This window comes from Sciurus carolinensis (genome assembly GCF_902686445.1).
Source record: "Sciurus carolinensis chromosome 14 unlocalized genomic scaffold, mSciCar1.2 SUPER_6_x, whole genome shotgun sequence".
NCBI lineage: Eukaryota > Metazoa > Chordata > Mammalia > Rodentia > Sciuridae > Sciurus > Sciurus carolinensis.
The window spans coordinates 4,412,435-4,484,523 of record NW_025920104.1 but is presented as its reverse complement, the minus strand read 5'-3'; the positions used below and the strand labels follow the sequence as shown (position 1 = coordinate 4,484,523).

The following is a 72,089-nucleotide window of genomic DNA, read 5'->3' as shown; positions in this document are numbered from 1 at the left end:
CTCTAGTTTTTGTTTTGGCATCCTCTTTTCTTGAGAATAACCCTTGAACCTGGCATTGTAAATTAATACAAGGTCCATATGGAAGTTCTGTAAAGGGATCAAAGTACTTTGTAATATTGGAGGGTAAATCAAAACACAGGGTTCCTGGAAGAAATATAACGGAAGAATTATAGGACTGAATATCAGGATCATTAAGAGCAGTGGGCAATCCCGTAGAAGCATTAGTAGAGAACAAAGGGGGAAGAATAAACGAAGTATTAGTTAACGGTAAAGGATATGGCCATGCTTTAACTGTTGCCCATAGGTTCCTTTGATGCATCGTTTGAGGTTGCACTCTGCTGAAAATCCTGATCATCATCAGAAGGGGAAGTAACATCCTCTTCATCAGGAGGTATGAATCTGGTCAATCTTTCAGGCACCCAAATAGGTGTTGATTGATCCTGTGGAAACACACAGACAGATCCTTGGACCCAATGAAGAACCGGGTCCAATCCTTTCCATTCTCCCGTTAGGATATCTTTCCATTTAACCGAAGATTTTGGCGCTGGGTTCGGAGACATGTGCCGATCTGCAGCTGAGCGTCCATTAACATCAAGGGTTAAAAAATTAAGAATAAAAAGTGCCACATTTAATTTATCTCGTGGGGATCTATAAGATATCCCTATTCCCCCTTTTTGTTTAATTAAACAATTTTTTAAAGTGAGATGAGCTCGTTCAATGATTCCTTGACCTTGAGGATTATAGGGAATGCCAGTAACAAGTTGAATATGAAATGTATTTGCAGATTGTAAAAAACTTTTAGAAGTATAAGCAGGGCCATTATCAGTTTTAATTATTTTTGGAACTCCCCAACAGGCAAAAGAATGAAGGCAATGCTGAATGACATGAGCAACTCTTTCCCCTGGTAATGCAGACGCCATAAGGATGCCAGAACTGGTATCCACAGAGACATGAATGTATTTAAGAGTGGCAAATTCAGGGATATGAGTAACATCCATCTGCCACAAATGATTAGGCAAAAGGCCTCGGGGATTGACGCCAAAAGATGGGGCTGGCAGTAAGGGCAGACAATGTTGACAGCGTTTAACAATTTCCCGGGCTGATTGTTTAGAGATAGGAAATTTTCTGGACAATGTAGTAGAGTTAACGTGGAATTTTGAATGAAAAAGTTTAGCTTGTTCTTCCATAGAAAAAACAAAGAGAGATTTAGTAGCCAAATCAGCCTGGTAATTACCAGAGGAAAGGGGTCCAGGTAGATTAGAATGGGCTCGAATATGACCTACATAAAAAGGTTTGGTACATTGGAAAATCAATTGTTGGAGACTAGTAAAATAAGAAGCAATGGAGGAGTGAGGAGAAATATGAGCAACAGTTTCTAATACAGATAAGGAGTTAACAATATAATGACTATCTGTAAGAAGATTAAAAGGTTGATCGGATAACAGTTGAAATGCTAAGATAACAGCAGCCAGCTCAGTAACTTGAGCAGATAAGGGTTGAATAAGCAGGGTGTGAACATCCTGCCCTATAATAATGGCCCCAACTCCATTTCTAGAACCATCAGTAAATACCGTAAGACAGTTGTTTATAGGGGAAAATTTTGTTATTTTAGGAAATACTATGGGAGTAGATTTACAGAATTGCACCCAAGGGTGATTAGGATAATGATTATCGAATTGAGCTAAGGTGCTACAAAGGAGTATAGCCCTATCAGGATTGTTATTAGTGAGCCATAAAATTTGTTGTTGAGTATAAGGAGTAATAATAGTAGTTGGGTGCATACCAAAGGCTGTTATGGGAGCCTCAATACCTTTGAATATAACTTGAGCCACAGCTGTAGGATAAGGTTGTAACATTTTAGAAGGGGAACTGGGAAGGGAAACACTCTGTAGAGGACCTCCTTGCCATAAAATTGCAGATGGGCTATGAGGTTCGGGGAGAATAATCAATAATAAAGGCTGGAGTGGGTCACAACGATCAACTTGCCCAGATTGTAAACGTTGCTGAATTAATTTTAAGGTTTCTTTAGCCTCAGGAGTTAAGTACCTTGGCGAGTTGAGGTCAGGATTGTCTTTCAACATATCAAACAAGGGCTTTAATTCCCCAGTAGATAATTTTAAATATGGACGAATCCAATTAATATTTCCCAACAATTTTTGAAAATCATTAAGAGACTTTAATTTATCAGTCCTGATCTCTAATTTTAATGGTTGTACCTGGGTTGAAGACAATTTTGTGCCTAAATATTGCTGTAAATCATCCAGCTGTAGCTTTTCAGGTGCTATTATAAGATTCCAAGATTGCAAGATCGTAAACATAAAATGCAAGGCCTGCATAAGAAGGTCTTTGGATTGATGACATAATAAAATATCATCCATATAATGATATAAGAGTAAATCTGTAAATCTATCTCTTACTGGTTGTAAAGCTTTATCAACATAAATTTGACACATGGTAGGGCTATTAGCCATGCCCTGAGGCAATACAGCCCACTCATATCTTTGATCAGGCTGGGAATGATTAATAGAGGGAAGAGTAAAGGCGAATCTCCAGCAATCTCATTCATTAAGAGGTATAGAGAAAAAACAATCCTTTAAATCCAGAACAATAGTTGGCCAGTGTCTAGGTAAAGCAGAAACTAGTGGTAAACCACATTGAATAGGTCCCATAGGGAACATTTGTTGATTTATAGCACGTAAATCATGCAACAGTCTCCATTTCCCTGACTTTTTCTTGATAACAAAAATAGGTGTATTCCACGGAGATGTGGAAGGCTTTAAGTGACCGGCCAAGAGTTGATCTTTTACCAATCCATGAGCAGCTAGCAATTTTTCTTTGGTGAGGGGCCACTGTGGAATCCAGCAAAGCTCATCAGTTTTCCACACTATAGGGATGGTGTTATCCACAGTGGCCCCTAGGGAAAACCCAAACCCTTGGTATCAGTTTTCGGACTAGGTAAGGAAGGGGGCTGAACAGCACCTTGATGTTCCCTACCCAAACCTTCATATTCAGTGTATCCCATTTTTTTGATAATTTGTTTAACGGGGGTCCCTTGATAAGTAATGTCAGTAGTAAGTTTCATATCCGTTTGTTGTAAAACATCTCTACCCCAAAGTGTAACAGGCAAATCACAAGCATAAGGTTGAAAAACTCCTGAATGCCCTTCGGTATCCTTCCATGATAATGTAGCTGCACTCTGAGAAGGGCTGTAAGCAATCCCCAGTCCTCGAAGGGTTTGATTAGCAGTAACTAATGGCCATGCCTTAGGCCAATCATGGGTACTGATGATACTTTTGTCAGCCCCCGTGTCCAATAATCCCACAATAGATTGCCTTCCCACCACAAGTTTTAGGAATGGTGTATCATCTAAATTGAGTGTTAAAAATGTCATAGGACTGCCTGAAGAACCAAATCCCCCATTTGCGCATCTTGTATCCTTGCTAGGCCAGGAGGAGTGCCGGCTAGGCAAAATTAACATTTGAGCAATTCGATCACCTGGAGATATTACAGTAATGCCTTTAGGAGAGGACACTAATATTTTAACCTGCCCCTCATAATCTGAATCAATAACTGCAGGGTGTACTATTAGTCCCTTTAAGGTAGAAGAGCTCCTTCCTAATAGCAGCCCTACAGTATCTTTAGGAATTCTTTCTTTCCAGTCCGAATCAATAGCCTGAACACCCATTTCTGGAGTTAGTACCAATCTGGTGGTGGCACAGATGTCCAATCCTGCACTCCCTGTTGTTGCTCTCCGGACATTCCATTCTCTGAGGGGGGATACCATTGTCAAGGTACTTGTTGAATTACCCCGTATATTTGTTGTGGGCCCCGGGGAGGGCCCGTCCTCCCGTTTTTTGGAAGAGAAGGATTTGGGCCTAAATAATTTCCTTCCTTATCCTTAATGGATTGGCATAAACTACTCCAATGATTGTCTTTTTTACACCGAGGGCATAAGCCGGGTCCAGGCTTTTGTGGTGGTCTTTATTTTTCCAAGGTCTAATGGCCTCCTTACACCATTTGTTAGCTTGTTCATAAGCCAACTGTTTAACCACTGGCATATCCTGCTCAACATCCCCGAATATACAGGAAGCTGTTTGAATCAACCGGTCAACAAAATCAGCATAAGGTTCATTACTTCCTTGTGTAACTTTTGACAAATGTCCCTGTAAGTCTCCCGTGCCTTGCAAAGTTTTCCATGCTTATGTAGCTGCAGCAGCTATCTGAGTGTAGATACCAGGATTATATTGTAATTGTGCCTGTAACCCATCATAAGGGCCTGTTCCCATAAGCATATCTATGTTCCATTGAGGATTTCCTGCTGCAGCGTTCCATCTAGCGGTATCTGAAGACATTTCCTGCCAAGATGTTTTCCACGTGAGATACTGCCCTCCAGAGAGCGTAGCTCTAGCTAAATTGATCCAATCCTGAGGGGTAAGATTTAAAGTGGATATAGTTTCCACCAGCGCAACAGTAAAAGCAGCTTGGGGCCCATATGTACTAACTGCTTCTTTTAATTGCTTGACAAACTTAAAATCTAAGGCCTGATGGTATCTCTGATTCTGAGCATCCTCAAAGACCGGATAAGCAGCGGAACCCAAGTGACTCCATTCTTTACGCGTCCACTCATTAAGCAGAGGCGGGGGTTCAGGAGGTGCAGAGGGTAACAAAGAACATTCCTCCTTTAGCGTCCATTTCTTAACTCGTTGCGCAAGCTCCTCCCCTGATAATTCCCCCTCCGAGTCACTCCCGGTGTCCCCGGTCTTATGTGAGCAGACAGATCGTTCTTCCTTTATCTCTTCTAAAACCTGACTTCCCTCATGAAAAGATTCTGTAAAAACATCCTTACGAATGTTGAGACAGCTCCAAACCAAGGTCCATATAGCCATGGTTCCTATAGGCAGAGGGAATTGATGGTTAGCTTTATGTAGATCCGCCCCTAAATGTTCCCACTGAGGGATATTTAGTAAACCTTCATCCAAGAACCATGGAGCAATCTTCTCTACAGTATCTAAAAAGGTCCTGGCTGTCTTTGCCTTAAGCGGCGTGCCATTGAGGCAAAGGAGCTCTCTCAAGGGCTGTTGCATACGAATCTTAGAGTTTTCAGATCCCATTCTGTATATACCTTATATTTGAAAATACAAGGGCTAGCGTTTCGCCGCCCCAGTCTCTGGGTCGCGTTCCACTTTACCCGCGTGGCAGACTGCCTTTCGCTAGTCCACTCCGAGCCGCATTTCGCTTAGCTCTGTCTCCGGACTGCCTTTCGCTAGTCCACTCCGAGCCGCGTTTCGCTTCGCTCTGTCTCCGGACTGCCTTCCGCTAGTCCAAATAGTCACATACCACGAACTTTGAGGCTGCCTCCCACGTCACTCTCCCTTATCCATTTCCTGGGTTTCGGCACCACTTATCGGGGATTCCCCTGCCCGCAGGAAAGAACGCCCTGACAACAAGGAGCTTTCCAAGATTCTTTATTGTTCTACCCTCAGGTGAGCACACAAAGAATATACATAGTAAGGCAGCCAAGCAGAAAGCTATACAGACAAGGCACGAGCTACATGCATGATCCCAATGTGTAAGTGTATGGGGCATGAGCAGATCACGTGCTGCACATGAGAAACAGGAGCCAATAGTTAAGTACTTCCTCATATGGCGTCAGCGCGACTCCTGCTTATCGCGTCATAAGTATGTGCCATGGACCGTACGTTGGCAAACTGCCAGCCACCATCCTGCTTAGCCTGGGGCTAGGGGTCCCGGGTACCCCGACAAATAATAGTACAGTTAGGTTAGATATTACATTATTTGTGAAGTATAATAGTGTATATTTTTATATGTAGTAAGGTACCAATACTTTATACAGTGTAGTTTTTATAATAAAAATGTAAATTAAGTAACTGACAAGGTGACGAGAGGTTTAATAGTGCAAAAAAAGAGAATAGGCAAAAATTAAAGAGGAAAAGTAAAAGAGAAAAACAGAACAAAAAGAAGGACAACAAAAGAAAATCAAATTTACTTTAAAAAAAAGAAGAAGAAGAAGAAAGAGGTGTGAATGCACACTGAGGGACTAATCAAAAGGTGCCAGTAGTGTAAGGGTGTAAGAAGTCAAGTCAAACCTCAGGGAATCTTGACAGCATCGGGGTTCAGAAAATGGGTAGATTTAGAGTGTCCAGTAGGGTTTCTGAAGATAACAATAGATAACGTCGTAAGGGAGTGGTGGAATGAAGCAGAGGGCCTCCAGAGGACCAGGGTAAGAGAAGTGCAAAAATGCTCTTCAGCAGAAGCTGGCAGGTAGTGTAAGGCTGTAAGAGGTCCATTTGGTCCCAAGGCCTCAAAGATGGCCGACTTCCGGGGTCTCTTCTGCATTAGGTGACACCCACCAGTGGCTAGGGCACAACCAACCAGCTACTAACCAGCATGCCACCCAATCGCTCACAGCCCCAACACCCTTTATGATAATCACTTTTGCCCATGTCTATAAAAACCCACAACTTCCCCCAATAAAGCGGAACTTCTCTGGCGATTCAACAACGCAGTGTCATCTCTGTTCTTTCAGTGGTGCCGAAACCCGGGAGGAGATAAGGACATTCAATCCTTTCTCCTCTCGGCGGACCGGTCGCCCGTTGTTGTTTCACCCTCGTCCGCCTCACCCGACGCCACTCCTTTCACTCATCATAATCTCGGCCTCTAGGTAAGTACCCCCGGGGAAAGGAGCCACTTACACCCAGGTAACGGGGAACACTTGACCGTTGATCATCCAGCAATGTTCCTACACCTGGGGTAAGGGGAGGCAACACCCCGCCTATGCCTTCACGTGACGACAGCAGACTCCCGGCTCCTTTCAGGGCCATCAAGATTATCTCCCTAGCGGGGAATAAAGGGGGCTTCCTAACGCCACTGAAGACTCCTCCTCCTCCCTTCTATCCCTACCAAAATCCCTGTTACCAGGTGCCTTCCGGCCCCAGCTTTTGCCCAGAAAAATCTGAACCTAGGTGACGACCTAAGTTCTTCTTTTCACCCGGCACTACTGTGCCACCAAGAGGCCTGAGGAATTTATAGGGGATGCCCTGTGAACTTCCTCTACCTCCTCTGGCTGAAGGTCTATTTCTCTCTCCCTCTCTCTGTCTGTCCTATCTCTCTCTCTCTTCTCTCTTTTATCTCTCTCTCTCTTCTCTTTTTCTCTCTCCCTCCTCTTTGAGTGATGCAAAATGGGAGCCTCCACATCTGTTCCTACGGGGGACACCCCCCTCCAGTGCCTTCTAAAAAACCTAAACGCCCTTTCTCTTAAACCAGATATAAAACCAAAACAACTTACCAAATTTTGTACTCAGGATTGGCCAACATATGCTCTTGACAATGGTAACCGATGGCCCCTCAAGGGTACCCTAGATCCAAACATTCTCCAAGATCTTTTTAACTTCTGTCGGCATCTGGGGAAGTGGAAGGAGATTCCATACACCCAAGCCTTTCACCTACTAGCCCAGAATCCCTCCCTTTGTGCCACATGTTCCACATCTCAGGTCTTACTTGCCTGCAAACCTCCCATCCCTCTACCCACACCAGCCACTCCAGAACCTCTCTTCGACCCAGCAGACGAGCCACCACCTTATAGATCCCCTCCACCCTCGGCATTCAGGCTAGAGACCGCTTTGCCAACTGCATCCTTGTAGGTCTCAAAAAATCCTCATGAAAGGTAGTGAATTTCCAGAAGATCCAAGAAATAATACAGAAAAAAGCCCCCCCCCCTTGATCCCTTTGACGCAGCTACATGGCCACCTAGGGAGGGAACACCAGTGTCCTTGAAGCAGTCCTCCCCCGAGTCCACTCCCTCTTCTAACCCTTTCCAGGCTTCTTCAGCCCCTCCTCCACCCTATCTGGATCTTGAGCACAGGGTCACTCCCTGCCCCTGCCTGGCCTTGCTGAAACCTGCATTGGAATGAAAAACTGCAACAGTCTCAGTGGGGGAGCGACCTGAGACTTAAACTCCTGGACTACTACACAGAACTAACTCATTTTCCAGGATTCTTGTTTTGTTTTGTTTTTCTTTAATGCTGTATTTTTGAGCTCATGACTTTTCTTTTATCACAAGAGACAGAAAAAGGCCCAATCCTATCCCGACATCAAGGCCAAACTTAAAAAGCTGGAACAGGGCCCTGCTACCCCTCAGACCGAAATTCTATCTATGGCTTTTAAAGTGTTTCACAATCGGAAGGAGGAAAAGGACCGCCGTAGGCTAAGGGCTGAACAGGCCAACTTCCAAATGTTGGCCCAGCTCATTAAACCTGGCACCTCCAACCCTACCAGATCCTCCAGACCCTCCAGACCAACAGGAGCCAGTTTCAAATGTGGCAAGGAGGGACACTGGTCCAAGGCCTGTCCCTCTCCATGGCAGCCCACCACCCCATGCCCTAAATGCAAAAAACCAAGTCATTGGGGCTCTGACTGTCCCCTCACATGAAGGAGCGAGGGATCATTCAGCCCTAGACCACGCTCACCACCCGTCATTGGGCTAGCAGATGAGGATTGATGAGGCCTTGGGTCCTTCCCGACAGTTTCCATCACAAAACGAGAGCCCAGGGTTGTAATCATAGTAGATGGTCATCCTGTTTCCTTCCTCCTAGATACCGGAGCCACTTTCTCGGTCTTGCGGGAGTTTTCAGGGCCCACCATCCCCAGCACCTCCCCTATAGTCGGGGTAGGGGGTAAACAGATTTTTCCACATAAAACTATTCCTCTAACTTGCAGCCTCCCTGGCACCCTTTGTTCCTTTTCCCACTCGTTTTTAGTAATTCCACAATGCCCCGTCCCTCTCTTGGGTAGGGACTTACTTTCTCACCTCAAAGTAACTATTTCCATACCCCTCCTCCAATCCCCCACAACCCCTTTCCTACTCGCTCTATTACCCGATACCCTGCCTCAAAAAAAATCCACACCAGCCCACAGAAAGATTTCCCCTTTTAACTCACCCTGTTAATCTGATCGTGTGGGATATCACCTCCCCCACCTCAGTTCAGTGCCCCCCTGTTGTCATCAAACTTAAGGACCCCACTCAGTATATTCACCAGACCCAATACCCCCTTAGCACCACTTCCCTCCTGGGCTTACAGCCTATCATTCTGGATCTTCGACATAAGGGCTATATCCGCCCTACCCATTCTCCCTACAACACCCCAATCCTTGCAGTTAAGAAACCCTCTGGTGCCTATCGCCTGGTGCAGGACCGTCGCCTCATAAACTCCGCCGTTGTCCCCATACATCCCTTGGTCCCCAACCCCTACACTCTCTTATCCCTCATCCCTGCTTCTGTTACACACTTTTCAGTTCTGGATTTAAAAGATGCCTTCTTCTCTATCCCACTACATCCATCCTCTCAGGACCTTTTCACCTTTACCTGGATGGATCCTTATACTAGACACTCAGAACAATTCACTTGGACCGTCCTTCCTCAGGGATTCCAGGATAGCCCCCACCTGTTTGGTCAGACCCTCGCCCAAGATCTAAAAGCCTTTCACACCTCTCATCCTGATTCCATTCTTCTCCAATATGTGGATGATCTCCTCTGTAGCGTATCCTAGGAATGGTCACAATCTGACACTGCCTCTCTCCTCAACTTTCTAGCAGACAAGGGTTATCGGGTTTCACCCAATAAGGCCCAAATATCTCTTGCTACTGTTACCTATATGGGTTTCCAGCTGTCACCCCAAAGAAAGGAAATTACTGTTGACCGCAAACAACTCATACTTTCCCTCCCCGTCCCCAAAACAAAGACAGAAATCCTCTCATTCTTGGGACTGGCAGGGTATTTTAGAGCATGGATTCCCAACTTCTCCCTCCTTGCTCGACCTCTTTATGATCTCTCCAAGGGGGACCCTAAAAAACCCCTCTCTTCATCGCCCCAAACTTTTTTTCTCAAATTACGTCAGGCCCTTGTGGAGGCGCCAGCGCTCCATCTACCAGATCTTACCAAACCCTTCTCTCTTTATGTCCACGAAAATGGGGGACAAGCCTTAGGGGTATTGGGACAAACTGTCGGCCCTTCCTTTGCCCCCATAGCCTATCTATCCAAACAATTGGATCCCACTGTTCATGGGTGGGCCCCCTGTTTAAGAGTACTAACAGCAGGACAACTCCTTCAAAAGGAGGCCTCTAAACTAACCTTTGGAGCCCCTCTCACTATCCTCTCCCCCCACCATCTCAAGGATCTTCTGGCATACAAAGCTTTACAATCTTTACCACCATCTAGAATTCTCAGCCTTTTAACCTCTTTTCTGGAAAACCCCACCCTTTCTTTCCTTTCCTGTCCACTGCTCAACCCTGCGACGTTACTCCCTGTACCCTATCCACCACACACACCACTTCATAATTGCCTGCAAACCCTCCAGACCTTCATGTCTGCTCATTCCTCAATCTCTGAGGGCCCACTTCCACATGCTGATCTGGTCTGGTTCACTGATGGATCATCCTTTCGAGAGGAGAGTAAACATTTTGCTGGATACGCCATAGTTTCCCTGGAGGCAACCATTGAGGCACAATCCTTACCAGAAGGAACCACTAATCAACAGGCGGAACTTATAGCAGTCACCAGAGCCTTTATCCTGGCTGAGGGCAAGGTTCTCAACCTTTATACTGATTCCAAATATGTTTTCCACATCCTCTTGTCCCACGCGGCTATCTGGAAGGAGCGGGGTCTCCTCAATACCAAGGGAAACAATGTTACTAATTCGGCACTAATATCCAAACTACTTGAAACCTCCTTGTTATCCAAGAAAATTGGATTATCCTACTGCAAGGCACACCAAAGGGATGACTCTTTCATCACTCAAGGTAATAACAAAGCTGACCATACTGCCAGAATGGCAGCCGTAGCCACAAGCCCTCTCACCCCTTCTGACCCCACAGTTCTCACTCTCACCCCTGCCTTGGACTCCAATCCCCATAACATGGGCAAAAACCCGACCGCTAGTTGTCCTGAAAACAAACATCACCTTTTCCAACTTCTTCATGACTTATTCCACTCAAGCCCCCAGGCACTAACATATTTTCTCCAGACCTTCTTTCCTTTATCACCAGCTGATAAAGCTTCTATACACACTCTCTCCTCATCATGTTCCATATGCCAACATACCAACCCTAACACTCCTTTAAAACCCAAACCCTTTCTGGCACACCAGGCTCGGGGGCATACCCCAGCAGCGGACTGGCAGGTTGATTTTACTAACATGCCTTCTGTAAGATGGACCAAGTATCTCTTGGTCTTTGTTGACACCTTATCAGGGTGGGTTGAAGCATTCCCCACTTCCAACAAACATGCATCCACACTGGCCTCACTCCTCCTATCTGAGATTATTCCCAGGTTCAGAATGCCCACTTCGATCCAGTTAGACATTCACGGCACAGGTTAAACAGAAGTTAACCCAGACTCTTGCCCTTCCGTGGGACCTCCACTGCCCTTACCACCCACAAGCCTCAGGAAAAGTGGAATGAACCAACAGAATTCTCAAAGATATTCTTACTAAACTCTCCTTAGAGCTACATCTTGACTGGACCCGCCTACTTCCTTTAGCTCTCCTAAGAATCCGAGCTCTCCCAAAAAGGTCCACTAACCTCTCTCCATTTGAAATTATGTATGGGCGTCCCTTACTACCACCTGGCATTACCCCAACTGATACCCTCATCCCCCACTCCCTTTCTCTGCCTCTCCTTTTTTCCTTGAGAACTGAACTATGGAAGCATCGAGACTGGCTCCTCCCTGACCCCTCATTGACTCAAAACCCTCTCTCCTTACAACCTGGCCAACTGGTGTTTCTCAATGCTCCAGGACAAAAAACTCCCCTATCCCCGAAGTGGGAAGGACCTTACCCTGTTATCCTTAGCACTCCAACGGCTGCTAAACTGACATTTCCTGATAACCGCATCACGCCTTGGGTTCATATTTCCAGGTTAAAGCTGTTCCTAGGACATCCACCCTCTGCCGACGAAGAAACAGCCCTCATCAAGACAGCTCCATCCCTTCCCAACTTGCACTGTACACCACATCCCACCAATCCTCTCAAGTTATGCATTTCTCACTCTTCCTCACTACCTGTGATTCCAGAACACAAACCATGATCTCTCTCTCCCTTATACTACTCTCCCTACACCTTTCCATTTCCCTCTCATCGCCTTCCCTCCCTCATGCATATGTCTGGAGGTTTAAGGTAAGAGAAACCTACACCCAAAAACAAACCCAAATCACCCACCTCACTGCATCGGTCGACTGTCCAATCACAGGATGTTCCAAACCAATAAATATCTCCCTTGCACTCAGCCAACTAATCCCGCAATCTACCCAACCATACCTATGTTTCCTTTTTGACCAGTGCCACTCATACTGCAAAAAGTGGCCTGAAACTTATGGGGGATGTGCATATTGGTCGTGTGTGCTCCACAATCCCATTTCACACCAGCTTAACATAGGAGGCAACATCTTACACCATCTCGCAGGCACGCTACACCTCTATATACTGGACCCTTGGGAGGCACGATGGGCCATGGGGGTCACTGGAAAATGGTACTGCGATGGTTACTCTTCCACCCCCTGCGGATCACTGTCCATTTCTCGGGAGTATGTCTCTTGGCCGCCCCTCTATCTCCCATGTCTCCACCAATGTGTTACAACAGGAAGAACAACTTTCTTCTCTCATTGAAAAGCCTTCCCAAACCTCCCCCTCTCCTTTCTCCTCTACATGGATACACCTATTATCTACCACCTTAAAGTTCCTCAACCAGTCTATATCTCCCTTTTCACCCCAGAATTGCTTTTTGTGTGCATCTCTCACGCGTCCTCTCCTGGCCGCTGTTCCCCTTAACATCTCCAACCCTTCTTTTAACTCTTCTTCTCCGGACTCGGGTACTCACAATCTCCCCACTGGAATTCCTCTCTGGGAAACCGAGGATGACTACAATCAAACCCATCACCATTGCTTTTATGGAACCTCAACTCCCCCCACTACATCCTTCCTGTGCACCTCTAATTCCACATTAACCAAAGTTTCTGCCCCACCTGGCACTCTTTTCTGGTGTAATGGCACCCTCCTAACTACCTTTAACACCACTACCAACTCTCCCTGTCTCCTCGCCACCTTAGTTCCTCAACTCACCTTCTATTCACACTCTGAAATCCTTGATTTCCTTAATCCACCTACCAGAGAGAAACGAGCAGCCTTTCTACCCATCATGGTGGGCATTTCTGTCGCCTCCTCTGCTGTGTCAGCTGGGTTAGCCAGCAGAGCCCTCGCTCAACTCCCTCTGGGCAGCCACTGATATAACCACCAAACTAGAAGATTCCATTGCCTCCACGGCTGAGTCCCTATCTTCCCTACAGAGACAAATAACCTCCCTAGCCAAAGTTACTTTACAGAATCGCAGGGCCCTGGATCTCCTAACCGCTGAGAAAGGAGGCACCTGCATTTTTTTAAGAGAAGAATGTTGCTACTATATCAATGAATCTGGACTAGTTGAAGAAAATGTTGTCAAACTCACTGACCTTGCATCTAGTCTTCGACCCCAATCTCACAATAGCCCATTCTCCATTCTACAAAATCCTCTCTTAACCTGGTTATGGCCCCTCATTGGACCCTTTACCATTCTTTTCTTAGCCTGTCTCCTCCTACCTTGCTTAATCAAATTCCTCCAGAATCAAGTGGGAAAAATTTCTAACCAAACTTTCAACCAGTTTCTCCTCAGAAATTACCAGCTCCTGGCCACAGAGGAACCCACCGACTCAACGCAGGACCTCACCTCAACTTGCTAAGCAATGCCTTGCCCCTTGGCTAAAAGATGGCGGCTCTTCCTCCAGTGCCTCGCAGAGGATTCTTGGCTGCTGTCTCCCATCTCCACTCACGCGGAATGGATCGAGCAAACCTCCATCCTGTGGGCCCAAGGAACCTTCATTGATTTCCACCCATCCGAAATTGAAACTTACTCACTTTTATTGTGGTCCCTCCTTCTAGTCTGCTTTACCCCCAATTCCTTATCCCCCTTGACATCACCCCACTCCAGCAGGAAGTAGCCAGACTGACCTGATGACCCAATCACAATAAGGAAGAGGGGGGAATGTAAGGCTGTAAGAGGTCCATATGGTCCCAAGGCCTCAAAGATGGCCAACTTCCGGGGTCTCTTCCGCATTAGGTGACTCCCGCAGGCGGCTAGGGCACAACCAACCAGCTACTAACACCCTATCTCTCCAGCATGCCACCCAATCGCTCACAGCCCCAACACCCTTTATGATAATCACTTTTGCCCATGTCTATAAAAACCCACAACTTCCCCCAATAAAGCGGAACTTCTCCGGCGATTCAACAATGCGGTGTCATCTCTGTTCTTTCAGGTAGGACAAATGGAAAAATGTGCGGGGCAAGAATGAGGACTGGAAGGGGGACACCACTCAGCGACAGGGCACTTGACAAACATTACGAACTTTACAAGGGACCAGAGACCGGGATGAGAAAGGCAGCAGAAACAGTGCAATCTCGGGGTGAGAAAGCAAAGACAAAAAATCAAAACTGTCCGCCAGGGAAAATAGGTGAAAAAAAAAAAATACCCCGAACAAGTACAAAAGGGGAAGGAGGGACCGTGGCCTGAAAAGGGTGTGAGGGGAGTCAGGGAGGGCAGAGAGGGGCAGATGCGCCCCATCGTCCATCCCCAAGACCAGGTCATAACCACACATGGCAGGAACCCGGGCCTCCACTTGAAGGAAGACGCACACTCCCCCTCCCGCTCCCCAAATAACGAAAGCGTGGAAGAGATGCAGGGATTGATCCCCCAGCCAGGCCTGACCTTCTCAGGCCACCAGAGTCTCGCCGCCCCATCCCCACATCTGGGGTGGGGGCCAGGGAAATCCCCGCCCCCGTGCCTTTGTGTGTTTAGGAAGCAAGGAGTTGCAGGACGGGGAGGGACACCGGGACCATGCCCACCAACCACCCGTGAAGTCAGCGGCAGAAGGTGGCCCAGGGCACCAGAGCCCCTGCCGCGGCCTCTTTCCCCCAAATAAACACAGTCAGCCCAGCGCAGAGACGCGAGGGGCGGCAGGGTGGGGTCAGTACTCACCTCCTCAGGAATGGCTGGATTCGCAGCCAAAGAGGCCGCAGCACCGGGCTCCGACTCCAAGTCCCAGTTGAACAGAGCCTGGCCCTGCTCCACGCCACCGCCGCCGCTCAGCGCCGCCAACTTATAACCGAGAGTCAACCGAGAGACCGCCGCTGGACGGGGAGGGGGAGGGGGAGAAAGCGGAGGGCCGGAAGAGGCAGGTGCAGAGGCGCAGTGGGGGGCGGGAGGGGCGGCCGGGAGGCGCCTGGGACGCCTCAGGTACCGGCCTATGGCCCTGGGCGCAGCTGAGCCTGAGCAGACTGGGGAAGGACGCGGGGTGCCCGGCGAGTGAAGGGAGCGGAAAGGACGAGAAGTCCCCGTGGCAACGGCGTCCCCTGCGTGTCACTACTGTGACGTCACCGCGGGTGCGTGACGTCATCCGATGAGCGCCTTCGCGACATCTTCAGGAAGAGGGTTCCTTTCCCTCCAACCACCCTAGCGCTCCCACGTTCCCTCCGTTCTGCGGTTTTCATGGAGCCGGTTTCCTATTTTCTTGCCATCTCTTCGGTACTGGTCGTGCTGCCTACTGTGGATTTACTAGAAAAACAGGGGTGGTGTTCGAGGTGAATTTGAAATCCTAGAGGGAGGAAGGCGGGGAAGCCCCTACTACTTGTTGTTTCCATTACAGTGAAAGCCTCGGTGTCCTAAAAATAAGACCTTAAAGCTCAAGGTTGAAACATTTAAGCAGAATTTCAGAAATATATTTAGAAACAGCTAAATTGTCAGTATGGTGATTAAACCCTTTCCTTAAAGAACTCGACCTCTTTAAACTGGATCCATATGAAACTTTTAGAAGTTTTTTTTTTTTTTTTTTTTCATCGTTGAGGAAAGTATGCTTTATTTTATTGTGGTGTTCTTTTTCTGGAGTCATTCATTTAACAAATAGTCGAACGCTTTCCATATGCACTAGGGCCCGTGCAAAGCACATACCATTCTAGGCATATAAAGCATCATAACTAATCACTTGTGTTTTGAAGAACATTGGTCCATATATTTTACATACTTTGTGCCTTTCATGAATGGAATATTCCAAGGCAGTCTCTGTGCAAAATATATATGAAAACATTTGAGAGAGGAGTAGTAATTTCTATTTGAGAAGCCCAGTTACAGAATGGAATTGAAGAAACCCTATTCATTATTAACAATACATTTAATCTAGAGAAGTAATGAGAAAAAAAAATTATTTTCTTTTTTTTGATTAAAATACTTTTTTATTTTTACACACTTTATTTTTAGTTTTACAGCCTGCATTTTGATTCATTATATACAAAAGGGATCAACTTTTCATTTCTATGGTTGTACACAATGTAGATTCACACCATTCATGTAATCGTACATATTCATAGGGTAGGGTAATAGTGTCTCAGTCTACTATCCTTCCTTCCCCCACCCACCCCTGCCCCACTTTCCTCTACACCATCCAAAGTTCCTCCATTTTTCTCTCCCATCTACGTGTTATATATCATCATTCCCTTATCAGAGAAAACATTCGGCCTTTGGTATTTTGGACTTGGTTTATTTAACTTAGCAAGATATTCTCCCAACTCCACCCATTTGCAAGCAAATGCCAAAATTTTATTCTTCTTTATAGCTGAGTAATATTCCATTGTGTATATATACCATAGTTTCTTTTTCTGTTCATCAATTGAAAAATATCTAGGCTGGTTCCACAATCTAGCTATTGTCAATTGAGCAACTATGAATATTGATATGGCTGCATCACTGCAGTATGCTGATTTTAAGTCCTTGGGTGTAAACTGAGGAGTGGGATAGCTGGGTCAAATGGAGGGTCCATTCCAAGTTTCAGAAAAGAAATTTTTAAGGAAGGAAGATAAGAAGTGAGAAGTTACTGATGGTATGTGATCACCAAAATAACCTAAGAGTGAAGTCATGAAATATGGAGTGAACTCTTGCCTTTTAGTGCTTCCCGTGATGTGGTAGAGAGAGGGGTCACCAGTGACCTCCTATTTGTATTTAGGATGATCCAAGAGTTGACTGTCTTACTTCTGAAACAGGATGTCCAACTCTTAGGGTTAGGAATGAGTCTGGGAGCTGATGTGTACTCTTAAGATGAGAGAGAGAATGAGACTATCAAAATAATAACATTCCTCTACATTTAAAAATACTACCCATCAAATGAGCATGGTATGCTTCCTCAACTTTGTTTCATTTTCTCTTCCAAGCAGGACAGTTTCCTTAAGCAGTTAAATTTAAATTCAAAAGTGCTTTGGCAAATATAGAGTATATGAAGGTGATCATAGGGACAATGTCAGCAAGCTGGGCTAGTGTGAAGGATCCTTCTTCTTTAACATAAGGACATACTTATGAGCAGACTGAAAGAGCACCATTAAACAGTCAAGGCACCCTGTGACAAGAAACAAATGGCAAGATTTTGTTTTATTCTGTCTTATTTCATTTTTTTAAGAAATGAAAAATTTAAAATTTATATCATTTTAAAATTTAAAAAATTTTTAAAATATTATATCATTAGTATATTCCTTATAACATTAAAATTTATAAGATGTTTCTCATTGATTCAATTTTGAATGATAACATTATGTATCAGCATCACCCTATAGATCAATTGTCTTTTATGATTTCTTCTCCAAGAGATGACTGGTCATATTCATTCAATAATAATTTTATTTCATTCAATATTTTATGACCTTGTCTTCAAATTCTGGATGTATCTTATTTTCTTAGGTCATTCTAAGGTCCTACAGTATCCAGATGAGGGACAACAAGAGAAGCATAAACTCTGGAGTTCAAAGATCAAGATTGTAATGTCAACATGTCACATCTTGGCTATATAATTTCAAAACAGGTAAGCTATAAATTCCTGTTTGTTTTTTTGTTTTGTTTTTTTAATCTGCAAAATGAACGTGATGGTAATGCCAATCCAACCTACCTAACTGTATCATTGTGAGCATCAAACATAGTTCTGCCATTTGCAAATTGTAAAATTACTCTCTCAATGAGAGTTTAGATAAGGCATAACAAAGATGGCTTATCTGAGCTCCATGATGTCTCAGCTGAGAAAGCTGCAATGCCTGGGTTGTCTTGGTGACAGGAGACTGGAATACTCTGATACATATTTATTAACATGACTGGTAGTCAATACTGGGATCTAAGCTGGGGCTTTCAGCCGTAATTCCTAAACATACTCTCTTCATGCTAGCTTCTTCCTAGCATGTGTGCCTTAGTCTTGTCAGACTTCTTACAAGGCAGCTAAAAATTTCCAATGTTAGTATTCCAGAAAGCAACATGAAAACTATATTCATTTTATGATCTAGACTCCATCACTTCTGCTGCATTTTATTGCATTTTATTTTATTTCTGCTGCATTTTTATCACAAAGTTGGTTCAAATTCACGATGAGGGGATATAGATTCCACCTTTTGATGAAAGAAGTGCCAAAGAATTTTCAGACATGGTTTAAAACCACCACAGGTATTGTTTAGAATGAGGAACTGGCTAATCTGCAGAACTAACTACTCACTCTCCTCTGCTCCCAAGATTCTATACCCAATCAAATTCTCTACCCTTTATTACCTGAAATCAATGATGTATCTCAGTATGCATAAGAGCAAGGCTTTACCTTTCTCTTTCAGTTTCTGAAGCTTCCACAGCATACAAAAATAAATGTAGGTCCTTTTCATTGGACATAGCCTGTCTACTCCTGGATACTTTGCCCTAAATCCCAGTGCTGCCATGGGCAATGTTGATACGCTGAAACCTTCCATCCCAACAGTGTTCCTGGAATCTGTGATGATCCAAGTCAGATTGCAGTCTGCACAGAAACAGAGAACACCTCCCTTTTGTGGTGGTGTGGGCCATATGAGCATCGAGATAGTATCATCTTGCATTCTAAGTTCTTACAGACATTTTAGTCAGCACGATGCTTTTAGGTTTTGCTCACAATCCCTTTTTCTCCTAAGGTAGTTGTGTATTTATAGAAAACTGGAGAACAAATTCTAGATAAAAAGAACAATGCAGAACCATTGCTCTAGTTGATCACTGAAACATTGTTAAGAGTATTGCTGCTGTGTCTGACCCTTTCTCCCCTGGAGATGAGTTTATTTTCAACTGGCATTTCTATCTTCAATCCTACATTCCAATAGACACTAGATAGCCCCACCAGTAGGCCAGACCTGCCTAGCCAGGTCTGATCCCACATTGATAATGGTCAACTACTGAGAAACAAACATCATCCCAGAAGTTTCTAGAGTTACAAGCAGTTTCACTGATATGTAACTGATCACAATTCAATACTTTCTTTCTGAATCAAGGTCATCATTATGAATAAAATTCCATATTGTTTAATGGTTACTCTCTAAAGCTATTTAAATGTGAATAGAAAATAGAATTATAGAGTTGATTCAGAACAACTTTCTCATTGAGAAACCCTTGTAATTATCTCTGTGGAATTCCAGATTCTCGTCAAATACTTTAACAATGGGTATCTCAATAATATATTACATTCAGCTGTCATCTCAATTTTCCAGACTTTCTAACTTTTTCCCATGGAGGACTTTGCTTCTAGATTGGTGAAATTTATTAGAATATTATATTCTTAACTTTTAACAAAGAATTTTTTTATCAGAATGTTATTTTTTCTTATGACATCTTGCTTATACTTCCCTTGAGTAAGTTAATAAGATAGAATTCTTTGAAATATTCTTTGTGAACTTGTTATTTTTTATTGTTTCTTTAAAGTTTGCTTGTATTGTAAGGTACAGTAAGTTATATACTGTATGTTACCTTTTGGCAAAAAATAGGGGGGGAAACTATACATAGTTTTAGAGGAGATTCGCCTCCGCAGTTTTTCTCCCTCTGGTTTCAGTTATCTGTGGTCATTCATGGTCTGAAAATAGCTAAGGAAAATTTACAGGAAAAAAAACAATTTGTAAATTTTAAATTGCATGCTATTGAGTGAAGTGATGAAATCATGCACCATCTGACTCCATCCCACTAGGATGTGAATCATCTTTTTTCCCAACCTATCCACGCCATATATGCTGCCTGCCTATTAGTCACTTAGTAGCTATTGCAGTTTTTAGATTAACTATCATAGTATTGCAGTGCTAGTGCTCTAGTAACTTATATTTTACTTAATAATGCCCCTAAAGCACAAGAATAGTAAGGAAGTCAAATTACTTTCAATGTATTGTTATAATCATTCTATTTTATTATTAATTTTATTAATCTGCTATGCCTAATTTGTATATTAAACTTTATCACAGGTATATATATTAAGGAAAAAATAGAATAAAGTTTGTTACTATCCACAATTTCAGACATTCACTGGAAATCTTGCAACGTGTCCCCCATGGGTAATGGGAAGGTGTGTGTGTGTGTGTGTGTGTGTTTGTGTTTGTATTTAATAGAATGAAATGGATGGTTAAGAACTGAGTGGAGCATTGGAGAATGGAAGTGAAACTTCTGAGTCTATATTTTAGTATATTTCTGTTTTAGTCAGCTTTTTCAATCCTGTGACTAAAAGACCTGACAAGAACAATTTTAAGAAGAGGAAAAGTTTATTTGGGGGATCACAGTTTCAGAGGTCTCAATCTATAGACAGCTGGCTCCATTCCTTGGGGTTTGAAGTGAGGCAGAACATCATGGAGTGTGTGATGGAGGGAAGAGGCTCATATAATGATCAGAAAGCAGAGAGACTCCAGATACAAAATATATCCTCAAAAGTCACACCCCAGTGCCTCCTCCAGCCTCACCCTACCTGCCTTCAATTGCCACTCAGTAATCCCCATGAGGGAGTTAATTCACTGTTTGAGTTAAGACTTTCATAACCCAATCATTTATCCCCACGAGGGGGTTAATTCACTGTTTGAGTTAAGACTTTCATAACCCAATCATTTCACCTCTGAATGTTTTTGCATTGTCTCACACATGAACTTTTTGGGGATACCTAATATCTAAACTATAATAATTTATGAGAGAAATACATTAAGAATTTCAAATTTATGAGACAAGAAAATAAGTTTAAAAATCTAAACAAATGAACCTAATTTTATATCAAATTGAAAACATAATTGCACAGAGAAAATGATTAAATCAAGTATCTTTTTTTTAAATGTGTGTGACACTGGGAATTGTACTCAGGGCCTCACACATGCCATGCATGTGCTCCTCCACTGAACTCTATCCCCAGGCCCTTAATTTCTTTTGAATGTAGTTTTCTAACTGTAGATTGTACCATGTAGAATTAGCTAAACTGCAACAGTCTCCCAAAATTCTCTTCCTTCATGTAAGACCTACTCAGTCATTCTTTAAATGTACTCCTTGGAATGATCAGAGAAAACTCCCTTTACAAAGTTGATAAGAAATGCAGTTAAGAGGGTAACTCAGAGATGTTTTTTGACTTTCCCCTGTAAGCCAGAACTGAGGATGAGAACTGCAACCATTTCAATGTGACACATGTTTAACTCTGTGGTGAAGGGCACCAGATTCTCCTGCAGGACCCTACATCATGGAAGCTGGGGTTAGAGTCCAATGCAGTGAATCTGACTTGTTGCAGAGGTTCCTCAGAGGTTCCAGTCCAGCATCAGAAATAAGTATGGAACAAGGGAAGTTGAAGACTCCCCCATGATGTCATATGTGAATTTGAAGTAGCAGAATAATCACAAACGTACATGTGTATACATGCTTGCATGTGCATTCTTAGCCTTCCTCACTGAAAGATATGCTTAGAAGTAGAAATAAATATACCTGGTGCCTAGGCCTTGATTTTGAAATGCGATTCTCCACTAGAAGTAACCAGAGCTCCTTTGAGAAATGCCTGATTCCAGATCTGGAACAGGAAATACATAAATTGAACATGCATAGGATGATCCCTGGTAATCTCAATAGCAAGACATTATTAAAGACTAGTAGGTCATGTCAAAAGGAGCGAACTGCAAGAGTTCCACTAGTGTGATATGGAACACTTGTAATATAAGAAATAATGACAGTAACACCTTGCAATGTATTTAATTTAAAAAATTCACAAGTGCCTATTGATGAGAAATGGGAAGAAAGAGAGAAAGGGAGAAAGATATTGAAAGAAAGAGATGAGATGGGGAGTAAAGCTTCTCTTTAGAGATATTGCTAATTAATATATAGAGAAAGAAATTAATATATAGAGAAAGATTGATAGATTTTTTTAATTGACCATTTTGCACTCGCCAATGTAATAATTACTTCAGGTCAAAACTATCAATAGTTGCTAAAATTTTTATTGGATGCAAAACTCTTGGGGAACAAACAGTTTCATGGTTTCAAAATAGCATCATGTAGACCTCTTATTCCTTACAAATATAAAAGTGTACTTTAAAAAAAAAAGTGGTACTCACCTCATTAACCAGACTATCAAATTTAGCATCATCAACAGAATTATGATTCCACAATTATGTAGATCCTCATGTGATGTATCTCTATGTAGTATTTAGGCCAAAAATTGCTTAACCTGAGTGTAACCACAAGGAAACAATCAAATCCAGGATATGGGTCATTCTGCACAATGAATGACTCTAACTCTCCAGAAATCAGTCTCACTGGAATTGGTGGCACATGCCTGTAATTGCAGCTACTCCAGAGGCTGAGGCAAGAGGATTGCAAATTCAAGGCCAGTCTTGGCCATTTAGAGAGACCCTGTCTTTGGGGGAACTTTAGAATATGTAGAAGAAAATGAGAGGGAGGGGGATATGAAAAATGGTGGAATGAGACAGACATCATTGCCCTATGTACATGTATGATTACACAAATGGTATGAATCTGCATTGTGTACAACCATAGAAATGAAATTATGTTCCCTATTTGTGTACAATGAATCAAACTGCAGTCTATAAAAAGTTAAAAACTAAATAAATAAAATAATTTTAAAAAAATACAAAAATAAATAAAGAAGGCTGGGGATATAGCATGTTAGAGTTCCCCTGGATTCAATCCCTAGTTCTGTAAAAGGGGAAAAAAATATCAAGAACAAACAAAATCCAACACTAGGAAACTATTTTAGATTAGAAGCAATTAAAGAGATTTAAGAACCAAATACAATGCATGAAATTAATCTAAATTCTTGGTAATAAACTAATTTTTGTTAAACTGGGGGAATCAAAATGTACCATAAAGTATCAAATTATTTGAAATGATCAAATTGTAATCAATATATCAAATAATAATTATTAATTTAAATTTAATGTTAATATCACCATTTTATAAGAAAAATGCTAAAGTGTTTATCACTTCATCATTATGAAATATCATTGTGTTCAAATTTAAAATGGTTCAGATAAAGAGCTACAAAGGTGAAACCTACTATAGTTCACTGTTAAGAGCATATTTCTTTATAAATTTTTAAATTCTTTTTTAGATATACATGACAGTAGAGTGTATTATGACATATTATGCATACATGGAGTATAACTTCCCATTCTTTTGGTTGTACTTGATGTGGAATTAGACTGGTTGTGTATTCATATATGAGCATACGAAAGTTACATCCAATTAATTCTACTGTCTTTTCTATTCCCATCTCTCCTCCTTTTTCTTCATTCCCCTTTATCTAATCCATTGACATTCTATTTTTCCCTCCTGACCCTTATTGTATGCTAGTATCTGCATATCAGAGACAACATTCTGCCCTTGGTTTTTTGGAGTTGGCTTATTTCACTTAGCACAATAGTCTCCAGAACCATCCATTTACTGGCAAAAGTCATAAAGTCAACAAATACATGAAAAAAAAAGTTCAACTTCTCTAGAAGTTAAAGAAATGCAGATTAAAACTACACTGAATTTCCATCTAATTCCAGTCAGAATGGCAATTATCAAGAACACAAGTAATGAAAAATGTTAGTGAGGATGAGGGGGAAAAGGTACACTCATACATTGCTGGTGAGACTGCAAATTGCTGCAACCATTCTGGAAAGCAGTATGGAGATTCCTCAACTTGGAGTGGAACCACCATTTGACTCAGTTATCCCACTTCTTGGTGTATACCCAAAGGACTTAAAATCGGAACCCTACGGTGATCTTGTCACATCAATTGTTAGAGCAGCTCAATTCACAATAGCTAAGCTATGGAAACAACCTAGGTGCCCTTCAACAAATGAATGGATAAAGAAAATATATATATACACAATGGAATATTAGCCATTAAAAAGAATGAATTTATGACTAAAGAGCATATTTCTAATAGTACTCCACTCTTACAGATATCAGAAATTCTGTTACAGCTTTTTGTGTTTAATATATCTGCTACTGATTTTCAAATGTTTTGCATTTATCTTTGACTCTTTAGTATATACACAGTTCTATGAGATCTTACTTCCTACTTCACAGAAAAGATAGAAGTTTTAAGATGTGAATACTTTAGCTTCCAGGTCTCCCAAGTATAAATGTATTGCTTGTTTATTCTTATCTCCTTTCCTACCTTAGTGTTGCTTTTCTTTTTGTATTTGGTACAGTTGGCTGTTTCCTTTTTCTCAAAAATATCTCTAACCTTAGAATTTATGACTCTTCACACTCCTGGTCCTTCTCTTAAAGGTCATGTTTTTATTTTTGGTTTTTAGATCTCTTCTTGGGGTTAGTTTTCACCATTTTCAATTGGCAGTATTAACATCAGATCCCATCCTTTGCTTGTTTCTTTTCTCACAGAGTTTGGCTTATTTCAGGCTGCTGTAGCTCAAATCATAGACCAAATGGTTTATGAAAAGCATAAATGTTTACAGTTCTAGAGGTTAAAAGTCTGAGATCATAATGCACACATGGTCAGGTTCTAGCATGGGTCCTCATCTGGGTTACATACTGTCATCCTATTATATTCCCATGTGTCAGAAAGAGAATGTAATAGCTCTTGGGGTTCTTCCCTGCCACCCCACCTGTACTGGAGATTGAACCAGGTCCTCTCACACACTAGGCAATCCCTCCATTACTGAAAGTCATCCCCAATTCTTTTTATTTTATGTTGAGACAGGGTCTTGATAAACTGCCAGGCTGACCTCAAACTTACAGTCTTTGACCCTTAACCTCCCAAGTTTTTGATTACAGACATATGCCACTGTACCTAACACAGGGTTCCTTTTAATAAGGTCATGAGTCCCACCCATGAGGACCCTAGCTCCAGGACCTTCCCAAAGGCCAAACCTCTTAATACTATCACATTGGGGGTAATGATTTCAGCATATTAATAATGGGGACACAAAGTGTACTTTTTATGACTTTCTGAACTCTTATCCAGCTATTGGTTTTATTTATAGTGATGGCTTCTAAATCTGTATCTCAGTCTAGACATCTCTATCTGACCTAACTTCTTTATCTAGCTACCTAGTAGATGTCTGTACTTGAATATCTCAGAATCAGTGCAAAGTCAGCAAGTTCCAAACTAAGTTCTTTTAATTCCTACTATGGTTCAACAGCTGCTCAAACTAAATTTTTTTAACTCAACTTGTGGCACCAGCTTTTGATTTTCTTATTTAAAGATAAATGCTAATTTATGTTTTTAATATCAGTTTCAGATAATGAGAAAAATCTTAGGGTTAATCCCCACAGTAGTTTTTAGGAACTGAATTCAGCTATGTCCAGTTTCTTGACAATAGATTATAAATGTCAATCTCTTCATCTTCACATCTTTTCTCCATTGAATGTTTTCTACTGAAGGAAAATATGAATTTGTTCCCTCTAAAACTTTTTCACATTACTTGGATACATCTTTATCCATCTCTTGCTCTTGTTCTGAAGTTCTGATTTCAGCATCTGCCATGATGGTCATTTCCCTTCACTTGTATTTTAATAACTAGTTAGTATTAGATAGTTTAAGCCAAATATAATTTAGCATTTTTATTAACATATCTGTTTTACATCACTGATTTATTTGTCAACCACAGTTTATATATTTTATGTATTAAAATAAGATTGACTTTGGAGAGTGAATATCTTAATTATTCAGATTTTTTGTTATATGTCCGTATAAATGCACACACACAAATTCTCTCTCTTTCTTATACATGAAACACACACACACATTGCTCTAATACTATTAAAATTAGTGTGGTTTTGTAGGCTATACTATTCATATAAGAACTTCATTTGTATGAATGTAAACATATCCTGCCTGATTTTGTAAAGGACAATCATTCACTCTCTACAAAAGGTTATTAGTTGCTAAGATAGTGAAAGAAGTTAGAAATTAACTGGAGCCAGAAACACTGTTATTTTAATCAAAAGATTGAATATTCTACCATTTTGAATTTCATGTTATTTAATACATCTCAAGCATACTAAAAGCGCATAAAATCTCATCTGGATTATCCCAGATGAGACTAGATCCAGTGCTTTTTGAAATGCTGAAGAGAATATTTGGCTAAAACTACCATTTCAAAGTTAGGAGCAGGAGATCCTTGGCAGGAACAGGGCTGTAGTGATACATACAGCCAGGCAGGACCCAACCAGAAGCTTAATTTTACTGCTGCTGGGTCAAAGGATATTGACAAATGGAAGCATCAGCTTTATTATATTACTTTACCTTTAGAAGTTTTTAAATGTATGGATCAAGGTTGAAACTCCCAGCCCTAAACCAAACAGTACTTATAGGGATCTTTAGCTAAAATTAAACAAGTTAGCTTTTAAACAAATGAATGGATAAATAAAATGTGGTGTGTATGTATATATATATATATATATTAATAAAATATATATTTAATAAAATATTATACATAAAGAAGAATAAAATTATGATATTTTCTGATAAATGGATGGAACTGGAGAATATCCTGCTAAGTGAAATAAGCCAATCCCAAAACACCAAAGGCTGAGTGTTTTCTCTGATATACAAATGCTAGCAATAAGGGGAGAGTAGGGAAGAATACAAGTACTTTGGATTAAGCAAAGTGGAATGAAGGGAAGGAAAGGGGAATGGGAATTTGAAAGATAGTAGAATAAATCAGACATTACTATGCTATGTGCACATATGATTACATGACCAATGTAATTCCACATCACATACAACCAGAAGAATAAGAAATTACACCCCACTTATGTATAATATGTCAAATTACATTCTAAGCTCATATATAACTAATAAGAACAAATAAAAAATTTAAAAAGGAAGTTAAAGGTAAAATGCATACAAAAAAGAAATGTTTTCCTTCCAGAATTTACATGGCTAAGTATTGAAATATCCAAGGTGCACATCATCCATCTTCTTAACTAGCTTATTTGTACTAAGTCTGCAGATATCTATTTATTCCTTTCTTGGAATTAACATGCCTATTACAAAATATTTATGAGCAATGAATAGTATTAAATTTTTTTTGATAATGGGGAACTGAGACAATTCAAGACCATTATAATTTTCCTTAAGATACTTGTCCTTGTAGCTTGACCTTAATGTAGGTTGGAAATGAAGTTATAGGAGGTGCACAGACCATTTTTCTTTTTTTGTTCCTGAAGAATTACTTCATTGTCACGTTTTCAGCATCCAGGTAATTGTACATCTTTAGATGTGATTTACTGAATTACACTGTGGAAGAATTGGTCCTAAGAAAATTGTTTTGGAAATATGAAATATGCTTGCCAAACTAAAGACTTTTAAAAATTAAAAGTTATAAAGTTATAGATCTAGAGTTGGTCTAGATAATAATCAAACATGCAATTTCTTTTTATTTTCCTCAAAAAATAAAGTTTCTATTACAATAACCACAGATCTTAAGTGTTCTTATTTAGAGATATGTCTCTTTGTAAACTTTTTGAGGAAGTTAGAGAATGCATGTGGTGTTTTAGATATTGACACAGAGTATACCAAAGCAGTTGGTTGGTACAGAAAAAGAGTATTGAGAGATGCTGGCAGGAGATAAAGAATGAATGGAGAGGAGATGCTAACAAGACACTTTGGTAAAAGACAGTGTGAGATGTGAGCTTGAGAATCTGGAAAGAACATGTCATGGCTATAGGAATTGGGTCTTTTTCTCCCATTCTGGCAATATGCATACAATGGCTCTGGGAGTACCAGGGAGCCACAACCATGGTATAAGTGGTGGGGAGCCTGTGAAATGTCCCCTCAACATTAACATCAGTGATTCTCTTTCAGGCAGTGTCAAGGGCAGTGGAAAATGGCCAGTGTCAAGTGAAGAAGATAACATGGTGGATCCTAAGTGGGAACTAGTTTTTAAACATCTGCAAGGCATACTGCCAATGTTACACAATTCCATCGTCATCCACCATCTATGTATTATTCAGCATGACACTAAGTTGTGGGAGTGACATTCACCTAGAACTCAATATAAGTCCTATCCCCTGGAATTGGGTAATGTGGCCACCTGATCTTGGGAATCATCCCATTTGGAGACTCCCAAAATATTATTACAGGCTACTTTTTATGAGCTGCTAAGATTCAAACCATTAAAGTGGTAGAAGCTAAAACATTATGATTTTGAGTTTTCAGTTACTATATTCCCATTTTATTCCTGTGGTCTGATAACATCAGGGAAACACTCTAATCAGAGATTGTGTTAGAGTAGGGACCCATCTGGAACCCAAACAGTGTTCCAGATTCAAGTGTATTTGTAGGACTGGTGGGAATTGCTTGTCAACACTCCATTTGCATGAGGGCTTGTGGTAATCTTGTAGGTGGGTCAAGGATGATAAATCAATGTTAAATGGAGTGACTTTCAGAACAGTATAATATCATTCAGATTGTTCTCCATTCCTAATCATACCTGAGTTTTGAGGAAAATCTGTAAAAAGGTTGCTTTTATTTTAAATTTGTTCAGTATGGAGCTTATAGCAATCTCCTATGGGAAAAACACAAACATAAACTATTCTGAAGTAGAGCCATGACATCAGAAGGAAAGAATTATATACTTTTTTTTTGGAGGACTGGAACTCAAACCCAGGGATGCTTCTTCACTAAGCTAAAGCTCCAGCCCTTTTTTTAAAATTTGAGACAGGGTCTTGCTAAGTTACTGGGACTGGCTTTGACCTTGTGATCCACTTACCTCAACTCCTGAATTACTAGGATTACTGGTATGCACCACTGCACCTGGATACCTTTAAGAAACATTACCTGACACAGTCTAGGCCCAGAGAGACAGGACACTTGGCCATGAGTCCAGAAATGCCTTGTTAGGGGCTTTGCCAGTCCTGCCAAGTTGTAAAGACAGGTGGATCCAGGTGTAGTTCATAGAAAGTTTGAAATGTTACAGTCAAGATAAAACTTGACCAGGCCCAAAGGGCTCATGTAAATTGTAGGGGCAGATGAGGTACCCCCACATCTGCAGTTGCACAGGTACCCCTCTGTTAGGTCAAATCTATGGTCGTATTGTAGAAGGAGGTCCTATAAAACCAGCCAAAGTCCAAACTTGATTTCCAAAACTGTCAACAAGAAATGTGAGACCAAACTGAATTTGAATGGTGGCTACATTGTATTTACACCTTTAGTGATGACCTTGAACAATACTGGGTGGGGAGATTTTTCTCATAGACAAGCTATGAGAGGTTCAACTGGTCATCCACATTCTGTGGAGGAAGTGGTCATAGATGAGAATATATCTGGATTCCTGGACAGTGGTCAATGAACAGGGGCCTAGATATAAAGGACTGATGGATGAAAGACAAAGAAATCTAGAGAAGAGACATTTGAATGGATAGATGAAGATTGGCACAAAATGAGTAGATCTTCATGTCAAATGTTAACCCAACAGAGAACATCCAATATGGTTAAGGTATTTGATGGCTAATTTTATGAGCCAATTTAACTGGGACACAGGCTGCAGAGACGTTTGGTCAAATATTAATCTGGATGGGTCTGGAAGGGTGTTTCTGAATGGAATTGGTAGAGTGAGGAAACCAGATTGCCTTCACTAATGAGAGTAGGCCTTGTCTAGTCAACTGAAGGCTTGAATAGAACAAAAAGACTGACCTTCCTGCAACTAAGACAAAATTACATCCTGCTCAACTTCATTGACATCAGTACTTTTCTTGCCTGTGCTCTTGAACTGAAACATTGACTCTTTCTGGATGTTAAACCTACTGGATTTTGGACTAGAACTAGATCACTGATTCTCCTGAATCTCCAGTCTGCCAGCTGCACATCCTGGGGTTTGTTAGTATCCATATTTCTCCATAGAGAGGTAGACAGCTCTATAGATAGATCTGGTTGACAGTTGGTTCTATATGATATACAGGCACTATCTAAAAGTACACAACTGAATATTGACCCCTTTCTGGGGCATCTCTGGAGGACTGTGGTTAAGGGAGATCCTCTGTGTTGGCAGAAATTTGAAAAATGCACCTGGTTGTTCACTGTGTTTATGCTGTACTTGCCTAGAAATCTTAGTTTGAAAAGGAGAAATACTTCTACCAGAAGGTATTTATAACTCCAATGAAATGTAATTTAAGATTACAGTTCAGCCACTTTGGGCTCCTCAAACCTTTGAATCAACAAGCAAAGAAGGGAATTACAGTGTTGGCTAGGAATGATTGTTCCTGACTACCAAGGGGGAAATGGACTGCTTTTCCATTATGGCAGTAAGGAAGAATATGTTTGGAATAGAGGAGAGTTTAGTATTACCATGCCCTGTGACTAAGTTCAGTGGAAAATCACAGTAACCCAGACCAAGCAAGACTATTGATAGCCCAGATCTCAGGAATGAATGTTTGGATCACCCACTGATACAGAATCAGAACCAGCTTAGGTGCTTGCTGAAGGCAAAGTAAATACAGAATGGAGAGTGGAAGGTGGTGGTATGTACCAACTCTGACCATCTGACTAGCTATAAAAGAAGAGGGACTGTAATTGTCATGAATATTTCTGTCTTATTTAGTTATGAATATATATGCAAATATCTTTGTTTCTTCTCTTACTCTTTTATGGTATAACACAAAATATATTGGCTTTATATCATAGTATTTAAGTGTTGTTAATGAATTAAGTACTTAATTTATTTTTGTGGTACTGGAAATTGAACAGGAGTTTTCTACCTCTGAGCTACATCCCCAGACCTTTTTATTTTTAACAATTTGATACAGGGTCTTGCTATGTTACCCAGCCTGGACTCAAACTTGCAATTCCCCTGTCACAAGCCTCCTGAGTGGTATGCACGACAGTGCCTGGGTAAGTATCGTTAATTTTATATGATAGCATTTAAGTTATAAGATAACAAAGAAAAGAGTAAAGATCACTAAAGGACTTTGCTGCCTCTTCTGGGAAAAGGGTTATGTTTCCACTTGTATGCAGGATCATTGTATCATGTTACATAATTACATCAGGCAAAATTACAACATTATTTTCTTTACTTGGAAGTTATATATAGTTTAAGAAGGTGAGTGCCAGCTTGATGAGGGGTGGGCCAGGGATAATTCATTTCATACATCAAACTGACTGGGCCATAGACATTTGATCAAATGGCCTCAATGTTCTGGCCTCCCACTTACCAAGTTGCTGGAATGGCTGCTGCCAGTGAATTTTCAGCCTGCCAGCTACAGAGATATATGCTGAGCTTCCCTTTATTGAGGAAAAAAATTGCCATGTGGTGGCAACTTGACCACATTAGGTATCTTGCTTTTTCTCATTCTATAATACCAAAAGTACCTGGTAATTCTCAAAATCAACTGGAAGAGCTCTAATTTACTCTTTTCTAAAATCCTTTTGATGCTTTTATTCATAAGGAATGTAGAACAGTTCTGCAATACTTATAAAAAGTATAATTTGAATTGATATTGCCAGATTGTTTTCCAAGACCTCTCTAATACTTCCTATTTCCACTACAGTGGGAAAATCTCCTTGTCATATTCTTGCCAACTGTAAGCATTATCACTTTTTATATTTTGATAAATAGATTTGAAGTGACACCTCATTTGTTGCTTTAATTTACATTTCCCTAACTACTGGCAAATTGGTTGTATTTAAAAATATTTTTTGGACATTAGATTTTCTTTTCTAAAGAATTGTCTGTTCATGTCTTCTGCTTTTTTACTAGTTTTTTATTCTCTTTCTGCTTCAATTTGTAAGATCTCAATATCAGAGTTTTTGGATAATTTTCTTCCTTCTATATTATAAATATTTTCTCTGAATCTATTATCTGTTTATTGATTTTGATTATATCTTTCATATTTATTCATACAAAACTTTAAAATTTGAATTGACTCATATTTTTTTCTTTTATAACTTTTGCACATCTGTGATCCAAATTACTTTGGAAACTGAAAGAGCAAGATCACAAATGCCAGGCCAGCCTGGGTAACTTACCAAGACCCTGTCTCAAAATAAGTAACAAAAAGGGCAAGAATGTAGCTCAGTGGTAGAATGCATGCTTGTATGTGTGTGTTATATGTATATATATAAATATTATGTATATATTAATGTATGTGTATATTATGTATACATTATACATATGTACACACACACACAAACTCACACACACACACATGTATTTAAAATGACTTTTCAAACTTTCCTACCTACAGATTAATTATATATTTTCCTATATTGTTCCCTTCAAGATTTTAGTTCGTTTCATTGATTTTTAAGTTTTCAAAAAGTTCATCTGCAATGTATGTTTCTGTTTGGCATGAAATATAGATCTGAGGTTATTTTCTTTTAAATAGGTAGTTTTCAAGCACCATTTATTAAATAATGCATCTTTTCCACAATGATTCGGACCACACACTTTTATCATGTATTACTTTTCATTTGTACATTGAGATCTCTTTCTGGATTCTCATTCCATTCAATTGATGTTAATTGTGTGTATTCTTAAGTTCTATAATGATTTGGTAACAGTAACTTTTCAGTATGTTCTAATATCTATGTCTTCCTCACTGTTTATTTAGGTTTTCTTAGCCAATAATTTTTCATATAACCTTTAAAGATATTTTGCCACTTCTAACTCATACTTATAGCCTATTAGACTATTTATTATAATTTCACTAAATGTATATACATCATTTTGAGAAATTATGCTTTTTAATATTAATCTCATCAAAGTACAGTAATGTGTTTCCTTTGTTTAGAACTTGACTTATGTTCTGATATAATATATTATTATTTTCTTCCTTTAAATTCTTTGCCTTTATTGTCCAATATATCACTTGAGATAAACTGGAGATGTTTTCTGCCTATGTAAATGCAATATTCTGTCTCATTTCCTTTTTTAGAAGCTTATTAAAAGAATAGAGAAAAAAGTTATTGCTCAAATATTTATCTTCAATTATCTTACCAAATTCTTTTAATAATTCTAGTGTTTTTAACTTTGAGTTTCATCTTCTTTCCCCTAATATTTATACCACTTTTCACAAATTACTGAAATGTATTGGACTATCCCAGATAATGTTAAATATAACATTGTTGATCTAACATCCCTGACTTTTTAGTGAAATAGTTTTGATGATTTGCTATTTAGGATATATCCTGATTGGTTTGGATAAATAGCCTATTATATTAAATTTCCTTCTATTTTTACTGTATACAGATTTCTGTATCAAATATCTTTCCAGCTCCTATTGACATGTTCATATGCTGGTTCTCTTTAAATTTTTTTGTATAATGCATTATATTGAGAGGTTGCCTATAATTGAACCATCTAAAAACCTTATTATATTTCACTGCTGAATTCATTGTAATTGTTTAGAATCATTATTATATATTATCATATATTATATATTATTATAAATTATTATATAATATTATATATTATATTAGAATCATCATTATATTTGTAAACTTGGAAGTGGGCATCTATAATCATAAGTGACAACTGGCCTAATGTTTCCTGTTGTTTGTATTGTTACTATGTTTTGATTTAAAGTTGACCAACTTCATACGAGTTAGTGGGTGTTCTATTTTTTTAATTGTTCTTGTTTGTTTTTTGGTACCAGAAACTGAACCTAGAGGTGCTTAATCATTTAGCCATATTCCCAGCCCTTTTTCATTTTTTATTTTTATTTTTATTTATTTTATTTTGGTATCAGTATTGAATCCAGGGGCACTTAACCACTGAGCCACATATCCAGTCTGCTTTTTAAATTTTTATTTTGAGGCAGGGTCTTGTTACATTGCTTAGGGTCTCTCTAAGTTGCTGAGGCTGGTTTTGGACATGTGATCCTTCTGCCTCAGGCTCCCAAGTTGCTGGGATTACAGGCATGTGCTTGTATCTTTTTTTATAACCTGGAATAGTTATAATCACACTGAAATTTTTATTCTTTAAAGAGTAGATAAGCTCAACAGGAAGCTCTCTGATTCATTTTTAAATGTTAGCATTATCACTTTCTGGTTCCATTGATGACAATTGGTTCTATTTGTATTTACTGTATTTCTTGGGTCAGTTTTGTTTGCATAAGAGGTCATCCCTAGTTTACAAATTTATTTTCATAGAGGTACATTTGGTATTTTCTTCCAGTCATTTTTTTATCATTCTATCTCTGATGTGTCTCCTTTCTCATTCCTAAGCCTGTATATTTTTACTCTCTTTATTTCTCCCTGATTAGATTCATAGTTTATTATTATTAGTTTTTTCAAAGAGAATAATCCAATTTATAAGACATCACACATCTCCCAGTTGTCTTTGATGATAAAGAGGGATGATGTATTTCCCTGTTAGAAATGTCAAAAGAACATTTGTTGAAAAATAATCCATATAATAGGTGAATTAGACAATTACAATGGAACCAAAAAATAGTATTTAAAAAGTGAAAATGGATAGGAGTTAAGTATAATTAAGTCTTCATCATCATTAGTGAACTAAAACTAAATTTTTAAAATAAATGCTCATGGTTTTTCCAAACAGAGAAGTTTACTTAAGCATACATACCTTGCCAAGAACACTCAATGGGGGAAGCATACATTCAAACTTATACTGGGTAAAATTTTCTTCATTATCAAGAGTATTATGTGTGAAATTGAACCTCAATCTCTCACCCTGCACAAAAATCAACTCAAAGTGGCTTAAAGACATAGGAAGTAGAACAGAGACCCTGTGCATAATAGAAAAAAAAGTCAGGCCCAACTCTCCATCATGTCAGCTTAGGACCTGACTTCCTTAACAATGCTCCTAAAGCACAAGAAGTAAAATTAAGCATCAATAAATGGGGTGAATTCAAACTGAAAAACTTCTTCTCAGGAAAAGGAAACAATAACATGAAGACAGAGCCTGCAGAATGGGAGAAAATCTTTACCACATGCCCCTCAGATAGAGCACTAATCTACAAATATATAAAGAACACAAAAAAATTAACACCAAACAAACAAATAACCCAATCAATAAATGGGCTAAGGAACTGAACAGACAGAAGAAGAAATACAATTGATCAACAAGCATATGAAAAAGTATTCATTATCTCTTGCAATTAGAGAAATGCAAATCAAAACTACTCTAATATTTTATCTCACTCCAGTCAGAATGGCAGTTACCAAGAATACAAGCAATATAATAAGTGTTGGTGAGGATATGGGGGAAAAGGTAAACTCATATATTGCTGGTGGGACTATAGATTGGTGCAACCACTCTGGAAAGCAGTATGGAGATACCTCAGAAAACTTGGAATGGACCTGCCATTTGACCTAGCTATCCCACTCATCTGTTTGTACCCAAAGAACTTAAAATCAGCATACTACATTAACACAACGACATCAATGTTTATAGCAGCTCAATTCACAGTAGCTAAACTATGGAACCAACCTAGATGCCCTTCAACAGATGATGGATAAAGAAAATGTGGTACATATACACAATGGAATATTACTCAGCCTTAAAGGAGAGTGAAATTATGGCATTTGCCAGAGGATGGATTGAACTGGAGACATTATGCTAAGTGAAGTAAGCCAATCCCCCAAAACCAAAGCCAAATGTTCACTCTTATAAGGGGATGCTGATCCATAGTGGGGGTGGGTAGTAAAGAATGAAGGAACTTTGGATTATGCAGAGGGGAGGGAGGGGAGGTTTGGGGTGGTGAGGATGGGAAGGGCAGTAGAATGAGACAGACATTATTACCCTATGTACATGTATGATTACACTACTGGTGTATCTCTGCACCGTGTACAGTCAGAAGAATGAGAAATTATGCTCAATTTGTGTACAATGTGTTAAAATACATTGTCATGTATAACCAATTAGAATAATTTTTAAAAATTTAAAAAGAGTATTGTGTGTAGTTATGTTTGGTTCTTATTTTTTGAAGGATTTTAAAAATTAAAATGAGCAGGTAAATTGATCTGATTTGTTAAGACCTTGGTTTTAAACCAAATGATCAATCTATGAAATCTCTAATAGACTGAAAATATTTTTTTCCAAGGGAGGGTAACTAGAGATTTAAGACAGGGGTCACTTTATCACTGATTTATATCCCCATCCATTTATATATTTTTTTTATTTTGAAGACAGGCTGTCACCAAATTGCTTAGGGCCCTTCTAGGTTACTAAGATTGTCCTTGAACTTATAATCCTCCTACCTCCATCTCATGAGTTGCTGGGATTATTGTCACATGCCACCACACCTGGCTCCCAGAAAACATTTTTGACCAAAAAGAAGAAAGAATATAGAAAAAAATGGAAACCAAAAAGTAATTCACACAGAGGCAATGCTTGTTTAATAATTTAATTTGCTAAATTAAGAATAGTCAAAAATAGCCAGGACTGGTGGCACACACCTGTAATTCCAGCAGCTCTGGATGCTAAGGTAGGAGGATCAAAAGTTTGAGGCCAGCCTCAGCAACTTAGTGAGAACCTGTCTCAAAACAAATTTTAAAAAGGCTGGGGTGTGACTCAGTGGTAGAGGATCTCTTAGTTCAATCCTGAATACCCAGGAAAATAAAAATGTTCAAAAATATTATATATGACCGTTCATTAAATAATCATGTTTAGCATATTAAAATTTAATGTACCACTAGGTGGACATAGTGTTGCATGCCTGTAATCCCAGCTGCTTGGAAGGCTAAGGCAGGAGGATCTGAGTTCAAAGCCAGCCCCAGCAATTTAGCAAGGCCCTAAGCAACTCAGTGAGACCATGTCTCTAAATAAAATATAAAAAAATATGGCTCAGTTAAGTGCCCCTGGGTTCAATCCCTGGTATAAAAAAATTAATGTACCACCAATTTAAATTCTATTTTCCATTTAACTATTTAGTTTTGTTATAAATAACAACAAAGCTGATGGTCTGTCAAGAAATCTGGCATTCTTCATTTCTGAAAGTTTATAAGAGTGAGGTAAAAGCACAAGAAAAAAATTTAGGCAGAGGGAAAAAAATACTTTAATGTAGAAAGCATCAATTTTGCAGTGAGAAACTGGAGAAAAGACCCCAAAATTACTGAAATACATTGTTTTTTGGTACTAAGGATTGAACTCAGGGGCACTCAACCAGTGAGCCACATCACCAGTCCTATTTTGTATTTTATTTAGAGACAGGGTCTCACTGAGTTACTTAGTGCCTTACCCTTGCTGAGATCAGCTTCAAACTTGAGATTCTTCTGTCTCAGCCTCCCAAATGTCTGGGATTACAGGTGTATGCTGCCCAGCTTGCAGAACATTTAAGTAGAATCTAAACATGTAAAATACATCTGTTAACACTATCAATATGTGCTAATTCTGATTTTTTATATTTAATAATAATTATCACTTATTTTAGGTTACTATATGCCAAGCAGAAAAGAAATTATAATAAACACAATTAATCTTCCTACCAACATTGTTAGTATGTATTATAAGTATCTTGCCCAAAGTCAGCTTACACCATTGATCAGTCTACCTATAACATTTCTAAAGTGTGATTTCAGTGGATTAGTGATTTCATTTACATTCAAAATATAAACCTTCACAAGAAGGAAACGGCGGAAGAGGTCTGAATCCTGTGCCATTCAGCAGGGAAGCATGTCTCCGCTCAGCTGTCCATGCATAATGGACTCGGTACCTGCCGCCGTGCCTTGTGTCGCCACTTCTCCCGGGGACCCCGAGCTTCTGGGACCCCTGACGGTGCTCTACGCAGCTCTCGTAGGGAGGGACCCCGCTGTGGAAGGCGGGTGGCTGAGTGGTGAGCTGAGTGGCTGCACTGACTGAGGGCGACGGGGAAATGGAGCGTGTCAGGACCGGGCAGGCAGCACCGAGCTGTATTGCTAAGTGAACCGCTAGTTGCCACATTGCCCAATGGTGTTCAGCCTGGGCCTGATTTTTATGGACTGCCGTGGAAGCCTGTACTTCTCACTGTCTTCTTGGGAATTGTTTCATTTGCCATTTTCTTCTGGAGAACTGTTCTTGTTGTCAAAGAAACAGTATATCAAGTTACTGAACAGCAAATTTCTGAAAAGTTAAAGAACATGAAGAAAGAAAATGAAGAACTAGTGGAAACAGTGTCAAATTTTGAACAGAAGATCAAGGAATCAAAGAAACATGTCCAAGAAACCAAAAAACAAAATATGGTCCTCTCCGACACAGGAATGAAATATAAGGATAAAATCAAGCTACTTGAAGAAACTAATGAGATTCTTGAGGACAGAGCTAAAAGTCTTCATGTTGTGTTAGAATCTGAGAGAGAACAGAATGTCAACAATGAGGACTTGATAATAGAAAAGAAGAACTCTGTAGAGAAGTTAAAGGCTGTTATTTCAATGAATGCTTCAGAATTTTCACAGGTTCAAATTGCTCTTAATGAAGCTAAGCTTAGTGAATTCAAGGTGAAGTGTGAATGCCATCGGGTTCAGGAAGAAAATGCTAGGCTTAAGAAGAAGAAAGAGCAGTTGCAGCAGGAAATCCAAGACTGGAGTAAATCACATGCTGAGCTCAGTGAGCAAATAAAATCATTTGAGAAGTCCCAGAGAGATATAGAAGTAGCTGTTACTCACAAAGATGATGATATTAATGCTTTGACTAATTATATTACACAGCTGAATCAGATAGAGCTTGAATCGGGATGTGAGGGTCAAAATGAAGGAGGAGGTGAGTCAGATGAACTAGCCAATGGAGAAGTAGGAGGTGACCACAGTGTGAAGGTGAAAACTCGAATTAAGCAGCTGATGGATGTCTCTTGGATGCAAACTGCAATATCAGTAGTTGAAGAGGATCTAAAACTTTTACAACTGAAGATAAGAGCCTCGATGTCTGCAAAGTGTACCCTAGAAGACCAAATAAAGAAATTAGAAGATGACCGCAATTCACTCCAATCTGCTAAAGCTGGGCTGCGAGATGAGTGCAAAACTCTGAGTCAGAAAGTGGACATTTTAAATGAACTGTACCAGCAGGAGGAGATGGCTCTGCACAGGAAACTGAGTCGACAAGAGTATGAGAGACAAGAAAGAGCAAAGCGGCTGTCAGCTGCAGATGAAAAGGCACTTTTGGCTGCACAGGAAGTTAAAACTTACAAGCGGAGAATTGAAGAAATGGAGGAAGAAATACAGAAAACAGAGCGCTCATTTAAGAATCAGATTGCCACTCAGGAGAAGAAAGCTCATGATAACTGGCTCAAAGCTCGTGCTGCAGAAAGAGCTATAGCTGAAGAGAGAAGGGAAGTTGCTAATTTGAGACACAAATTATTGGAAATGACCCAAAAGATGGCAATGTGGCAAGATGAACCCGTGATTCTAAAACCAATGGCGGGAAGAGCAAAGACACAACACCCTCCCCGGAGAGGTCCACTGAGCCAGAATGGGTCTTTTGACCCATCCCCTGTGAGCGCTGGAGAATGTTCCCCTCCACTGACAGCAGAGCCAGCTGGGAGACCTGTCTCTGCTACTCTGAATGGAAGAGATATGGGTAGAAGTGTATTTGGGTCAATGGATGGACCTTTTCCTCATCCTCCATGGTCTTCTGAAGCATCTGGGAAACTCTTTGCCTCTGACCCAGGACGTGGTCCAGCTTCCGTGAACAGCAGCTCCAGGAGCTCTTCTCCAGCCAAGGTGATGGGTGAGAGCAAGGTTAATATGGCTACCAAAGAGCGTCCTCGTTTCTCAGGGGTATCTCCCATGGGCTCCCCTGTGGGAGGGCCCCTACCACCACCTGTTCGATATGGACTGCCACCTCGGCCACTTCCTGGGCCACTTCCTTGGCCACTTCAGCTCGGTGGGCCTTTTGGACTTCCACCATTTGGTCCTGGTGTGCATCCACCACTATGCTTAAGAGAATATGCACCAGGTGTTCCACCTGGAAAACGGGATCTGCCTCTGGACCCTCGGGAATTTTTACCAGGACCCACACCACTTAGACCTTTAGGTTCATTTGGTCTGAGAGAGTACTTCGTTCCTGGTACCCGATTACCACCCCCAAACCATGGTCCCCAAGACTACTCACCGTCACCTGCTGCAAGAGACTTGACACCTTCAGGCTCTAGAGATGAGCCTTCATCTGCCTCTCAGAGCAGTAGCCAGGACTGTTCACAGGCTTTAAAACAGCCTGTAACCATGACCTCTGACACTTAGAATGTGGACTGTGCACTCTTCATTGTGTAAAGGGATTATTGGCTTTGAAATCCAAAAGTCTTAAGCGTTTATTTTTAGAAGTAAGCTGCCTTGGCAGTCTGCATTTTTGAGCCAAAAAAGTTCCTAAAGTATCTATTCCCCTTTAAATAATGATTACCACTTAATCTAAATGTAGTCCTTCCAACTTTGAAGTGTGCATAAGGAATACCTGTGTTGTAGTTAATGTAGCATATATAATTGCTAAATGATTTAGAATGTCATAAAATATGAACATTTCCTGTGGAAATGCTTTAAGAACATGTATTTCCATTATCCTATTTTGAGTGCAGTCCAGTTGATAGAAAGCAATGGTGTTCACAAGCTTGATGATTCTGTCTTAATATCTGGTCACAGATTGTTATGCTACAAATGTTCACTCAACTTATTTCCTAAACTTATTTCCCTTCTTGCTGAAAGTTCTTTGTAGTGATAGTAAATAAAAAATTGTTTATTCATAGTCAAAAAAAAAAAAAAATATAATTTTTTTTCCCAGAGACTGCCTTAATTATGCAATGCAGCAGTGGACCTTTCTAGAATCTATAATTCAGAATGGAGAAAAGTACATAAGCCTTTCTACATATATACACATACCCATACCTCTTATATCTTCAACACATCCTCCTTGCCCCTTAGCCTGTCTTCTCCATCCCATCTCTTTCTCTTCCCCTCCCATCCCAGATAACCTTTCTCACATGCTTGAAGTCATCTTTTATTTACCTTAATTTGAGAGTCACATATGATGGTTATCTACATGTAAGACACAAATGAGCACATTCTATTTAATGACACCCATGATGACTCCTCTTGTTGATTTCAGGGTCTAGACTTGTCCTCTGCAAAATTTCTAGCTCATCCAACACCCAACACTGTTTTTTCTCCTCTGTTAGTTTTAACATTTTTAGCAAATGTAGGTAAGTTAGCAATCATCCACCCAATTATTCAAGCCATAATCTTAGAAATCATCCTTGAGTTCTCCAAATCATTATCCCCAAAACATGTCCCAAATCTTTCTCCTTCTCCCCTTGTCACTACTACCATACTTGTTTAATTGATTATCTCTTTTTTCTAGAAATAATAATAATTTAATAGAAAAAACATTATTTCTGTGAATAAAATATTAAAGCATTGCCCTTTCTTCATTCAACAACATGAAGAAGTGGTTGTTACATACTTAAACTCTAAAATCAAATCAACATACTAGGAAACTAAGGAACAAGACTGGCCTGATACACAGAGACATAAATGTAGCAAACTGCATGGTACCCAGGTCCAGAGCTTTCAGAACATTTCATCATATCAGTCACCAATAGACTCAGTGTTACATTTCCATTATAATTATCATTTAAAAAGTCTTAGATGTTATAAATACAAACCCCAAAACATCTCTTAAGCATTATTTCACTCAAAGTACAAATGGATTCCTGGAAATCATATTCACAATGCTTCCTAACTAGATTTTGTAGAATCATAAATGTGTTTACCTGTGTCTTGGGAATTAAATTCATTGGAACACATTCCACAATACTTTCTCATCCTACTTACCTTGGGCATACAAAGTTCTCAAAACTAATAGTCATACAATGAGAATCAAATGGTTATTCTAGATAAGTATCACTTTTTCCTCAATAAGGAGATTAGAAATGACCCACTATAAATAGTTTCTGCAACCAATATTTTGCCAAAAATAAGTTAAAGCAACCTTAATGATGCCCTTTTCTATAAGTTAAAAATATTTTATTGCTAATCATCAATAATGTGTTTTAGAGACTTACAAGTTTTTTTTTAACCTGGTTTTTGTGAATGTTCTCTTCCCCCAACCCTGAAGCCCACTGGACAATTTATTTTCATAAATATAAACAGTTTCTCCCACATTGTGGAAAGAAATTCACTAACTCAAGTCACATAGTTTCTGCTTCTGTTTGAAATAAATTCAAATCTTATTTCAAAACTGACTTAACCATAACAGGAATGGCAATGTGTCCTGTTGCACTGTGCCACCTGTGCTTTACTCTCAAAGGGTCTTTTCAAGGAGGACACCAGTTTTCTATGTCTCTGCCCTTTGCTTGACCTGGACTTCAATGGCTCACAGTGTTGTACATAAACCTGAGCCATTATCTTTGGGCAGAGTCCAGCAAAAACTTGAGTTCTCAGCCCCTCACAGAGAGCTGGAACATCTCACTAACTGCTTCTGGGTATTGCTGCCACAATTCATCCCAAATTGTTACAGGATTGAGTTAAATTAAATCCTAATTGAATTTTAAAACCAATGGGAAGAAAAGAAAATCTTCATAAACTTAAGAGACTTATTGAAATGGAAACTTGTTCATGGGAAGGGGTGGGGATAATTGATTAATGTGGGTAAAACCAAAACAAAACCAAGATGCTTTAAGGAACATTCCATAAACAAGAATTGCTCAATGAAAAGTTTGTTTTTGCTCAGAAAATTCTGAGAAAAGAGGAAAATGTGGATGAAAGAGTGTATATTAGGGGCAAATGGCCGTATTCTGCCATGAAGTCTATTTTGATGAAATACTTAAAGTTTTCCCACTTTCTAGAAGTGTGGCAAAACAACTATTCACTGGAAACCACCCAAGGAAATAAGGCTAAATGTCCTCTTGGTGGGGAGAATGCACAAAGGCATTGGGCATCTCAGTGGAAACAGGCCTCAGAGTGACATTACCTTAAGAGTAAAAGCACCTTAAGTTGATTTGGGTTCCAGCACTAGGAATATGGGGAAAGAGGACACACATTTTGTGAACACATGTATCAACTCCCCTCTGGTGTCCATGCATCATAGTAGAATACCCATGACTGTGAGGAGAGGAATCAGTTTCACAAAGACGCCACTGCAACACCTACACCTCACCCCTGTTTTGTGTCTGGAAGTGCTGAGTGAAATCGGAATGTCTCAGAGCTAGCTGTCTGATCTCCATGAAGGCTAAGCTTATGCAGATTCCCAACTAACCCCTAAGTAGAAATGAACATTTTTACCTCCAGCATACAGGAAAACCCATCAAGTCAACATTTGGATGGAAAATAGACCACAAATGCAAGGCCAAGGGCATTGTTATTGCCATGATTCCTAATCTTAAAGAACAGAAAAGAAAATATGTCATCCATTACATAACTTCAAACTTGGCAATATGTGTTGAATTCTTATTTTACATACTGTTTTAAGATGGAAGTGCCATACATCCCAGAAATTTATGACAAACACTTTGGCAAAAATCATACATCAGACTGAAGATAAGGCTCAAAGGGGCCACAGGTTAGCAAAGACAACCCTGAGGGTGATTTTTTTAGACACCAGGAAGTAGATTATTAAGGGTAAGGAGCTGAAGTACAGCAAACTTAGCACTTTATGTTCTAGAGTTTACCTGTCAGACAGATGATCTTCTAAAAATGTGTATCATTTTATTTTATCACTTTCTCATTCAAAACTATCCAATGGTTTCCTAATGCATTTAGAACAAAACCCAAATTGCAATCTTGGTCTAAAACATCTGATATAAACCAGACCTCCCTTGCTATTCTCATCTTTTTTATCCAATTCTCTGCTGTATTTTCCTCCTAGTTTTTTCACTAGCTTGCTTGTGCTAGTGTGTGAGCTTTATTCTTTGCCTGCCATCTGTTGAACCAGACCTGGACCTGGAAATCAGGGGTTCAGTTGGACAACTGACCTATTAAAAGCCTAGGGGTAACTGTGCATCACTGGTCTGTTGTTTTTGGAACAAAGATGTCAAGATAATTCAATAGAGAAATAATAGTCTTTTTAACAAATGGTAGGACAACTGGTTAACCATATGTAAATCAATAAATTTTAGTCCCTACTTCACATTGTATTTAAAAATTAACTCAAAATGTATTAAAGATCTAAGTTTAAGCTAAAACTATAAATTTCTTAGGAGGAAATACAGGTATAATCTTCACGACCTAGGACTAAGCAATGTTTTTTTAAATATGACATCCAAAACTTAAACAACCAAATTAAATAGATGACTAGAAGTTACAAATTAAAACTTGTAGGGGTTGGGAATTTAACTCAGTGGCAGAGCACTGGCTAGCACGTGCAAGGCCCTGCATTCAGACCTCAGCCCTGAAAAGAAAACAACAAAAAAACCTTGTGTTTGTCAAATGCCACCATCAACAGTGTGAAAAAACAGTTAACTCACCAAATAGGAGAAAGTATTTCCTTATCTATCACATATCTCATAAGAATCCAGAATACGGAATACATAAACAACTCCTACAACTTGGCAATAAAAACCCCAATTTTAAAATGGGCAAATAATTTGAATGGAAATTTCTCCAGAGAAGATAAGTAAATAACCAGTAAACACATGAAAAGATGTTTAGCATCATTAGCCATTAGGAAGAATGCAAATTAAAACAATGACATACCAGCTCACATTTATAAGGATGGCTATCATTAAAAACAACCAGAAAAAAATAAATGTTGAAAAGAATGTAGAGAAAAGTATGTTTCATAATCCACTAGTGGTAATGTAAAATGCTGTGGCCATTATGAAAACCAATTTAACAATTTATGAGAAAGTTAAATTAATTCCACCATATGGCCCAGCATTTCCACCTCTAGGTATATATCAAAGAGAAATGAAAACATGTTCACACAAAAATTTGTACATGAATATTCTTACTAGTATTACTCATAATAGCAAGAAACACAACACAAATGATCAACTGATGAATGTACTATATCCTCATGATGGAATATTATCCAGCCATAAAAAATGAAATACTGATGCGTTCTATAACATGACTTAACTAGATAACTTTTTTTTTTAATTTGTAGTACTGGGAATTGAACCCAGGGTCTCACACATGCTAGAGAAGTGCTCTGCCACTCAGCTATACCCCCAGCTCTAGAAAACATTTTGCTAAATGAAAGAAGTCAGGTGCATAAGGCTATATGTTATATGATTCTTTTTATATAAAATGTCCATAACATCCACAATAGATAGATAAATAGACACATAAAGTAGAGTAGTAGTTTCTAGAGATTGAGGGGAGGAGGAAACAGTAAACAACTGCTAAAGGGTACAGGATCTCTGTTTTCGTATTATGAAAATGTTCTGGAGTTAGTTGTTGGTGGTGGTTGTGTAACATTATGAATACATGAAAACCAACTGAATTGTGGAAATTGTTAGAATGATGGATGTTATGGAAATTTTATGTTAAAAATCCAGAATAAGAGACTGGAATTGTGGCTCAGTGGTAGAGCACTTGCCTAGCACAGGTGATGCACTGGGTTCAATCCTCAGCACCACATAAAATTAAATAAAGGCATTGTGTTCAACTAAAAAATATATCTAAAAAATTCAAAATAAAAAATGCCTAAAGAAAATATCAAGAATTCAGTATTTCTAATGGCTATACAATGAGCAAGCCAGTGAGGAAATATAGTAGAGATGTAACTTTAGGATTAGATACTAATTTTATATAAAGTTGCAACTGTGTCTAAGTGTGCAGATAATATGATTGACTATGAAGACTGTCCTGTGGACCCCACAAAGCAAACATTAGAACTAATGAATGAATTTAGCAAAATCCTAGATATAAGGTCATAAACAAAGATCAACTGTATATTTATATACTACAGCAAACAATTGGAAAATGAAATTTTAAAAATTGCATTTATAATTATATTAAAAAACCTAAGGTCAGGCGTGGTAGTTCATGCCTGTAATCCCACTGGCTTGGGAGGCTGAGACAGAAGGATCGCAAGTTCAGTATCAGCCTCAGAAAAAGTGAGGTGCTAAGCAACTCAGTGAGACCCTGTCTCTAAATAAAATAAAAAATAGGACTAGTGATGTTACTTATTGATCAAATGTCCCTGAGTTTAATCCTGATATTCAGAACAAACAAAAAACCTAAAATACCTAGAAATAAACCAAAGGTATGTAAAATTTCTATGCTAAAAATTGCAAAACATTACTGGAACAATGTTTAAAAGCCCTAGATAAATCAGAAAACATAACATATTCATGAGTTGACTGATTCAGAATTGTTAAAGTATCAGTTCTCCTCCAAATACATCCATAGATTCAATGAAATCACAATGATAATTCCACTAGCTTTCTTTTTTCTAAAAATTATATGAAAGCACAAAAAGGTAGCAGAGGTTCAAGAATACCCAATGAAACCTTGCAAAAGCACAACAAAGTTGGAGGACTAACATTAGTAGACTTCGGTGTTTACAATAAATCTAAAATAATGAAGGTGCTGTACTGCTGGTAAAAAGTTCAACAAATAGATGAGCAGAACTGAAGAGAAATCCCAGAAACAGACTTACACTTACTTGTTTGATTTGCTACAAAGATGACAAATGAAAGGAAAGTCTTTTCAACAAATTTCACTAGAAGAACTCAACATTAGTATGAAAAAAAATGGGCCTTAACACCTACCTCAAATCATACACAAAAAAAGAAATCTAGATTGATTATAAACTCAAACACAAAAATTAAAACTATAAAACATCAGAAGAAGACACAAGACACTTGTAGGTAAGCAAAAGTTCTGAGAACACAGACTTACCTAGCCATAAAAGAACAGATTGATAAGGTAGAAAATAAAAATTTAAGGTGGTGGCCACAAAGAAGAGGCCCTGGTTCCTGCATCAGTGAAAAGTATGAGGTGATCCAGAAGGCTGAACTAGTCAAGTAGGTCAAGCACTATGACGGTGTGGCCATCTGCATGAAGTCTGACCCAGCAGGGTGCAGAACTCTCCACCTAGGAGTGCAGCTTATTCTCAAGAGGCCTATAAGAACATGGTGGGGGGCCACAGGTTTTCTTGGAGGGTAAGCATTGAGCATAAAACTCACTAGCTTTAACAAGGAGTTGCAGCTGATTAAGAACTATTGAGAGAAAGTGGAGTTGGAACTGAGATCCATCTGCGCCTTTGTCCCAGAATTATTGGTAAGTATTTAATAGCCAATGTAGCTAATCCAGAGAGTAATGTCTTCTATCTGAAAATGAAGGGGGATTACTTTCTGTACCTTGCTGAAGTTGCATGTGGTGATGATCAGAAACAAATGATAGGTAATTTCTAAGTAGCTTATCAAGAGGCATTTGATATAAGCAAGGAAGACAGGCAACCCACACACTCAGTTTGCATCAGGCTTACTCTTAACTTTGCTCTTTTTGACTGTGAGATCCCTAAAAACCCAGAGCTTTCCTGCACAGTGCTCAATCGACTTTTGATGAGACCATTGCAGAACTTGATAAAAAAGACTCATACAAGGAGATCATCCTTGTCTGCCACTGCTTAGAGAAAACTTAACATTATGCATATCAGATAGAACAGGAGAAGGGACCAAAAATTAAATACAAACAGGGTGTCATCCTTCCCTCCAAGAAACCTTTTCACACATCTCCATTCCTTATTGTGCTTCAATTTCCTACAGCAAAGAAACCCATTCATATATGGAATCCACTGTTCATAATCTTTTCACACTGCAGCTTTGAATAAATTCCATTCCTTGATTTGTTTGTCTTGACTTCCTGATGTGCAATTACTGCAGTAGATAAATATTAATAGCTTCATTTTGTATAGATATAAGTAACTTCTAAACAACTAGTAGAAAACTAAAAATCTGGTATTTAAGTAATCTGAACAAGGTCTGCAAATGACTATGCTTTGCATTACTGTGAAGATAACAAAACGTAGTTAATTATAATTTAAAGAGTGCTCTAACCAGTCATGGTGGTGCATGCTTGGAATCATAATAACTCAGGGATGCTGAAGCAGGAGAATTGCAAGTTGAAGACCAGTCTTAGCAACTTAATGAGCCCTTAAGCAACTTATCAAGGCCTGGTCTCAAAAGATAAAAGAAAATGTGTCAGTGATGTGGCTTAGTGGTTAAACTCCCCTGGGTTCAATCCCAGTACCAAAAATAAAATAAATAATAGTGTTCTATATAACTTCTTAATTTCTACAGTCCATTCCTTATTTTTCTTTGAGTTTTTTTTCCCAGTATGCAGTCTTTCCATACTCTTACTATATTTCTTTTCAGTCGGAATCCAGAAATATTAGATTGAATGGGAAAGTACTTGACATTTCTGAGCTGAGAGTCACAAATTATCACATTGTGGGAGGTCACATTTGTGACAACAGGAAGTTTCCTTTTCATTCTTCATTTGTTTAAGTTGACAACTTCCCTTCTCATTAAAAATTCACTTATGCCTCCTGCCTTTGTAGTTCTGGTATTCACTTTATTACATAATAGAAGTAGCATGTTGCTGCCAGAATACAAGCATTGCTTTTTGCAAATTAAAGTATATGTCATTTCTTAATATATTAGAAAGGGGAAATAAAAGTACAAGTCCAAATTTAAAAGTTTAGTAATTTTCCATGCATATTTATACACATGTGAGAGGGTATCCAGTTTGTCTAGTCATTGTTCTTTACAGAGTGCATTTACAATGCACTATTGTCCATTGCTAATCATTGATCATAGTTCCCAAAAAGCCATATGAAAAAGTTATACCCTATGTAACAGCAGAGTAAAATAAAATAAAATTACATTTTATAAAATAATTTACTGTGGCTTTGTAACAATTGAATACACAGCCAGGTGAATTCTCTACTTTCTGAAGTATAGTGACACGTTTTTCTTATATTATGTAAAATGTAGTAATTGCACACATATGTCTGCATGGTGGTGCACTTGTCTGGGAATTTCTGGGAATGTGCAAAATTGAACTAAAATTTCTTAGTGTTTTACCATAGATCAGTCTCATGGCCTTCACCTCTTCAGATGTAAATGGTGTCTGACTAAGTGTTGTAGAATAAAGTGGATATTTTAAAATAAAAAATTAAAAATTCTATTCTTCAAAAGATACCTTTAAGCTGGGCATGGTGGTGTACAACTGTAATCCCAGCAGTTTGGGAGGCTGAGGCAGAAGGATCATGAGTTCAAAGCCAGCCTCACCAAAAGCAAGGTGCTAAGCAACTCAATGAGACCCTGTCTCTAAGTATTACACAAAATAGGGTTGGGGATGTCGCTCAGTGGTAAAGTGCCCCTGAGTTCAATCCTTGGTAAAAAAATAAATAAATAAAAATCAACAATGTATGAGTGTACCTTATCACCACATTCTTGCCAGCATTTATTATTATTTTTATTTTGATGATTGCCATTCTAACTGGACTGAGTTGAATTCTCAATTTTGGTTTGAAATGCATTTCCCTGATTATTAGAGATATTGAATATTCTTTCATATATTTGTTGGCCCCTTGTAGTTCTTCCTCCTCTGCTCTTTCCTCCTGTTCTTCCACATTTTCTTCCTCTTTCTCTTCTTCCTCTTCTTCCTCTCCCTCCTACTCCTCTTTCTCTTCTTCCTTCTCTCCTTCTTACTCTCCCACACCCCATCATTTTCCTCATCATTTCCCCTTGCATTCTCCTCCTCCTGTTGCGTCTTTCTCCTCCTCCTCTTTGTTCTCCTGCTACTGTTTCTGCTGCTTCTCCTTCTCCTCTTCCTTCTTCAATTGAACCTAGTTATGCTTTACCACCGAGCTAAATCCTCAGATCTTTTTATTTTTTACGTGAGAAAGGATGTCACTAAGTTTCTTGGGGGTCTCACTAATTTGCTGAGGCTGGTCTCGAACTTACAATCCTTCTGCCTCTGCCTCACAAGTCACTGAGATTATATGCATGACCCACCATGCCCAGCTGTATTTCTTCTTTTGAGAAGTGTCTGTTTAATCCTTTTTTCCTATCATTGATTGAGTTATTTGAGTTTTGGGTGTTTTTTGAGTTCTTCAAATATTCTTGATTTGAACTCCTTTTTGAAAAATAGCTAGCACACATTTTCTCCTATTCTGTAGGCTCTTTTGTAATGTTCTTGATCACTTCCTTTGCTGTGCAGGAGCTTTTGAATATAAAGCCATCCCACTTATTGATTCTTAGTTTTATTTCTTGAGCCTTAGGGAATTTATTAAGAAAATTGTTGCCTATGCCAATTAGAAGGAGTGTGAATCCTGTTTTTCTCTAGCAGTTGCAAAGTTTCCATTCTAATTCCTAGGCCTTTGATTTACTTTGATTTGACGTTTGTTCATGGTGAAAAAGAGGGATCTAATTTCATTCTTCTGCATATGAATATCTGGTTTTCCAAGTACAATTTGTTAAAATCAGTGTTTATTCACTGGTGACTTGATCCTATACATAAAAAAAAACACATTAAACTCCACCAGAAGACTTTTAGAGCTGATAAACAAATTCAACAAAGTAGCAAGATACAAGAGCAACACACAAAAATCAATAGGCTCCCATATATTCCAATAATTAGCCCACTGAGAAAGAAAACAGGAAAACTATTTTATTCACAATGGTTTCCAAAAAAAGCACTTGGGAATAAATATAACCATAGAGGTTAAAGAACCTCTACAATGAAAACTATAAAACACTGAAGAAATAAATTATAGAAGACCTTAGAAAATGGAAAGACCTCCCATATTCTTCGATAGGCAGAATTGATATTGTCAAAATGGCCTTACTATCAAAAGCAGTATGCATATTCAATTCACAAAGCCTATCAAAATAAGAATGACATTCTTCATAGAACTAAAAAAAATAAAAAAAAATAAAAAACCAAAACCAGACCTAAAGTTCATATGGAAGAATAAAGACCAGAATGGTCAAAGCAATACTGAGCAATAAGAATGATGCTGGTGCCATCACAATATATGAAGACATCACAACATCTGATTTCAAAATATTCTGCAGAACTATAGTGACAAAAACAGGAAGACCAAGACCAATGTAGTAGGACAGAACACACAGAGACAAACCCACATAGAGTCACCTCCATTTAAATGATTTTTTTGTTTTGTTATTACATATGTGTTGTTAAATACTTTAGTATTGTATCTTTTAAACCTTTATGTAACTCTTCCATTGAATAAGAAGGATTCTGAAATAGAATTGAGCATGTTAGTAAAGTGTGCTATTTTGTTGTTCTTTTTAAAACATGAAGTATAACTTATTCTAATTGCCATTCTTGGGGTAGTATATGATGTGGAGTTTCACTGGTCATGTATTCATTTATGAACATAGGAAAGTTATGACTGATTCATTCATTCTATTTTCTTCCCTATTCCAAGCCTCCACCCTTCCTCTTTGTCTAATCTGATGAACTTCCATTCTCCCCACCCCTCCCCACCTTATTGTATGTCAGCATCCACATGTGGGAAAATTTGGCCTTTGGTTTTTTGAGGATTGGCTTATTTCACTAAGCACAATAGTCTCCAGTTTCATCCATTTACCAGGACATGCCATAATTTTATTCTTTATGGCTGACTTCACTTTTGTTTGAAACTTAATGAGGTACAGGAATCTCAGCACCTGACTGTGCCTGGCACATTGGAAGGTGGATTAGAATGAGGCCTCCGGATGTTAACTGGTCAGTTTACATCACAGCCCCACCACTTACCAGCCTGTGACTAGCCTTGGTTTCCTCATTTTCATTTGGGAATAATAACACTACTTACTACATGGAGATGTTGTTAAGTGGAATGAGATAGTCCACTCAAAGTTCTTAGTATAGTGCCTTATGTACTTACTATTTAGTAAGTGCAAAATAAATGTTAATTATTATCAAATTTGTTGAATAAAGGGTTGCATCAAAAAACTTCCCCAGGGTGTGTTCATGCCTCAAGTACTCTGGGGCTCAAATAAAGTTTAACATCAAAAGGCCTTTATTCTTTTCTCTGATCTAGGAAAATCACAAAAGAGACTGAGTTAATTGACTTGAAGATAGACAGCATTTGAAGTATTGGCATTTGATGTTGGTGATTGTCATTTTCCTAATCAGTGTGGTTTTCTTCATCTGACAGTCTCTGTATAATTTTTATTCTGAGACACCTGGCTCCAGTTCTAGTCTTTGCCTTGAATCTTTCACTTTTACATTGTGAAATATTATGAACACAGAGTAAAACAGGGACATTAATAAATTACCATGGTATTTGCAACCAACCTTTTTCAACCATTACTATTTTATCTATTTGCTTTAAAGTTACCTAAAAAATAAAGGACATGGTTAAAGCCCCTATGCTATTACCTTATCTCCTTCCCCATATTTAACTACTATCCTGAATTTTATGTCTGTATGTGTGTGTGTGTGTGTGTGTGTGTGTGTGCATATGTATGTGTAGTATTGGGGATTGAACCAAGTGCCTCACACATGCTAGGCAAATGCTCTACCACTGAGCTACATCCCCAGTCCTTCCAATACACATTTTGTGCTTACACTTAATGAATACAAATACAAACAAGCAAGATAAAAAATGATTTTGAAAGTTTTAGACATTTATATAAATGGGTATAAATGGGATATAACAACACTATTTAATGAGTTTAACAACATTTATATATGTATCCTTTTGTGAGTAGTAAGTGTCCCCTCCTCTTTTTCTTAGGAAACAATGCCCCTGAACATGCTTACCTGTGTCTTCTTGTGTTCTTGTTTAATAGGTGGTCAATCCACAGACCACTTATTAAATAGTAAGGGCCTAGGGTTTACATCTTTTTTGAAGTGGATTTTTTATGCCCATCTTCAACTATTCCAGATTTTCTCACTTTGTTTCCCAAAGTGGTTGAACCAATTTTTGCTTCCACAGCAATGTATGAAAACTCTTGTTTCTCCACTTCCTTGTCAACACCAAATAGTTAGACTTTCTAATTTCCATTCATCTGATGAACATGAAAGGACACTTCACTATTCTTATTTATAACCCTGAATGTTAGTGTTGAACATTAAGGTTTACTAGGCTTAAATATATGACATCATCATTATTGTTGTGGGGTATTTTGTTTTTTTTGAGACAGGGCCTTGTTATATTGCCCAGGCTGGTCTCAAACTTGTAATCCTCCTGGTTTCAGCTTTCTGAGTAGCTGAAACTATAGGTATACACCACTATTCCTAGCTTTTTATTATTGCATTTTAGTATAATAAGTTGATAAATTGCCTGAGCTGATGTAGCTACTTAATAATGACATTTAGAACAAAGGAATTTAGAACTCAGGCTTGGATTACTCTTTATTTTTTTCTCTCTTTTGTCTCCTTTTCTTCCTTCTTTCCCCACCATTTCTAGTGTATTTTCTTCTAAGAGAAAGAGAAATCATGTACCAAGAAAGCAAGTCTGTGCTAGGCACAGTGGTATGCACTTGTAATCCCAACTGCTTGCACTGTTGAAGCAGGCAGAATCCTTGAGCCCAGGATTTCAGGACTAGCCTTTGGATCATTGAGAAACCTAGTTTCTTTTAAGAATAAAAAAATGTAAAAACTTTTTTCAAGTCCTCAGCATATTTCTACTTATTCCTCATGCAAAAAAAAATGTTTACATGCCACCCTTGTCATCAAGGAACAGTAATTTTAAAGCAAGTAAAAAGAAGATGATTACCCTGAAGTTGTCTCTGTGACTGAGCCTTTAGTATTTAGTAAACAGAATTTTAACTTAGAAGCACTTCTTATAATTGACTTAAAAACAAAAGCAAAAAAAAGAAAATCTCAAAGACTTAGGGCCAGCCAATCACAAACAGCTGACCAGCTGATCATTTATATAAATATGGACCTCCTCATGGACCATACCCAAATATGGCAAAGGCCTAGCTATAGTTAATTAAGTAATTTCTCTGCTTTACTTCAATTTTCAGACTCTCAGAGTTCACTGTTCACTCTGAACCTCTTTCAGTTTTGAATGCTGCCCTATTCATGAATTATTCTTTGCTCATACATAATGTTAAATTTTCTTTGCCTAAACATTTATTTTTAATATGTATAATAACTTTACAGCCTCAATAATCTAGCAGGCAAAAGATTAGTTGGTTAGCAATTAAGACTGAATCAGACCACCTCCAGTCACTACCTCACTGTTTTCTGTATACATTCTTTTTCCCTTAGGGAGAGGTCCAAAAACCATCCAAGAACCATGTCCAGAAAGAAAATATGACTGGAGTGCCATCCTCTCCATCACATATAAACTTGACTTCTCAAAGTCCTGCAATGAAAAGCTTAAAAGACAAATTGCTACTGCCCAGGACACCCAAAATAAATGGTGAGAAAGTTGAAGACAGCTGCAATAAAAATTCTTACTTACAGACAAGAGAGAATGTGAAGTTTCAGCAGTTACCAGTATTATTAGTATTTGTTGACAGATTACTAAATTCTAATAGAGAAGAACAATGAGGAGACCTGGGAGTGAAACAAATTCCTCGATTAGGCAGCCCTCCCCTAGTTTCCTTCCTGACATGAATCACTGCCTATCAGTTCTCTATTGCATTTTTCCACCTGCTGGCAATATTTGGCACAGAAATTTCTTTGGAGTTCATTATAACAGTCTGTTATCAGGTCTTGGTTTTTGTTTCAATGTTTTGTATTTTGTTTTTTCATCAATATCATTCTCTCTTATCTACTAGAATTCTGGATTATCTAATTCCTGTTAATTCTCTGTGCAAATAACCATGGCTAAGAGTTCCAGAGAGTTGGAAATATTTGGCTCTTAGACTGGCCTTTGTGCTGTTCTAGTCCCCACCTCTCAGAATCTATTGGCCATTGCCTTGAGACATTCTTATCAATAGTGGGGAGGACAATATCCTCAATCCCATTTTCTTTAACTCATCCCTTCTTTACCTAGCCAAGAATTTTTAGAATCTGGGCTCCCAGGAATGTCCTGTCATGCCTGCTGCTTCATATCTGCACTTGTCTGGACATAAGGTGAGTTACTGAAGCATTTGACTGAAGCATTTTCACTCTCATAGACTCCCAACTCCAGGATTGCACATTGTATTTGAAGATTAAATTTTCAAAACTTCAGTGAGCTGTTAAACAGGATTATTGTCTCAAGCCACAAAAAGTTCTGTAATAAGCATGTAGTCCAGATCTAGTACATTGCATTCTCTAGCCCAGACTCTTTTTTTTTTTAGAGAGAGAAAGAAAGATTTATTTATTTAAAGAACTTGTTCACATAATTATGGGGATTGGCAAATTTGAAATCTGTATAGCAATCGGCAGTCTGGAAAATCCAATAAAAGTTGATATTGCAGTAGTAAATCTGAAATCCACAGTGCAGGAGGGTAGGAACTCGGGCAAGTTTCCATGTTGTGGTTTTAAGGTAGAATTGCTTCTTTTGGAGTCCTTAGTTTATTGTTCTTAAGATCTTCCTCTGATTAAAAGACGCCCACTCTCATTATTTACTTAAAATCAATTGATTGCAAATTAATCACATCTAGCCCAGATTCTTAAAAATTCTCTTAAAGGATTATATAGCATAGGGATTCCCTGAAGTCTATGCAAAATTTTCTCATAAAACTTTCTGTCAAGTTTCTGTTGACAAGAAATAATTTTCTTCACATTGAATTACATTTTATAATAAATATTCTTTTCAAAAGCATATTTTAAAAATAAAATTTGTACTTATATTAGCTTGAAGATATTTTACAATTATTTTGTTATTAAAAGATTTGGTCCAGGCATGCTGGAGCTCAATTGTGATTTCAGCAACTTGGGGCCTGAGGCAAGAGCATCATGAGTTCAAAGCCAGCCTTTGCAACTTAGTAAGGCCCCAAGCACCCTAGAGAGATGCTGTCTCAAAATAAAAAAATAGAAAAATTAAAAGACTTGGGATATAGCTCAGTGGTTAAGTACTCTTGGGGTCAATCCCTGGTACAAAGAAAAAAATTTGATTCTATAAAATTATATCTCTGAGGATCCAGGGATTCTTACCATGGTCATTGCCCATGCTATCTCTTCAGCTTCGCAGGAGCCTATTTTAGGTACCCACTATATCCTCTACTGGTCTGAGTGTCAAATTCTCTGCAAAAACCCAGACCCAAACAAAGCCAACAAGTTCCTAAGGAGTTCTTCATTTTCCTTTTCACAGCAGTCCTGCAAGGAACATTTTGTGCACTTCAAGACCCACAATCTAGCGGTGTGTCATGAAGGAAAAACATTATCTCTGTCTATTGGAGGAGGAAAAGGGTTGTAGCAGATCAATGAGCAGAAAATGGTGTCAGTGAGCATGGAGGACAGGGGGGCAGGAGGAGACGAAGGCCTATGTGGGAATCAGAATATGCTCAGGTTGTTAGTATCAAGGGAGATTTCTGAGATCATTCACACCTGAACCCCTACCCATTCCAATCACAATCCATTCATTCCTTCCTTACTCCTCTTTTTACTCCTGGCATTTTCCTTGCACAATTTCTAACCAGGAAATATCTGGGCAAAATATACAACTCAGAGGAGTTGCTGGATCTTGCCTACCATCTCACTTATGGGTGAGGTAAAAGAAGGTGCTTCTCATGGGCAAAATCTTTTTCCCTAAATGAGGGAATGCCTCAGGAACACAGCCTGACCCTGTCAGAAAATCTAAACAGGCAAAGGGAAGTGGTGATTGCTCATGGGTCTGGGGTCCCAGGACCAAAATTTTCTGGAAGGAAAAAATATTTCCTCATTCAATGTCTAGTTACTTTTGCAGCTCTTTAAAGATTCCATGGAGTGAGATAAGGGACTGAAAGTCATATCTGGGATCTCTCAATCCTTAAACTGCAGTCCCTTCCACTGTGAAAATGGCCTCACTTTTGGTTTCCAGTGCACCCATGCCATAAGAGCAGGAGAAGGGAGAGTAACTCTGTTCTCAGTGGATGGGGCAGACTTTGAGCATTGTGGGTGTGAAGGGCGTGGAGGTTCCAGGCTCCAGTAGGGGCACACAATTTTTCTCTCTTCCCAGAGGCTTTCTCCAGGCCTTGGGCCACCTGGATATTGAGCAGTGGCTTCTTTGACCTCATGCCTGTACTTCAAACAGTACCTGAGGTCACAGAGGGCTGGCATGACAGCTCAATGGCATCATGGTTCCCATGGCCACCAGAGAGGCTTCTGATCCTGGCTGCTTCAGACTGAGATTGAAAAGAAGTGCCAGCTCCGTGGTGATGGTAAGAGGAAAGACGAAGGGAGCAAGGGCCAGGGGCCTGATCTTTCAAGAAATGGGATCCTAACCTCTTGGCCCAGTTGAAGTGGAGCTATTTGGTGTGCTGGGCAGAGCCCAGTGGGCTGTGGATCGCTCTGGGTCCAGGCAGACAGGGGACCCTGCTGAAGCCTGACAACTCACACTACCCTCCAGGTCTGATATGTGGGGCTGTGCTAGTTTGGCACCACAGGGCATCATGACAGTCCAGTCACCTATCTCCTGCTGTGGGCAGTGAGCTCACATGAGGTCTGGGGAACCAGGCAGGGATGGAGGTCTGAATGAGGGCACAGGGGTCACCTAGCTTAGCACTGGCCCCATAGGCCTCGCCCTCTGAAAACACTCCTACAGGTCTGGGCACACCAGGGATTTGGTTGAGTCAACCTACCTAGGGTCCTATCAGAAACAGCACGATGGCTGATGACAGCTCAGGGCAGAGGAGCATGTAGTTCAGCTCCCTGGCTTAGGTGCTCCTTGAATTGGAAAACATTGCACCCAGTGTGGTCAATTGCCCCTCCTATCAGAGATAGCCCTAACAGGAGACAGCTGCAACCTGGGGAGTCAGTCTTCCAAGTGGCAGTGGGAGACTTCTGTGATGGCTTATGAGGAGACCAGGGAGTCATTCACTCAGCATGTTGGAAGGAGGAGAGGAGGGAACACCCAGGCAAGGAGAGATTTTCTCTTCTTGCTCCACCTGCCAGGGCCAACCACCTTGGTTGCTGCCTTACAACTGGACTGCACTCAGAATTTGTACTGCTGTGATTTTTCCAGATGTTCTTCAACTCACCTTCAGATGCACAAATATCTAGCCAATCTCTGTTCACTCAATGGTTCATTCCCTTGACCACACTAGTGCCTCTGTGGAACAAGGCCCTCTGAGAAAAGGCCAGGAATCCTATTACCAGCCCTTGTAAGATGCAGAGCACCAGCAAGTGGATGAAACAAGAACCTTCTCTTGGCATGATGAGTACATTTTCACAGGGCAGAATACCAAATGGGAACATGCATCATCCTGAAAGAGAAATGGCACAAAGCTTCAGGGCTAAATACTCCAAAATAAAGAGTAAGTACCTTTGGGGGGCCTGAAAAGCAGAAGGATGTTGGTGCTGGCTGAAAATGAACTTCAGTGAAGGGACACTAACAAAATGGGCATTGTTTAAGGTCTATGTCCAAATTTCAGGACATTTCTTCAGCTTCAACATACTGCACAGATACTAGTGTTTGTCAGTGACAGATCATAATGTGAGCAAACATCATGATTGACCCTAATTTCCCTTGCAAGAACATCAATGCCCTTGCCATTTCGTGGAACTTTTCCATTGCTTGCAAGGGAGAGCTGATAATATATATGCTTATTTTTAGTTTTTTCAGCACAAGACTTCTCAAGAAAGGTTTTCCTTACACCACACCCACTATTCCAGTGACCTTCAATGTAAATGACTTCACGATGGGATATGCAGCACAGAAGCATGGCTCTCAAAAATCAATAATGCAACTCAAGATCAGACATTTAGTCAAAACCATCCTGTTCAATAGCAAACATGAATAACCAAAATGGGAAAAACCTGAAAATCAAAAGAGGACACATTAAAGAACATCCAAAAGTGTGATAGGACTTAGTGAGCAGGAAGAGTGTATCCCCAAACATTTTCTAATTTTAGCATCCTTTTTAATCCTTGGACTGACTATATCCACCACCAACACAACACGTTGTGTTGTATCTCTGCTTTCTTTCTTTCACTCTGACTTCTTTCAAATAGGGCTTCTTGTTTCATTCTTGACCCTGCAAAGCACAATTTACTCATTACCAGAACCATGGTGCATGTGAAAACACCATATCCTTCACCAATTCTATACTGCATCTCTTAAGAACCTTCATCCAAATTAACAACAGTCTATAAAAGGGCTTCATTCCTTGTGACTCTGGACCTCCAATGATACTGGGAGACTAGGTTGCAAACACTGCCAGTTCCTCCTGAATGCTGTCAGCAGGAGTTAACACGTAAGCATTACCAAAATCATACAATTTGACTTCAAGTCATTTGCAACCTGATGCCAAGGAAAACTGAGTGAGATAAGCCAGGATCAAGGGCAGCTGTCCTAGGTCCTCACCTCTTGCTTTTCCAGATGACATGGAATTTCTCATGGAAAGGACCGAGCTGTGCAAGTTCCCTTCAGTTGCACAGCATCTGGAGTGTGCCCAAGATGCCTGGTAATTGCCAAAGACTAGTGTAGTTGTCATTTTAAGGTTTCTGTCATTTGCAACCTGGTGAGCATTGTTTCTTCAAAGTTGCTGATGATCAAACCTGACCAGTATATTCATGAGAGGGAGCTAAGCTATGAGTTCCTGGGAGTTGACTCACATCAAGGAACATCTCTTATGAAATTTAGGTGACTGGGAAAGCACTGCTAAATTTGACCACAGATCCATGCTGGAAGTCTGACTGGAAAAGGCTTGCATGTCCAACTGGTTCTTTTTCAACTGTGCCAATTCAGATGCTGATAAGAGGAGAAACAGATGAGAGGAGGGAGGGTTGGCATATTGAAAAGAATTTTTTTGTCACTGCCCAATCTGAGGGTCCAAGGATTCAAATCATGTTCCTTGGGCATGCTAGGTGAGTGCTCTCCAAGGGGAGTTATCTGTTCAGCTTCAAAGGGTCTCCTTTTACATACCCTCTAGATCCTCTACTAGTCTGACTCTGTGAACTTCTCTGTAGAGAACCAAGCCCCAAACAAAGCAAACAAATTTGTAAGGAACTGTTCATTATCCTTTCAGAGCAATCCTGCAAGGAAACTTTTGTGCACATCAAGACCCACAATCAAGTGATGCATAGTGAGGGAAAATATATATTCCTGTCTATTAAAGGAGGAAAAGGGTTGTAGCTGATCATTGAGCAGAAAAATATATCAGTGAGCATGGAGGACAGGGGGGCAGGAGGACAGGCCAGCCTTTATGGGAATTAGAATATGCTCAAGTTGTTAGTATCAAGGGAGATTTCTGGGATCATTCACACCTGAATCCCCATACATTCCAATCACAATCCGCTGATTCCTTCCTCACTCCTCTTTTTCCTCCTGGCATTTTCCTTGGAGAATTTCTAACAAGGAGATATTTGGGCAAAATGCACAACCCAGTAGAAGTGCTGGACTTGCATACCATCTCATTTATGGGTGAGGTAGAGGAAGGTGTTTCTCCTGGGCAAAGCCTTTTTCCCTTAAAGAGGGAATGCCTCAAGAACACAGCCTGACCCTGTCAGAAAAATCTAAACAGGCAAAGGGAAGTGGTGATTACTCACTGGGTCTGGAGTCCAGGGACTGATATTTGCTGGCTCATTAAAAAAAAAAAATTCCTCATCCAGTGTCCACTTGCTGCTAGTTACTTTTGCAGCTCTTTCTCTCAAGATTCAAAGGAGTGAGATAAGTGGCTGAGTGTCATATCGGGGATCTCTCAGTCCTTCACCTGCAATCTGGTCCTCTGTGAAAACAGCCTCACTTTTGGTTTCCAGTGATTCCATGCCATGAGAGCAAAAGATGGGAGAGTGACTCTATTCCCAATAGAAGCTGCAGGCTTCGGGCATGGCGGGTTTGAAGAGCGCAGAGGTTCCAGGCTCCAGTAGAAGCACACATTTCTCTCCCCATAGACTTTCTGGGCCTTGGGCCACCTGGATATTGAGGAGTGACTTTAGTGAACTCATGCCTGCACCTCAGACAGTGCCTGAGGTCACAGAGGGATGACATGAGAGTGTGGTGGTGACAAGGTTCCCATGGCCACCAGAGAGAATTCTGGTCCTGGCTGCTTCAGACTGAGATTGAAAAGAAGTGCCAGCTCCATGGTGATGGTAGGAGGAAAGAAGAAGGGAGCAAGGGCCAGGGGTCTGATATTTCACGAAATGGAATCCTAACCTCTTGGCCCAGTTGAAGTGGAGCTATGGTGTGTGTGGGGTGCAGCTGTTCGGGCTGTGGTTTGTTCTGGTTTCAGGCAGTACAGGGGACCTCACTGAGGTCTGACAACTCACACTACACTCCAGTGCTGCTAGGCAGCACTGTACTGAGTGGCCGCACTGGGCAACAGGACAGTCCAGTCACTGAGCTTCTGCTGTGGACAGTGAGCCCCCATGAGGACTGGGCAAACAGGCAGGGATGGAGGGCTGCTTGAGGACACATAGGTCACCCAGCTTAGCACCAGTTCCATTGGCATTGCCCTCGGAAAACACTCCTCCAGGTCTGGGAACATCTGGGATTTGGTCGAGTCAGGCAACTTGCCTAGGGCCCTAGCAGGCACACGCCATGATGGCTGATGACAGCTAAGGGCAGGGGAGGGTGCAGAGCAGCTTCCTGGCTTAGGTGATCCTTGAATTGGGAAATGTCACACCCAGACTGGTCGATTGCCCCTCCTTTCTGAGATAGCCATAATAGGAGACAGCTACAAGCTGGGGAGTTGGTCTTCCAAGTGGAGGTGTGTGACTGCTCTGATGGCTCATGAGTTGACCAGGGTGTCATTCACTCAGCATGTTGGAAGGAGGTCAGGAGGGAACTCCCAGGCAAGGAGAGATCTTCTCTTCTCACTCCACCTGCCAGGGGCAACCACCATGGCTGCTGCCTTACAACTGGACTGCACTCAGAATTTGTCCTGCCATGATTTTTACAGAGGTCCTTCAACTCCCCTTCAGATGCAGAAATAACTAGCCAATCTCTGTTCACCCAAAGGTTCATTCCCTTGACCTTACTAATGCCCCTGTGGCATAAGGCACTCTGAGAAATGCCCAAGAGTCCTATTACCAGCCCCTCTTAGATGCACAGCACCAGCAAGTGGATGAAACAAGAGCCTGCTCTTGTCTTGGTGAACACATTTTCACAGGGCAGAATACCAAAGGTGAACTTGCATCGTGCTGAAGGTGGAATGGCACAAAACTTCCAGGCTGAATACTCCAAAAGGAAAAGTAAGGACCTTTGGGGGGCCCTGATAAGCAGAAGAGTGTGGGTGCTGAAAACCAACTTTAGTGAAGGGACACTAACAAAATGGGAATGGTTTAAGGTATATGTCCAAAATCGAGGACATTTCTGCAGTTTCAAAATACTGGACAGGTACAGGAGGTTGTCAGTGCCAGATCATTCTGAGAGCAACCATCATGATTGACACTAATTCCCCTTGCAAGGACATCTATGCCCTTGCCAATTCCTGGCTCTTTCCTGTTGCTTGCAAGGGACAGCTGATGACATCTATGCTAATATTTAGTTTTTTCAGCACAAGACTTCTGAGAAAAAGCTTTCCTTACTCCACACCCTCTTCTCCATTGACCTTCAAAGTAAATGAATACACTGCATCTCTTCAGAATCTCCATCCAAATAAACAACAGTCTATATAAGGGCTTCATTCCTCTTGACACTAGACCTCCAATAAAAGTGGGAGACTATGTTGCAAATTCCCCCATTCCTCCTGAATTCTATCAGCAGGAGCTTACGCATATGCATCCCTAAATCATACAATTTGACTTCAAGGCATTTGCAACACAATGTCAAGGAAAACTGAGTGAGAAAAGCCAGGGCCAAAGGTGGATGTTTTTGGTCCTCACCTCTTGATTTTCCAGATGACATGGAGGTTCACATGGAAAGTGCTGAGCTGTGCATTTCAACTTCAGTTGCACAGAATCTGGAGTGTGGCCAAGAAACCGGTTATTTGCCAAAGACTAGTGCAGTTGTCATTTTGAAGTTCCTGCCATTTGCAACCTGGTGAGCATCGTATTGTTCAAGAAGTTGCTGATGATATAATCCAATGAGCATATACGTGAGAGGGAGCTAAGCTATGAGTTTCTGTGAGTTGACTAATGCCAACTCTCCTCTTAAGAAAACAGGTGACCAGGAAAGCACTACAAACTTTGACCGCAGCTCCATGATGAAAGTCTAATTGGAAAAGTCTTGTGTTTCCAACTGGTTCCTTTTCAATGGTGCCAATTCAGTTGGTGAAAAGAGGAGAAAAAAAGGAGAGGGACAGTAGGCATATTCAAAATAGTTTTTTTGTCCCCACCCCATCTGAGTGTCCATGGATTTGTACCATGGTCCTTGGGCATGCTAGGTGAGCTCTCTCCAAGAGGAGCTACATCTTCAGTTTCAGAGGGGACAATTTAATGTACTCTATAGATCCACTACTGGTCTGATTATCAGTTATTCTGCAGAAATCCTAGAGCCAAACAAAGCTAACAAGTTCATAAGGAGCTCTTCATCTTCATTTTCAAAACAATTCTTCAAGGAATATTTTGTGCAAGTCAAGACCAAAATCTAGATGTAGGACATGAGGGGAAACATTTATCCCTGTGTATTGAAATAGGAAAAGGGTCATAGCTGATCACTGAGCATAAAAATGTGTCAGTGAGCATGGAGGTTGGGGGGGGCAGGAGGAGAGGCAGGCCTATGTGGGAATCAGAATATGCTCAAGTTTTCAGTATCAAGGGAGACTTCTGGGATCATTGACACCTGGATCCCTAGCCCTTCCAATCACAATCCGCTGTTTCCTTCCTCATCCTCTTTTTCCTCCTGGCATTTTTCTTGGAGAATTTCTAACCAGGAGATATCTGGGCAAAATTCACAACCCAGTTGAGGTGCTGGATCTTGCATTCCATCTCATTTATGGGTGAGGTAGAGGAACATGTTTCTCCTGGGCAAAGCCTTTTTCCTTTAATGAGGGAATGCCTCAGGAACAGTCTGATCCTGTCAGTAAATCTAAACAGGCAAAAAGAAATGGTGATTGCTCACAGGGTCTGGGATACAAAAACCCTATTTGCTGTCAGGAAAAAAAAATTCCTCATCCAGTGTCCACTTGCCGCTAGTTACTTTTGCAGATCTTTCTCTCAAGATTCAAGTGAGTGAGATAAGTGGCTGAATGTCATATCTGGGATTCTCTCAGTCCATCAACTGAAAACTGGTCCTCCCTGAAAACAGCCTCACTTTTGGTTTCCAGTGCTCCAGTGCCATGAGAGCAAAAGATGGGAGAGTGACTCTATTCTCAGTGGAAGGGGTAGACTTCAGGCATGGCGGGTCTGAAGGGCACAGTGGTTCCAGACTCCAGTAAAAGCATGCACTTTATTTTCCACCCCAGAGGCTTTTCCAGGCCTTGGGCCACGTGGATGTTGAAGAGTGGAATTGGTGACCTCCTGCCTACACCTCAGACAGTGCCTGAGGTCATAGAGGGGCAGCATGACAACTCAGTGCTGTCAAGGTTCCCATGGCAACCAGAGATGCTTCTGGTCCTGGTCATGTCAGGCTGAGATTGAAAAGAAGTGCCAGCTATGCACTGATGGTAAAAGGAAAGAGGAAGGGACCGAGGGCCAAGGCCCTGATCTTTCGGGAAATGGGATCCTAAATCCTTGGCCCAGTTTAAGTGGAGAAATGCGGTGTGCAGGGCACAGCTTTTCGGGTCTGGGATCCTTCATGGTCCAGGCAGGACAGGGAACCCTGCTGAAGCCTGAAAGCTCACACTACCCTTCAGGCCTGCTAGGTGGCACTGTACTGGTTTGGCCGCACCAGGCATCATGACAGCTGCATCACCTAGCTCCTCCTGTGGACATTGAGCTCCCACTAGGTCTGGGGGACCAGGAAGGGATGGAGAACCACATGAGGACACGTGGGTCACCCAGGTTAGCACCAGCCATATTGGAATTGCCCTCAGAAATGACTCCTCCAGGTCTGGTCACACCCAAGATTTGGCTGAGTCAGGCAACTCGCCTAGGATTCTAGCAGCCACATGACATGGTGACTGCTGAGAGATCAGGTCAGGGGAATGTGCAGTTCAGCTCCCTGGCTTAGGTGCTCATTAATTGGAAAACATCATACCCAGTCTGGTTGGTCTTATTTCCTTTTCCAGCCAACCATAACAGGAGAAAACTGCAACCTGGGGAGTTGGTTTTCAAAGTGGAGGTGGTGGGATACTGTGATGGTTCATGAGGAGACAGGGGAGTCATTCATTCAGCATGTTGGAAGAAGGACAGGAGGGAGCTTCCAGGCAAGGAGAGATGTTCTGTGCTCATTCCACCTGTCAGGGCAAACCAACTTTGCTGCTGTCTTACAACTGGGCTGCACTCAGAATTTTTCCTGCAATGACTTTTTCAGATGTCCTTCAACTAACCTACAGATGCAGAAATATCTAGCCAAACTCTGTTCACACAAGGTTTCATTCCCTTGTCCAGAATTTTTTCTCTGTGTCACAAGGCCCTCTGAGAAAGGACCAGGAGTTCTATTACCAGTCTCTGTAAGATGCAGAACACAGGTCAGTGAATGAAACATGGGCTTGATCTTGGCATGAAGAACACATTTTCACAGGGAATAATTCCAAGGTGAGCATGCATTGTGCTGAAAGAGGAATGGCACAAAGCTTCAGGGCTCAATACTCCAAAAAGAAGTGTAAGGACCTGTGGGGTCATGAAGTGCAGAAGGGTGTTGGTGCTGAAAACAAACTTCAGTGAGGGAACACTGACAAAATGGGCATTTTATAAGGTCTATGTCCAATATATAGGACATTTCTTCAGCTTCAACATACTGTACAGGTACAGGAAGTAGTCAGTGCAAGACCATTCTGTGAGTATCCATTATGAATGACCCTAATTCCACTTGCAAGGACATCAATGCCCTTGCCAATTCCTGGCTCTTTCCTGTAGCTTTCAAGTGATAGATGATGAACTATATGCTGGTTTTTAGTTTTTTCAGCAAAAGGCCTCTGAGGAAAGGCTTTCATTAAACCACACCCTCTACTCCATTGATGTTCAATGTGAAAGACTTCACATTGAGATATGCAGCACTGAAGCATGGCTCTCGAAATCAATAGTGCAACTCAATAGCAGACATTTATTCAAAACCATGCTGCTCAATAGCAAATGTGAATACCCAAAATGGGAAAAACCTGAATATTAAAAGAGGACACATTAAAGAACATCCAAAAGTGTGACAGACCTTAGTGAGAAGGAAGACTATATTCTCAAGCATTTTCAAATTTAGCATCATTTTATTTCTTGGACTGGCTCTGTATACCACCAACATGCCATGTGCTAATGTCCCTGCTTTTCTTCTTTTAGTGTGACTTCTTTCAAATAGGGCTTCTTGGGTCATTTTTTTAAATATTTTTAAGATGTTAATGTATCTTTATTTTATTCATTTATTTATATGTGGTGCTGAGAATCAAACCCAGTGCCTCACACATGATAGGCAATTGCTCTACCAGTGAGCTACAACCCCAGCCCTTTTGGGTCATTCTTGACCCTGAAAAGCATAATCCACTCATTCCCAGAACTCTGGTGCACATGGGAACACCATATCCTTCACCCAATTCTGCACTGCATCTCTTCAGAACCTCTATCCGAATTAACAACAGTCTTTAAAAGGGCTTCATTCCTCTTGACACTGGACCTCCAATGATACTAGGACACTAGGTTGCAAATTCCCCATTCCTCCTGAATGCTATCAGCAGGAGCTTACCCATATGAATCCCCAAATCATACAATTTGACTTCAAGGCATTTGCAACCCTGATGTCAAGGAAAAGAGAGTGAGGAAACCCAGGGCAAAGGTCATCTCTCTTTGGTCCTCACCTCTTGCTTCTCCAGATGACATGGAAGTTCACATGGAAAGTGCTTTGGTGTGCAAGTCCTCTTCAGTTGCGCAGCATCTGGAGTGTGCCCAAGAAGCCTGGAAATTTCCCAAGAGCAGTTAAGTTGTCATTTTGAATTTCCTGCCATTTGCATCCTGGTGAGCATCATCTTCTTAAAGAACTTTCTGATGATATAACCCCATGAGCATACTCTTCAGAGGGAGCTATCCTATGAGTTCCTGTGAGTTAACACACATCAAAGAACATCTCCTCTTAATAAATGCAGCTGACTGGGAAATCAATGCTAAATTTCATCACAGCTCCATGCTTATAGTCTGATTGGAAAAGTCCTGCGTTTCCAACTGGATCTTTTACAACTGTGCCAAATTAGTTGGTGAAAAGAGGAGAAATAGATGAAAGGAGGGAGGGTTGGCATATTCAAAAGAGTGTTTTTTCCTCCCTGCTCCATCTGAGGGTCCCTGGATTCAAACTATGGTCCTTGAGCATGTTAGGTGAGCACTCTCCAAGAGGAGCTGTTTCCTCTGCTTCACAGGGACCCCTTTGAGGTACTCATTAGATCCTCTATGGGTCTGAATCTGTCGAATTCCCTGAAAAAAAAATAGCCCCAAACAAAGCTAACATGCTCTTAAGGAGCTCTTCATTTTCATTTTCACAACAATCCTGCAAGAAATATTTTGTGCAAGTCAAGACCAAAATCTAGATGTGTGACATGAGGGGAAAATTTCATCCCTGTCTATTGAAGGAGGTAAAGGGTTGTAGCTGATTACTGAGCAGAAAATATGTCAGTGAGCATGGAGGCAAGGGGGGTAGGAGGAGAGGCAGGACTATGTCAGAATCAGAATATGCTCAGATTCTTAGTATCAAGGGAGACTTCTGGGATCATTCACACCTGGATCCCTAGCCCTACCAATCACCATCCACTGATTCCTTCCTCACTCCTCTTTTTCCTCCTCTCAAATTCCTGGACAATTTCTAACCAGGAGATATCTGGGCAAAATGCACATCCCAGTTAAGATGCTGGAACTTGCATTCCATCTCATTTATGGGTGAGGTAGAGGAAGGTGATTCTCCTGGGCAAAGCTTTTTTCCCCTTAATGAGGTAATGCCTCAGGAACAGTCTGACCCTGTCAGAAAGTCTAAACAGGCAAAAGGAAGTGGTGATTGCTCACAGGATCTGGGTACCAAAGACCGTATTTGCTTCAGGAAAAAAAAATTCCTCATCCAATGTCCACCCATGGCTAATTACATTTGCAGTTCTTTCTCTCAAGATTCAAGGGAGTGTGATAAGTGGCTGAATGTCATATCTAGGATCTCTCAGTCCCTGAACTGCAATCTGGTCCTCTCTGAAAAGAGCCTCACTTTGTTATCCAGTGTTCCAGTGCCCTGCAAGCAAAAGAATGGAGATTGACTCTATTCTCAGGGGAAGGGGCAGGCTTTGGGCATGGCGGGTGTAATGGGCACAGAGGTTCCAGGCTCCGGTAGGAGTACACACTTTCTCTCCCACTCCAGAGGCATTCTCCAGGCCTTAGGGCCACCTGGATGTTGAGTAGTGTCTTTGTGACCTCGTGCCTGCACCTCAGATAGCTCTGAGGTCATAGAGGGGCGGCATGACAGTGTGGTGGTGTCATGGTTCCTATGGCAACCAAACAATCTTCTGTACCTGCTACTTCAGACTGAGAATGTAAAGAAATGCCAGCTCCATGTTGATGGTAAGAGGAAAGAGGAAGGGAGCAAGGGCCAGGTGCCTGATATTTTAGGAAATGGGAACCTAAACTCTTGGCTCAGTTTAAGTGGAGCTATGGGGTGTGCTGGGTGCAACTGTTGGGGCCTGTGATCATTCTGGGTCTGGGCAGGACAGATGACCTTGCTGAAGCCAGATAGCTCACTCTACCCTCCAGACCTGCTAGGTATAGCCACACCAGGCATCATGACAGCCAAGTCTACTAGCTCCTGCTATGAGCAATGAGCCACCATGAGGTCTGAGTGAATAGGCAGAGATGGAGAGCTGCTTGAGGACACGTGGGTCACCCAGCTTAGCACCAGCCCAATCAGAATTGCCCTCTGAGACCACTCCTCCAAGTCTGGGAACACCTGGGATTTGGCTGAATCAGGCAAGTCAACAAGGGTCCTAGCAGGCACACGGCATGATGGCTGATGACATCTCAGGACAGGGGATCTTGCAGGACAACTCTCTGTCTAGGTGCCCCTTGAATAGGGAAATGTCACACCAGTCTGGTTGTTTGCACCTCCTTTCTGAGACAGCCCTAACAGGAGAAAGCTGCAAATGGGGAGTTAATCTTCTGAGTGGAGGTGGGTGTTTGCTGTGATGGCTCATGAGGAGACCAGGGAGTCATTCACTCAGCATGGTGGAATGAGGACAGTAGGGAACTGCCAGTCAAGAAGAGATGTCTGTGCTCACTTCACTTGCTAGGGCCAACCACCGTGGCTGCTGCCTTACAACTGGGCTGCATTCAGAATTTGTCGTGTCATAAGTTTTCCAGATGTCCTTCAACTCACCTTCAGATACAGAAATACCTACTAATCTCTGTTCACCCAAGGGTCCATTCCCTTGACCACACTAGTGTCTCTGTGGCACAAGGCCCTCTGAGAAATGAACAAGAGTCCTATTACCTGTCCTTGTAAGATGTAGAGCATCAGCCAGTGGATGAAACAAAAACCTGCTCTTGTCATGATGAACACATTTTAACAGGGCAGAATGCCAAAGGTGAACTTGCATTGTGCTGGAAGAGGAATGGCACAAAACTTCAAGGCTAAATACTCCAAAAGGAAGTGTAAAGACCTCTGGGTGCCTAAAACACAGAAGGGTGTTGGTGCTGAAAACCAACTTTAGTGAAGGGACACTAACAAAATGGACATTGTTTAAGTTCTATGTCCAAATTTAAGAACATTTCTGAAGCTACAACATACTGTACAGTACAAGAAGTAGTCAGTGCCAGATCATTCTGAGAGCAACCTTCATGACTGATTCTAATTCCCCTTTCAAGGACATCAATGCCCTTTCCAATTCCTGGCTCTTTCCTCATGTTTGAAAGAAACAACTGAAAATATACATGCTGATTTTAAATTTTTTCAGCACAAGACCTCTGAGGAAAGTCTTTCCTTAAACTACACCTCTACATAATAGACCTTCAATGTAAACTACTTCATGTTGGGATATGCAGCACTGAAGCATTGCTCTCAAAATCAAGAGTGCACCTCAATATCAGACATTTAGTCAAAACTATCCTGTTCAATAGCAAATGTGAATACCCAAATTGGGTAATACTTGATATCAATGGAAGACATGAAAAGAACCTCCAAATGTGTGATAGGCCTAAGTGAGCAGAAAGCATAAATATTCTGAAGAATTTTCAAATTTTAGCATCTTTTTACTTCTTGGACTGGCTATATCCACCACAAACACGTGACATTCCTTGTGTCTCTGCCTTCCTTCTTTCAGTGTGACTTCTTTCAAATAGGGTTTCTTGTGTCTTTCTTGACCATGCAAAGCACAATCCACTCATTTCCAGAAACATAGTGCACATGAGAACACCATATCCTTCACCCAATTGTGAACCTCTCTTCTGAACCTCCATCCAAATAAATTAAAATCTATAAAAGGACTTCATTTCCTCTTGACACTGGACATCCAATGAACTTGGGAGTCTAGGTTGCAAATTCCCCATTCCTCCTGAATACTATCAGCAGGAGCTAACCTGTATGCATCCCCAAATAATACAATTTGACTTCAAGGCATTTGCAACACAATGCCAAGGAAAACTGAGTGAGAAAATCCAGGGTCAAGTGCGACTGACTTTTGTCCTGACCTCTTGATTCTCCAGATGACATGGAGGTTCACATGGAAAATGCTCAACTGTGCAAGTCTATTTCAGTTGCACAGCATCTGCAGTGAGCCCAAGAAGTGGTTATTTGCCAAAGACTAGTGCATTTGTCATTTTGAACTTTCTTCCATTTCCAACCTGGTGAGCATTGTCTTCTTCAAGAAGTTGCTGATGATATAACCCCATGAGCATACTCGTGAAAAGGAGCTAAGCTATGAGTTTCTGTGAGTTGACTAACATCAAGGAACCTCTCCTCTTAAGAAATGCAGGTAACCAGGAAATAACTGCTAACTTTGACTGCAGCTCCATGATGAAAGTCTGATTGGAAAAGACTTGTGTTTCCAACTGGCTTCTTTTCAATGGTGCCGATTCAGTTGGTGAAAAGAGGAGAAAAAGAGAGAGGGACTGTTGGCATATTCAAAATAGTTTTTTTGTCCCCTACCCATCTGAGAATCCACAGATTCAAACCAGTTGTCCTTAGGCATGCTATGTGAGCTCTCTCCAAGAGGAGCTATCTCTTCAGTTTTGCAAGAGACCCTTTGATGTACCCTATAGATCTAATACTGTTCTGATTCTATCAATTACTCTGCAGAATACCTAGCCCCAAACAAATCCAACAAGTTCCTAAGGAGCTCTTCATCTTCATTTCCACAAAAACTGTGGAAGGAACATTTTGTGCAAGTCAAGAGCAAAATCTAGATGTGGGACATGAGGGGGAAAATTTATCCCTGTCTATTGAAGGAGGTAAAGGGTTGTAGCTGATCACTGAGCAGAAAAATGTCAGTGAGCATGGAGGTTTGGGGGCAGGAGGAGAGACAGGCCTATGTCAGAATCAGAATATGCTCAAGTTGTTAGTATCAAGGGAGACTTCTGGGATCATTCACACCTGAATCCCTAGCCCTTTCAATCACAGTCTGCTGATTTGTTCCACACTCCTCTTTTTCCTCCTGGCATTTTCCTTGGACAATTTCTGACCAGGAGATATCTGGGCAAAATTCACAACCCAGTTGAGGTGCTGGATCTTGCATTCCATCTCATTTATGGGTGAGGTAGAGGAACGTGTTTCTCCTGGGCAAAGCCTTTTTCCCTTAATGAGGGAATGATTCAGGAACACAGCCTGACCCTGTCAGTAAATCTA

General features: G+C 40.3%; 1 protein-coding gene across 1 annotated transcript; it reads left to right on the top strand.

Moving 5' to 3' along the window:
- The first annotated feature begins 37,991 nt into the window (after positions 1-37,991).
- Positions 37,992-40,502, top strand: LOC124973160 (transport and Golgi organization protein 1 homolog). The gene is made up of 2 exons (XM_047537273.1): positions 37,992-38,084; positions 38,192-40,502. Exons 1-2 carry the CDS (start codon positions 37,992-37,994, stop codon positions 40,499-40,501), a joined length of 2,403 nt encoding a protein of 800 aa, XP_047393229.1. The 3' UTR covers position 40,502.
- Positions 40,503-72,089: the final 31,587 nt, after the last annotated feature.

Excerpts from the sequence above, each read along its gene's own strand:
- LOC124973160 (XM_047537273.1), top strand. The coding sequence starts at position 37,992 with ATGGACTCGGTACCTGCCGCCGTGCCTTGTGTCGCCACTTCTCCCGGG. Across the intron at positions 38,085-38,191 it reads CGGTGCTCTACGCAGCTCTC|CACCGAGCTGTATTGCTAAG; the intron begins GTAGGGAGGGAC and ends CCGGGCAGGCAG.